The sequence below is a fragment of the Capsicum annuum genome, chromosome 7 (genome assembly GCF_002878395.1).
Source record: "Capsicum annuum cultivar UCD-10X-F1 chromosome 7, UCD10Xv1.1, whole genome shotgun sequence".
Classification (NCBI taxonomy): domain Eukaryota; kingdom Viridiplantae; phylum Streptophyta; class Magnoliopsida; order Solanales; family Solanaceae; genus Capsicum; species Capsicum annuum.
The window spans coordinates 142,068,980-142,130,415 of NC_061117.1; the positions used below are offsets into that span (position 1 = coordinate 142,068,980).

A 61,436-nucleotide genomic window follows, 5' to 3' on the forward strand; every position below is an offset into this window, starting at 1 on the left:
CTAATTACAGCGAGCAAGACAGGGCTAGCTTATATATATAATGAAAGTTCAGTTGAATATTCTTCATTGAAAATTTATATATAGTAAATATGATAAAAACTATATATATGTATATATATATATATATGTATATATATATATATATATACATATATATTACTATAAGTGGCAATAAGCAGGCACGTCTTCGACATTTTTGTTTGTGCTGCTTGCTTCAGCTACTTCAATCGTAATTTTACAATATTATTTTCCTAATTAATTATTAATTCCTCCGTTTAAAAAAAATGGCGTAGTTTGACTTGACACAAAGTTTAAGAAAATAAAGAATACTTTTGAATTGTGGCCTTAAATGAAAGTTGTATCAAATGTACTAAAATGCCCTTTAATCTTGTGGTCCTAAATATGTCACGCGGAAAGTTGAAATTAAAGTATTGTAAAAAAAAAAAAAAGGGTCATTCTTTTTAAAAAGGACTAAAAAGGAAAATATGTCATTCTCTTTGAAACGGAGGGAGTGTAAGTTATTTAAGTATTAAAAAGTTTGCAATATTAAATAAAAATATAAAATAATCGACATGTCTACTTTTGTTGCCTGCTTCAGCTGCTTCAATCGTAATTTTACTATATTACTCCAAATTAATTACTATAGGTTATTCAAATATTAAAATATTTATAATATTTAATAAAAATATAAAATTTAGAAAAAATAATAAATTAACTTTTGATTTTTTAAATTAACTTAACGTCTTATATGAGACCCATTTATGATTTTTTTTCACAAGTATTTTTTGTAGTAATTTTATTATATCACTTCTAATTAGTTATTGTAAGTCATTTAAGACATGAGTTCCTCGCTGCTTCAATCGTGATTTTATTTTATCACCCGTAATTAATTATTATGATCGCATTAAAAAATTAATAATATTTCATGAAATAGACACAAAACAATATGTCAACATAAAATATTTGATAGACTATAGAAATTATATTAGTGCCACATAAGTTGACTTTTGAAATTATATCAGTGTCACTTAAATTAAAATAGAAGAAACAATATTATAAATCACAATAATTAAAAATTAAAATTATTTTAATAATTAATCATCTAAATTATATTTATGTCACATAAATTAAGATTAAAAAATAACATATATTGCACGGGACCTTTAATATCTAGTATATATATATATTGCTAAATTTGAAAACATTACTTCTACTGTAGTGGCAAAGATATCCAAAAGTTGCTTTAGGTCGTAAGGTAGCGCTACTAGTTTGTTTCGAGCCCCGGATTTAGGACTCCTGGCTCGATTGGTCTAATGAAAATTGAAAACAATTTATAACTATTATTTCTTTAATTGAAGGATTGGTCTACCACTAATTTATCTTTTTGTGGCTACACCAAGCTTTATTTATATATAAGAGAAAATTATTATTATTATTATTATTATTATTATATTGTTGTTGTTGTTGTTGTTGTTGTTGTTATAAAACAAGAAAGAATAAAGAAAAAGAGTAGAGAAAATAGAGATAATAATTCTTATTCCTTCTCTTGAGGGATGAGAGATCATGGGATTATAAATACAATGAACAAAACCCCTCTATTTATAGGGGAAATTTACTCCTAGTCTGAGTAAAAGACGGATGTTTCATATCCTAATAGATATCAAGGTAGATCTTGATAGACATTCACTATAATTTAAATACATTTATAACACTCCCCCTTGAATGTCTAATTGGTAGATAATGTGTCTCGTTAAAACCTTACTAGAAAAAATCCAGTAGGAAAAAAATCTAGTGAAGGAAAAAAAGTACACATCTCTAATAATACGCATTTTGGATGCCTCATTAAAAACCTTACAAGGGAAACCCAGTGGGACAAAACCTAGTAAGGGAAAAAGAGTACAACACGTATTAACTCCCCATAATGAGAACATCCTTGACCTTTGCATCTCGATCTTGTGCAGCATCTTCTTGAAAGCTGCAATTGGAGAAGATTTGGTGAATAAATCAGTCACATTATCAGTTGAACGAATCTGTTGCACGTTAATATCATCATTCTTTTATAGCTCATGTATGTAGAAAAGCTTTGGCAAAATGTGCTTCCCTCTATCTCCATTTATAAATCCTCCTTTAAGATGTGCTATGTATGCTAAATTATCTCTGTATAAAATTGTGGGTAGATTGTCATATTTCACACCACATTTTTCTCGAATGAGATGTATCATGGACCTCAACCATAACATTCTCGGCTTGCTTCAAGAATAGCTATTATCTCAGCATGATTCGATGAAGTGGCTACGATAGACTGCTTTGTATATCTCTAAGATATGGCAGTACCACCACATATAAACACATAGCCTATTTGAGACCGAGCTTTATGCGGGTCAGATAAGTACCCAACATCAGAATGACCAATAAGATCGGGACTGCAATCTTTAGAATAAAACAAGCTCATGTGTTTTATCCCATTTTGATGTCTCATAGTAGGAGCAGAAATATACCTTGCTAACAAATTAACTGAAAAAGCTATAGGCCTTGTAGTATTTGCAAGGTACATGAGTGCAACAATTGCACTAAGATATGATACTTCATAACCAATCTAATTCGATATATTTTGAATTTCAGCAAATAATCTATTGCTTTGAAAACTCTCTAAAAGTTCCAATGATGTTCAAGCAATAAGCTTATACAATATAAGGATTATAAATAAGTTTCCCAGAAACTTTTATATGCTTCAAGCATTTTGAATCCTTAAAAGTTTTTCACATAAGTTTTGTCAAGTGACAATATTCAACATTTCATGAGTGACATCTTCAAATATCTGGACTGCAAATCAAATAAGTTTAATACTTACCAAGATGCATCCTTTCATGTCACTTGATAAATGTTTCTACATTAGCATGCTAAATTAACATAGAATTAAGATCCTCGTAATCTTTCACAATAGTGCGCCAATATTGTGTCAAAGATATTGATGATATATCATTTAGTATGGGTTCACAATGCGACATAACATTTTGAGATCTCATCACTTCATTATTTTCAGGTACATGAACCTTTCATAAGGTTTCATGAAGTATTATGTCGTAGGCTCTTCAAGAGCTCATTGCCTTCTTATTATGATTATTTGCTCCTTATTTTTCAAGGACTATTTCATTTGGAACCGATTAGTCTACCACGCTTCACGCATTCATAGACTTTGTCCTTTAGGAATACAAAATAAGAGCACTTGCGCTTAATATGAGATGTTTTCGGCATTTGACTTGAATTATCTTTTGGATGAGGATCTGGTGATAATTCCTAAAATATTTCATAGCGCTTATAATCTCTCCTTTATGTTAGGAAAACTAACATACATCCTCTACTTCTTTGAGGAATCCATCTTTGTGCATTATGGTATATTCATTAATCGTATACCGTACATCAAAATTATTAGATGGAATAATTGGTTCCCGACCTTGAACCAATTGAGAGGAAAGAAATAATCATAATTTATTTCTCTAATGCATACAAATACCAATACATGAAGTTTTGTTCTCATTAATAAAGGTTTAACTATTTATCGAAGGCATTTAATGCCAAACCATCATCATCAAGCTAACTTTCTTGATTGCACAATATGAAAATTATGTTCTTAACTCAATTTTATTGAGCAAGCAACTTTATGAATGTCAAACGTAGGTTGACCGTGAATGTAAATGTGATCATCTTATTGTTGCATCTTTTCAACATATTACATGATAGGTGAACGGGCCCTTATTCACCTTTTATTATTTTCAGTTATTGAGAGATCCAATTCCAAAATTAGTTGGTCCGATCAACTTATCATGAGAACAAGCAACATTAAAGTTCATTAAGAATTTTCTAATTCTTCAATATATGTTCAATACTCAGTATGCACATCTTCGGGATATTGCAATCGTTCATGTCAACTTATGAACTTTTATTCTAGTAAAACTCCAAGTTTACCATGACATGTACTTTTTCTTTAGTAAATTTTAGATTTACTATTGCATGAATAAATTTCAGATTTACTACTTCAGAAGTAGATTTCAAAATTATTAAACTTCTTTCGGAGGTGAGTTGTGATACAATCACAATCAAGTGCACGTTTGCATTAATAAGTTTTTCATTCCCCAGGAATGGAATATAGCCTTAAGTCTATCACATTATGATAACTTATAACCTCTTTCAAGATTTCGCTACTTCAAAAGTAAATCGAGGCATACATATAATCTAGAGAATTTTTCTCTGGCATATCTTATAATCATATATGCGTGTGAAAATATCATCACTTTTGATGATCATTATCATATTGTCCCTCCACGCGTATATTCGTGCATTCAATCACTTGTCTTCTTTCAGATATATTATGCACTGCTACCACATACACCTCAAGAATGGAGTAAGTTGTCATATTTTAGACTTATCATCTATTGCTACCACATTCACTTCATGGAATTGAGCATATTCAATGGGTCGAATTTCATGACTTTTCATCAAATACCCATTATTTTGCCTTAGCTATCATAATATATCAATATGGTGCATTGAGATTCAAACTCAACGTCTTATCCATATAAAGGCGTCTTAGGCATAAATCGATAGGACTTGAACCCAACATATTATCGTCCCTTTTGATAATATTGTTCTTGAGGAAGAAATTTAAAACATAAATGGTTCCAAACCAATTATTTTTCCTCAAATCCAACAATAATTATATCATTAATAGCAAAAGACAACAATAATTATATCATTAGTAGCAAAAGACAAATAACATAAGGAATTACTAACCTTGAAATCCTTTAGATTTATAATCTTACCTTGTTACACTATTGTGACATTTAGTGTTATTTAAAGAGTTTGCTAACTACTTAGACATCAAGTAATATAATATTTAAAAAAATGGATTACCTATCTAAGAAAAGTCACAACATATATACTACAAGTTAAATCCCTCAAGCTGGTTCATTGATCTTGTCCGCTGTTGACTATGAAGGTAAAGAAAATATTGTAGTAATTAATAAAAAAACTATAAGCAACCTCCAGAACATTAGCTTCGTCAATCTCCAAGACATACTATTTAGTAGTCTAGACCTAATATGATAAAGACTCGTGTTGATAACGTGTTATAAAACAAGAAAGAATAAAGAAGAAGAGTAGAGAGAATAGAGAGAGTAATTCTTATTTCTTCTCTTAAGGGATGAGAGATCATGAGATTGTAAATATAATGAACACAGTAATTTACTCCTAGTCTGAGTAAAAGACGGATGCTTCAAATCCTAATAGATATCAAAGTAGATCTTGATAGATCTTGATAGACATTCACTATAATGTAAATACATTTATAACAATTATTATTATTATTTTTTGAAGGATTGGTCTACCACTAATTTATACACCAATCTTCATTTATATATAAGAGAAATTATTATTATTATTATTATTTTTACTATTATTATGATTATATTATTATTACTTTATTTTACTACTATATATAAGTGGAGGTTGGGGTGATTACCAAGGATATTTCGGTAATTTTAGTGACCCATAATATTAGGATTGGTGTACCACTAATTTGTCTTTTTGTGGCTACACCAATCCTTCATTTATATATAAGAAAAATTATTATTATTATTATTGCTGTTGTTGTTGTTGTTGTTATTATTATTATTATTATTATTATTATATTTATTTTTTATTTACTATTACTATTATTATTGTATATTTATTATTATTATATATTTATTATTACTACTATTATTACTATTTTTACTATTACTATTATCATTATTATTATTATTATTATTATTATTATTATTATTATTATTATTATGGATTGGTGTATCATTAATTTGTCTTTATTATTACTAGTTTAGATTACGTGTATTGCACCTGTATCAAACGTTAATTAAGAATAAATATATATAATAATAAATTATTATTTGTATGTTATTTTACTAAGTACAAAAAATTTTAAAATATGCCGTAAAATTTTAAAGATAAGAAGTGTAGTTAATTAAAGAGGAACATGATACATTACCGTCACACAAATAACTAAGGAGAAAAATTACATGAATACAAAAATGTTCGAACTAATGACTATCATTGTTTAGACACTCTAAATGGTATTAAGTTTTTTTTTTAAAGTACTTTGTGTTTAACGAAGAGTTATTTTCATTCTTAGGATTACATTTTTATCAAAATTGAAGGCAATTTAGACAATTATACATGTATAACTTAAACTATGTACAAGTTATACAACGTTTGATAGGTGGATTGGGCATTTAAATGTCTTCTATTTATATGTCTGAACTATCTCAATTTTTCCTCTCACCTTGATCATCGCAGGAGCCACTCTCACCTTCTCTGAAATATCCTCGTTCCTAGCTCTATCTCTCCTAGTATACCCGCATATTCATCTTAAAATCCCCATTTTAGCTATACTTTGATATTTTAAACATGCGAGCTCTTGATCATTACAACATAACTGGTCTAATCATTACTTTATAGATCTTACCTTCAAGTCTTGGTAACACATATCATACAATTACCTCCATTCTCAATAAAAATACATGGTTGCTAATAAATACATAAATTTAGCTTCACATTTAGTTTAATAAAAACATTCAAATTAATTAGTGCATGTACTTTGCACATGTGTCTCATATCAATCAATAAAAATATATATAAAAGAATAAAATTATTTTAAATATTATAATTAACATTAGTTAACTTCAAACACTAAATAAAATCTTTTTCTACATTTGTGAACTTTGAAACTCATCTTAGCTCTTCAGTTTGATGACTACGTCTAATAGTAGCATATTCTATCATTCGTTAAATATGAAAACAAAATATTTGTAAAACTCAAGCTTCATCCTGGGCATGGATAGATCATCCGAGGTTCAGATTCATAAGCAGTGACAATTGCCCTATGAAAACGCGCTTTTGCTATGCTCCGATGGATTCTCTTAACCAACAGGCGCCTATGAATCACTAGCTCACTCTTCAACAGGCACGCAATCAGAGTCCTAGCTCCTTTCACTGCTTGGAAGCTTACACTTTCATGTTCTATTTCACTCCGGGGGGTTCTTTACCCTCACGATACTACTTCGCTATCAGTCATCCAGGAGTATTTAGACTTGCAAGGTGGTCCTTGCTGATTCACACGGAATTCCATGTGCCTTATGTTACTCGAATCAGAGCCTAAGTTAGTGATGCTTTCGACTACTGAACTTTCGCCATCTAGGGTGCAACATTCGGGTTGCTTCGCCCTTAATAGTATAAATAGGACCAATATGAATGAGAACAAAATTAAGAAAAAACATTCCTTCAAATGCATTATAATTGACGCGAAGTCTCAGTCACATGCTCCACATGAATCTGTCTTCACATGCATTCACCTACACAAGAATATTATTGTGAAGAAGGTAAGAAACTTTAATAACTTTACAAAGACAATAAAAAAGAATGCTCTACTTTGAAAAATTAGATATATCAAAAAATTAAAAAATTTGACATAAAATCTTTAGGATGCACGCCAAAATACAATATTATTACGATTAACTATTTAAAAAGAGTTTTTAAATCCTAAATCAACAATACAAATATTTTTTTTTTGGTTTCCCAAGGTATCCCACAGCCTAACAGGCCAAGGACTAATCCTTCACGGATCTGAGCTCCATTTAAGGGTTTGCCGCTGGTCAATTGGTTGTTGCATGCACAAGGCGGGAATCGAACCTCCGACACTTTCTTAAGCAACCTAGTGAGCTAACCACTAGGCCAACCAAGCTCGGTTAACAATACAAATTTTAAGAGTTTAGATTTAGGAGCTAAATTTTTTTCTTTGGGTTATCTTTAAATACTATTATTTTTAATAATTTAAGAGGAAATCATTAATTTAGAGCAAGAAGACCTGATTTTAAAACTAATTCTTCTTCCCATATATTTTAAACACAATGATCTCCGCCCCCCTTTTTGATTTTAGTACACTTTTGTTGATCTTTTAATTTGAGCATGTTATTGAAATTGAGATTTTGTGTGAAAAATAAAGGAACCTTCATGATAACAAAGAGAAATTATTAAATAATTCAAAAACTACTTAGTCGATGCTAGTATATTGTTGTAAAAAGAAAGGATTTTCAATTTATAAAATTTTAAGGCTTTTCCTAAAAAAAAATGAAGTATCTAAACATGGTAGATTTTTATTTTTCTTCATAAATTATTTACAAAAATTAAATAAAATAATACAATTGGAATAAGGGTTTTATCCTTTGTTTCTTCTTCTTCTTTCATGCTTTTATATATACCTTTTCTTAATTCAATTGGATCACCAAATCATGAAATTTTCCTTCTACCAAACAAACTTTTACTAATTAATTAATTTTCACTACATATGGAATGTAAATTCATATTTTAAATTTTTTTTATAATTTTATTTTCTCATTTAAATAAATCTACCATAAATGTGATACTCTAACATGAATAATGATGCATTAAACTTCAAACCTCATATATTATTACTAATATTTTTAAATAAATTTTGTTATTTCTAAAGATAGAATCAGAATATTAAAAAATAATAATAAAAAGGGGTAGGGGTGGGGGGTGGGTCTTCTAAAACAAAACTCAGACAATAATATAATTATGAAAAAAATAGAAGAAAACATGTAACTTTAATTACTAATACTTGGCGTTTTCAAAAGTTTTAGGAGTAATAGTTATGAGAATTTTGTGGGAGGATAGGTTGTCGAATATGTATATATGGTAATTTTTTGGGATAATATCCACGAAAATACCTGAACTTTGACCGAATTTTCAGTTGAGCATACTGAACTTTGCGGGGGTCCTATTACCCTCCCAGTCTTTTTTTTCGTATTTTAATGACATATATTTGCCACTTGGACCATTGCATGCAAGTCACGTGCATTGAGCGCGTGAAAGCGTTAAAAAACGTTAAAAACTTTTTTTTTTGCCAAACAACCCCTCAATTTTCTAATTTTTAAAAGTTTTATATTTTTTATTTATTTTTTCATTCTTTTTCTTCTCTCTTCTCTCTTCTCTGTTCTCTCTTTCTTTTCTTCAACAATGGTTGTTCCATTGTTGAATTGAAATTGAATTCTTGAAGATTCCATTTCAGTTTCCATTCTTGAAGATTAATGGAAGATTCCATTCAATTGAAATTGAAATTTGGCGTAATTGAAACTTGGAACTTGGAACTTGGAATTTGAAACTCAATGGAAGATTCCATTGAGTTGGCGTAATTGAAACTTGGAATTTGAAATTCAAGTATGAAGAAACTTTCTTTATAATTGAATTTGAAAACTTTTGGAGTGATAAGAATGGACTTGGAATTTGAAATTGACTCAATGGAATCATTTGGAATTTGATTTGTTGGAGGAATTTGAGTTGTGGAATCTTTAATATGGTTGTAATGGTGAAAAAATATTGAAAATTGATAAAGCGGAGAAGAAACAATGCGTGTAATGCACTTCCTAGCTTAAAAACTGGGTATAACATTTCGGGGGGATTAATTCCACTTTAAAAAAGTTCCGGGGTGAATTAATTCCACTTAAAAAAGTATAGGGGGTAATAGGACCCTCTAAAAGTTTAATATGCTCCACTGGAAATTTGGTTAAACTTCAGGTATTTTCGTGGATTGTATCCCTAATTTTTTATTTAAAGTTTCAACTATTAAAAATATTTTATTTTAAATCAACTTACTAAATATTATGATAATACTTATTTAAAAAATAATAAGTAAAATTTTTGTCTATTGTACGTTCCTAAATTAAATGAAGTTGGATCATAAATAAAACTTTCCTCCTAAATTAATCAAACTTTGAAATATTTTATAAGATCTAAGAATTACGTTCCTATTTATGTCAACATACAAAAAAAAGTATAGACTAACAATTTTGATCTTTATTGTTAAAATGCTTATTTCAAGAACTTTAATCAACAGGGGAAAAAAATGAATCAACGCCAAACTTACCTTCTATCTCATCACACTATGCCGTATAATATTCGAACTTGGCAACTCGTTCATTTCAACAGTTCATTTCTTAAGGTGGGATGAAAAAATGCTCTTGAAATAATATTTTCAAGTCATATCGAATTCAAAGTGCAAAAAATGGTAAAATTTTGAAACTTATAATTAATTCCTTTTACAGAAGTGTCTTTAAATAGACAAATAAAAAGATTCATAAACGATACACCTAAAGAGGACTCCTATATGTAACCAAAAAATAGACCGACATTCTTTTATGTTTTTTCAAAAATTATTAGGACACATATATGATTTTACAAATCAAAAAGAATTTTTTAAAAACATTTTGCCTAAAAACTACTCATGTACCAAAATAAAACTCCTACTATAATTCTTGAAAATATGCAAACAAATTAAAGTACTCGGATTGAATTCATACACGAACTCGGATTGAATGCATGCTTGAAAATATGTACCAAAATATGCACACACTCCTAATGAAAATTGAAGACCTATAATCTGAAAATATAATTTTTTACACATATTTAGAATTTTTACCATATATATATTTTAGCACACTCCTAATTTAATCAAAAGTCTTAACATATTTAATCTAATCCTATATATTTTATGAGTCAAATATTATGAAATTAATTAAGTAATAAATTTAGAAAAATAATGAAAAGACAATTTTGTATAAAGCGGGTCTTTTAATGAAGGGTAAAAAGTTCAAATCACTTTTCTAAGGTCTGCACACTTTTAATATATTATATAGAATATAGATATATAGATATAGATTATTATTATTATTATTATTATTATTATTATTATTATTACTACTATTATCACTCTATTACTATTATTATTATTATATTATTATTATTATTATTATTATTATTGTTATTACTTTACTTTACTACTATATATAAGTGAAGGTTAGGGTAACTATCAAGGGTATTTAGGTAATTTTAGTGACGCATATTATTATTATTATTATTATTACTACTACTACTACTACTAATTTACTTCTATATATAAGTGAAGGTTCGAGTGACTATCAAGGGTATTTCGATAGTTTAGTGACTCCAACCTTTACTTATATATAGTAGTAAATAAAATGGTTACACATGTATATGATTTTTTTCTTACATTTATTAGTTTTGTCCTCATTTTTATTGTACAATAAAATGGTTACACATGCATATTGCTTTTTACTTATATTTATTAGTTTTGTCCTCATGTATTATTTTAATAATATTTTTATTTAGACCTTTGTAATTGAATTATACATGGTACTATTTTTTTATAAATTTATTTTTGTTTCTTATTAAATAACTATCAAGGGTATTTCGATAATTTTATGGTGCAATAAAATGGTTAAACATGCATATTATTTTTCTTTATATTTATTAATTTTGTCCTCATTTTTATGGTGCAATAAAATGGTTACACATGCATATTATTTTTTTCTTATATTTATTATTTTTGTACTCATGTATTATTTTAATAATACTTTTATTTAGACCTTTGTAATTGAATTATACATGGTACTAATTTTTTATAAATATTTTTTTATTCCTTATTAAATTACTTATTTTTAATACCCCAAAGGTATTTTGATAATTTTATAGTGCAATAAAATGTTTACACATGCATATTATTTTTTTTTATATTTATTAGTTGTCCCTATGTATTATTTTAATAATATTTTTATTTAGACCTTTGTAATTGAATTATACATGATAATATTTTTTTATAAATATCTTTTTGTTCCTTATTAAATGATTGCCAAGGATATTTTGGTAATTTTATGGTGCAGTAAATATTTTGAAATCGACGTATGTCTCCTCAACTTGTATATTTGAAACTTTCAATTGAGATGTGCATCATGTAGTTGCAACAACCTAGCTTGATTTTTGTCCACTTATATAATCACTTTTGTATTGGTTAAACCAATCTAGCAAACTCAATTTGTTCCATACTGAATGTATATATTATGTTAACATCGGTTCATTGCACTACATTTCTTTTGTTTTGCTCTTATACTAAACAATTAAAACAAGTAGGAAGTAATCTACCCCAAAGTTGGATCTCTTTTGCACATTAGTGTTGCCAAAATGCTCGTGCCTTGCACGGGCACGGGTATCTAGTAACTATATATAAGATCAAGCGGCTCTGTCCTTTTCAAAGAGGTTATCCTTCTCTCTCCCCGCTTCTTAGTCTTATAGGATAGCTCACCATTCAAGTAAGTCACTTTACCCGGCGCTTACTGTCTTCTTTCTAGCCTAATTGGTAGCAGTCACTTTTTAGCTCAGACTAGAGATATCAAATGACCTAGGGGACTGGACCTCTAGATGTAGCACTGGATGTAAGAAAAAAGCCTTCTCCCATCGGTAGTTGGAGGAAGTGATTTCTAACTACGAGCCCGTTTTCAAGCTAACTGAATGCCTATTTGCTGCTAGTTTTGTTCCACTTTCTAAATAGAAAGGAAGAGGTCAGTCACCAACAGGAGGAGGATATGAAAGAGAGTACTAATAACCATTCCACTCGAGCGGAACTTCTAACTGAAGTTGCTTGCGTTTTTCAGCGGGGTTTGGGCTACGGGGTCCTTTTTCTATCTTATGCGTTTGGGGACGGCCCCTCATGGATGCTATCTATTCTAATTCAAACTTGTTGGATGCCAACTCGGCCCTTCGACTTAGTGCGTCGGTAAATTGGTCCTCCCAGGCTTGTACTCAAAGACCATGCCGAACCCTGCACAGGGTTCTATGCTCGGTCCGTGACCCCTGGATGCTGAAAGAGTACTTGGGGTGATCTCGTAGTTTCTACGGGGTGGAGATGATGGGCGACTTCGATTCTTGAATAATTCCCAGCACTTCTGCTTCTATTGGAACACAAGATTCCCTTTTCTGTGGAAAAGGCCCGTATCAATAATTCTGATTTTATGTATGGACAATTCCTCAATATCTTGTTCATTCGCAAGGAAAATATTTTCTTTGTGCATCGGTAAAAAAAAAGGGCAACCTTTCGAACTGCTGCTGAATCCATGGGCAGGCAAGAGAGAACCAGGCGAACTGAAAGATCTTAGTAGCCAGAGAAAAGGGAATGTTGAAGTTTGATAGTCCTCACAAGCTTTATGGTGCAATAAAATAGTTATACATACATATTATTTTTTTCATATATTTATTAATTTTGTCCTTATGTACTATTTTATAATTTTTTATTTGAACCTTTGGAATTGAATTATACATGATAGTAAATTTTTTATAAATCTCTTTTTCTTCCTTATTAAATTACTTATTTTTGTATACTTATTTCTTATATTAAAAAATAATTATTTTTTACTTGTTTGTTTTTAGCAAATCATGAAAGATTATTTTTTTTCTATATTATTTTTATTTATTCTGTAATACATAAAGTATAATGTAGTCAAACTCAAAATTTCAAAACATAATTAATAAATATAATTTAATATATTTTATTCCTAATAGATAATTTCTTATGTGAATTGTCAAGTCAAAGAGACAAAGAGAGTATATTTTTCTCTTTCTTTTTATTTTTCTTGACCCTTATACTGAAAATAATTTTTTCTTTTACTTATAAATTAAGAAAATTAGGAGAGGTTTATTATTTTATTTCAATATTATCCTTATCATTAAATAATTATACATCATAATAGTTGTCAATCATATATTCATATTGTTTCAAAATATAAGTAGTAGCTTTTTAAAGGGAGTATCAAATCAACAAATGTAAAACAAAACAAAATCGATGGTGTACATTATGTGTTGGTATACATTTTAGTAAAACTTGTGCAATTTTGAAGTTACAGTTTGATTTTCAATAGGAGCATTTATAATGTCTTGCTAATAGTACCCCACATTCTTTTTTTTTTAATGTGTTTGGTATAAACATGTTTATTTTATGAAAAAAATATTATCTTAAAAATACTTTTCAAACAAATATTTTTCATTTATTTTCTTGTGTTCGGTTGGTAAGTAAAACATATTATTCAAAAATTATTTATACATCATTTAGATTGCTATAAGAGGTGGGAGTATGGCAGGGTAAGATCTATAGAATAGGGTTAAGACAAGGAGTATTGGCGAACGAGGCGGACCCAATAGATGTGAAATTTCACTGGTAGAGTATAATTTTTCTACTTCACGAAGTCATTTTTCTTAATGTTTAAAACACTCATTTTTCTAAAGATTACGTTTTTTTTTCAAAAAATTTAACCTATCAAATGTGAAAAAACCCATAGTGAACACACCATTTCTTTGTTTAAACACGAGTTCTATATCAATTGTGCTTGCTAATTCTCCTTCATAATTCATTCTCATAAACAAAGTCCTTTAAAGTTATCCAATTAAATGACAAAAAAAACTTTAATAATTACGAAGACTTACCAAACAGGACTAATTAATGTATCACTAAATAAAATTGATTATGCAATAGTAAAAATGAAACGTAAGTTATATTTTAAAAAAATTAAATTTACTATTTTTGTATTAGGAGTTTGGCCCCAAGCTTAGCACAGACCTCATGCAACTAGTACTATATATATAGAGCAAAATTCAGAAATAGTATACTTAAGACCCTAATTATTAGTTTTATAACAACAGTTTCATAATTACATGTTGTAGCAACTTGTATTTTGTATTTTTAAAAACTGTTGCTATAAAAATACATATACAACTAATTTTACTGCCCTTAAATAACTGAAATTGGTTGAGATAAATATGGTATAATTACCAATTAATTAAATTTATTGATTCCTTTTGCATTAAAATAATTTCAATCACGTGATTTCCATTATATCTTAACAACACTAAACAAAATTCAAATATCAGTTTTTTCCATTAATCAGTTCATAAAAAAATAGCAAAATCAAAATCTGCTGAATCTTTTTCTGATCAATTTGTTCTAATTCAATCGTGTTTTTGAAATTCAACCATTCCTGTTGTTGAATCAAATTCGACTGCAATTTCTTCTAATTCAACAGCAGTTTCAAAATGAAGAATTAATGTGTTTAAATCAAATTCAATTGTAGATTCTTCCATTCAATTTGTTCGAATTCAACTATCAGTTAAAAATTCAAACATTACTGTTGTTTAAGGAACATAATCATTAATTTTTTTCGATTCAATTTTTTTCAACAATTACTGATGCTCCTATCTAGTTTTTTGTTGTCGCCGTTAATTTTTTTTTTGAAAAAATTATAATTTTTTTTGAGTTAGAAGCAATGCAGGAGTAAATTAAACATATAGAACAAAAAACTTCAGAATTCAACTATGTGTTGTAAATTTTAGATTAAAAGTTATTTTAGGTATTAAAATTTTAGTATTCGGCTATTTATTTGAGGACCGTTTGTTGTTATTTTGATCGTTTTAACAATTGAACAAATTGTTAAGCTTTGCAGAATTTTTCACTTTGTTGTATAATCGATTTGAAGTTTATTCAATTATTTTCTGAACTCCTAGATCAATGAATGGTCGAATTCAGTTGTTCAATGTGATGAGATTCTATTAACACATATTAAAATACAAATTATGTATGTTTCAGATGTATTTTTTGGTATGCTTAATGTTAACACTGCATATGTATTTTTGATATGCGTAATGTTGAACCTGCATATGTATTTTTGTTTTACTTGTCGGAATTTGAGAGTATAACTGTATATGAGAAAAGATCTTTTATACCTATTTTACTTGTGTTCGATTCAGTAGTTTCTGCAATTAGTTTTAAATTTTTGATGTGTTGTTTAAATGTAATTTTTAGATGAAGATGTTTTGCTGTGTAACTTTGTTTGCACTTAAAGCTGAAAAGTGTGTGTTATAAATAGTGTCATCTAACAAATATGTATATTTATTTATTTTTGCTTAAACCAAGTAGAAATGGAAAGCATACCAGTCCTTGTGAAGCACTCTGGTAGGTGGACGTATGAAAAAAACTACGAAGATTATGTCACTGATGCTATACTGTTGAGCACAACATCATCTTTCATTGATCTGCATGAGGTTTTGGCATCACATTTAAATGTGGACTTAACCAACAAACATATTCTAGTGGAATATCAAATCAATAATAATACAGGGCAAATACAAATACATAATGATATGGGGTTAAAGTTTTTTATGTTGTAGAAAAAAGAGATACAAGACATGAATTGTCTTCCTTTATATGTAAGCATTTTGGAGAAAGTTGTAGGGAGCAACTTTACAAGTTCATCCGTGTGTGTCGTTGAAAGAAGAGCCATCATAACAACATGCAAACCGCATTAGGTACATATAACGAAGGAGCTTAGGTGGTTTCTGAAGAAACTACAACATTAGATATATTTGAGATGGATACGGTTGAGGTGATTATCTCTGACCCACATCACAAGCATTCTGAGGCAGACCAAGTTTATTTGTCAAAAAATATTTTAATGTCAATCATGAAGGACTATTCAATTAGGGAGAAGTTTCAAACGCGAAGTGAAGGGTCAAGTAAGAAATGATACGTACGTTCTATATTATTTTGATAATGTTTAAAATGAGTTTGGATATGTATTTTGATAGTATTACTAAATGTTGGGTGCAGTTATACATTGATTTGCAAATTCAGAAACTACAATTTTTTAATGCGTGCATCCGCTATGGGAGATTCTGGAATGTTTAGAATAAAGGAATTCATACCTCAACATACCTGCCCAGTAAAGGACAAGGTCTATCCAAAATTGCATGCTACTAGTATGTTGATAACGGGTATGGTTAAACAAAAATTCAAAAACCACAAAAGAAAATACAGTGCGACTGAAATAAAATATGACATGAAGGAAGAGTTTGGTATGAATTTGACATGCACTTTATGTTAAAGGACTGAAGAAAGAGCATTAGAAGAGTTGAGGGGTAAGCCATCTATATTCTACAGGAAATTACCATCCTACCTATATGTTTTGAACAATACATATCCTGAGTCACATATTAGAATGAAGAAGACAGATGAGAACGATTTCTTGTATGTATTTATAGCCCTCCATGCATTCATTAAAGGATTCGATTATTGTAAATTTGTCATAGTTGTTGATGGTAGTCATCTGAGAGGAATGTATACTGGGACGTTTGTAACTGCATGTACGATGGATAGAGCAGGTTAGTATAATTTTATTTTTACATTGTAGAACTGTTTGTATGTTTATACGTATTTTCTTCATATGTATTTTCTGCATATCAGTTGAAAATACAAATGTCTAGTTGATATTTATATTTCTATTTAAAAATATATATATATTTCCAAAGTTGCATGGATGAAACATGTTTTACTTGATAATATATGAATATGATGTGTATTTACATGTTAGTATATGTAATTGAAGCTATTTGTTTGGTAAAATATACAGGTTTTTGGATCTGTATTTGTAAAAAATACATATGTAGTTATTATATGTATTTAAATCTGAATGTTCAAAATGTATTTATAAATACAGGTCATATATTCCCTTTGACATATGGTGTGCTAGATTCTGACAATGTTGCATCTTGGACTTGATTCTTTGAAAATCTAAAGGAAGCATACGGGGAAAGGCAAAACATGTGTGTTGTATCTGATCGAAATCCAAGCATCATAAAGGCTGTTGGTGATGTGTACAAAGATGTTTCATATTATTCATGTATGTGGCATCTATGGGAAAATGTGAAATTTTTTTATCGAAAGTCACACGATGCATTATCGGACATCTTTTATACAATGGCCAAAGCATATTCAAAGTCAGAATTCCACATATTAATGGAAAAGGTTGAGGCAGTTGATATTAGGGTGAAGAAATATTTGAAATTGGCTGGTTACGAAAAATGGGCTAGGTCCTATGCAACAGTTCAACGAGGATGGACTATGACCTCAAACAATGCGGAGTCAATAAATGGAGTACTTGTATCAGCTTGAGAACTGCCAATTTATGATTTTCTTTAGGAAGTTTGATTGCTGTTTGCTAAATGGAATTGCGAAAATAAGCAGGAGGCTTCATATACCTTCACAACACTCATTGAAAAATTTAATGACATACTCAAAGAGGATGAGGCTTTGTATACTCGTATGACAGTATGACCTTTTACAATTGTGACATTTATAATTATGAAAACATAAATAAGAAAATACCTTCCATTCAGTTCTAAATTAATGAAAACATATATTACATAATCAAAAAAGAACATTAAAAAACATATTATGTTTTCTGCATATGTATTTTTTGTATAGAAACTTATTAACACTGCATATGTATTTAGATGCTTTATTAAAATTTACATAACATATAAATTTTTATTGGAATATCTGAACACTGCTTATGCATTAATGTCTGTAAAAAATTTAAAAACATCTTCATTAACAAATAAAAAAATCTTTGTAATTTATTTTATTTAATATATGTATTTATGTAAGGATGTATACGTGTCTAGCAAAAATACATATGCTGTTATGGTTGCAACATATCAGATAATATGGTTTGCATTTGTTTTGTAGTAGATCATTTACATATTTATATTGATATCAGGTTGTACCAGCCACGAAATATGTGTATACGGTGCACGACAAATAAACGCACCTCATCGTTTGCCTAAAAAAAAAGTGCTCATGTAATGCATTTCAACTCGATGAGATACCATGTGCACATGCTTGTGCGGTGTTGGACAACAAGAATTTTCAGAAGGGACCATATTGTTCTGATTTGTTTAAACCAAAAACTGTGTTGAAGACATATGATGTTTTAATCTATCCGTTATCACACCAAGATGACTGGATAATTTCAGTTAGCGTACTTAGTGAGATAGTACTACCGCCACAGTTCAAACGACCTCCAGGAAGACCTGCAAAGAAGAATCGTGGAAAATCTGATCGGGATATGTTTGGAAAGAAGAACATCAACTCATGCTGTGCTTGTGGGGCTAAGGGTCACAATAGGCATTCTTGTAGAAAATATCGCAAATGATACATTTGTTCTTCCATATTATTTCTTAAAACTTTATTTTTTATTTTTTATAATAATGAACTATTTTATTTGAGTTAATACATTTATTCATCATTTGATAATTGAACACAGTAATATCTGAATACTGCATATGTATATGTTTCAAAGTCTGAACATTGCATATGTATTTTCAAGCTACAGTTCATATGTATTTTTAACATTGTATATACATTCTAGGTTAAAGATGATAACTTTGATTAACCAAACAAGTATTTGGTTCCTAATCCTTCAAAGATTTAAATACATATGACATATTTTGTAAATATATGTTTGAACTGCATATGTATTCATATGCTAAAATACATTTGATGTATAATCCATATGTATTTTTAAGAAAAATATCAACACTGCATATGTATTTTGTAACTAAACTCTCACAATAAAATGTAGAACTGCATTAAAAAATCAAATTTATCTTTAATTTGAATTCACATTTATAATGATAATAAATGAACACATATTAAAATACATATTAGGTATGATAATATGTATTATTGAAATGTTTAATCCTAAAACTACATATGAATTTTTAGGCTAAATATATTTGATGTATAATTCATATGTATTTTTTAGCAAAATATGAACACTGCATATGTATTTTGTGACTAAAATCTCACAATAAAATGAATAACTGCATAAAAAACTCAAATTTATCTTTAATTTAAATCCTCATTTATAATGATGATAAATGAAAACATATTAGGTATGATCAAGGTGTATCTTTTTGAAATGCTTAATCTTAACACTGCATATGTATTTTTATGCTATATACATTTGATGTATAATGCATATGTATTTTTAAACAAAATATCAACACTGCATATATATTTTGTAGCTAAAATCTCACATTAAAGGGTAGAACTGCATTAAAAACACAAGTTTATATTTAATTCAAATTCACATTTATATTGATAATAAATGAAAACTTATTAAAATACATATTAGGTAAGGTCCAGATGTATTTTTGAAATGCTTAATCTTAACACTGAATATGTATTTTTGGGCTAAAAACACTTGATTTATACTGCATATGTATTTTTAAGCATAATATGAACACTACATATGTATTTTTTAACTAAATCTCACATTAAAAGGTAGAACTGCATAAAATACTCAAATTATAACTTTAATTCAAATCAAAATTAACCCACTTATATACTGAATTGATTTCATTCAGTTAAAAAATAAGTACTATTATAACCTACAATTAGAACCACTTCAAAACATAAAAATTAGTTTGTACAATCAGAACCTACATTCATAAACTAATTGATCAACTATACAAAGTAATAAATCCATCAACCATCATACATCAAAAACTTCAGTGACACTAGTTATTCTACTTTGCCTTGCAGGCCTCAAGGGTGCTTCAATATCACTATGAGCATTTGCTTCTTGTTTTCGAATCCCATAGTCCCACAAAAGTGCAGCATATCTTGTACAGAGTGCGCTGGGGTGGAACTCAGTTGCAAAAACTTTGTGACCATAAGAAAGGCACTCTGCATACGTAACCATAAAGACAACACAATTCCTACAAAAACAAGGAAAAAATTTTGATTATACGAGCATACAATTTTGGTATATGTAAATTAAAAACTTACAAGCTTCCACTCGATTGTTGAGGCAACTTCTCTTCAAATAACACATCAAATAGATCTGAGTAATCTTTGTCTTTGAATTTTGGATGATTTTAAAGATCAATTCCTTTTTTATTGTAAAAATCACAACCTTGGAGACACAAAGGGATAATCTCAGCTAGTTTCTTGATCTCATCAAGAACAATCGGATAATTACCAGATGATTCATATGAATCATATACGAATATGCACCTCTTTAAGAAGGATAAAAATGCTAGAACCTAATGATGTTTTTCCTTTATATTGACTGAAAAATGTCCTCCACTGTATGCCATGGCACAACAGCATGCATATGGAACCGATTGATGTACTCATTAAGATGGGCCTCCTGTCCTCCCACAGCAAGGTTTGAATCATCCACGGAATAAACATCATGAACAGACCTAATTATGTTCATAAATTTTCAATCTACTGTACTGAATTTGTAAGATCTATTGGGGTCATACTTTGATTTCTTCCTCAAGTAGTAAAAGCAAACATCAATTTGCTGCAGTAATTAACACCACAAGTTTTAGAACATTCAAACTATTTGTATACTGAATTTAGCATGTGTATGTAATATAAAATACTTATGCAATTTAAAGTTTAATGTCTAAGATTTGCATATGGATAATTTCTTTTGTAAATAACACTTAAATAGAGACAGTGCAAGAAAAATGGATATTCATCAGTATGTGATTTAATGGAAATTTATATGTATATTAATAATTTATATATGAATTTTTAACACATCCTTTCTTAAATAATAAAAAACATTGTAAAAATACATATTTGTTCCTGTATATATATTAACAAGTAACATAATATGTATTTTAAGTAGTGCTATAACTGTAAATGAAACATTGTCAAAATTATATACTAACCGAGTCTGTCTATGACTGATCAGGGAACCCCATTTTGTAGAATCAGTTTTTATCCTCAACAGTCTCAACTCCGAAATGCATCATTGGAATGGTTGATTTTCCCCTTTCATAATGATCCGCATTTCCCTTTCTATTTTTTTAATCAGTACATGTTAAATCATGACTGACATAGTAAAATTAAAAAAAAAAAGTTAAAACAGTTCAATAGAAATACCTTTTTGCATGAACTTTGAGAAGGCCTACAAAAATCCAATTTATGAACTTGTTAACAATCTTCGTATTCACTATCCCATCAATCGGGTGATAAATAAATGAATATTTTTGAGAAAATATACGCATGTTCCCTGCTAAATTCTCTATATAGTTACATAATACAAAAATGTAATTAGTAAAAAGTATTTGCATAACATATTACATTGAAAACTCTCTATATAACTAAGTGTAATTACCGGCAATAGAACCAAATTTCATCGTGTAAGGTGACTCCTTGAATTTGGATGATCGCCTAATCCGTAATTTTTGAATGAGGGTTTGAAATTCACGATTAGCAGAGGGATGAGCAATGATACTTTTACTACTGTAGACATTCAAACTAGGAAACAGCTCATCAGAGATTGTGTTTTGTGAATCATGCCAAACTATTCATCCCTTTGTTCATCAGTGGTTAATTTTTGTATTTTAGGAGTTGTCATAATTTGCTCCTCCGTACCAAGATCAACCTCTCCGTTCATGTCTTATTTAGAGCTCGATTCAATGTTCTCTTTGTTTTTCTTAAGAAAATAAAAAAATGTTTAGTTTTTTATGTCCAAAATAACCCACATAACCTCAAATATGTTCATAATACATACTTGATAATGAACTTGAACAACAAACTCAGACTTTTTATCATTGAAATGTTCATTCCTGGGTTCTTCTTCATGGGTTGTCGATGGATGTGTCGTGATGCTTTATCTTCGATAGGTATTTAGACTTGGTAACAACTCATCTGGGATTGTAAATTGCGAATCAGACAAATTTGTTTCATTCATTTTCTCATCAGTGATCTGCAATAGAAATGAAAGAAAATATATAATTGTCTTGTGAATTGTTAGGATTGATACATCACATAAATTAAAGTCCAATTCATTATACATACTCGACCATCATGATGAACAATCTTCTCAGAAAGATTATAATCCAAATTTATACTTTGGAGAAACTCATCAGGGATTAAATGTTGAGAATCAATTTCAATATTTGTTTTATCTGGATGCAAATCAATGCAACCCTTGCAAACAAGTAAACAAACATTAAAACAACATCAGACAAAAATTCAGTTGTATATATTTATACTGGTCTATATATAAAAAAACATATAAATGCTAAAAAAATAATATTACATATGTGCACTCAAATGAATAATCATATGTTAGTTATTATTTACTTTTGTACCATCCTGATTTTCACCCAAATTCTGATCAACAGTAGGACTAAATCGTTGTGGTGATGTTTCGGCACCAGCATAATCCATCTGTTGGACTTCAGGATCTTTATCTTCATGTTGTTGCTACAACTATAAGTTTAATAAACTATTAATACTTGAGTTTATTGAATATGTATAAACCAACCCATTAAAAATACATATTGCTATAAACATCATTCTAAATATACATACTAATATACAAAACAAAAAATAAACTATTTTACGAATTATAATATTTACAAAATTAACCTAACAATACATATTTATGAACACACTGCATATGTATTTTTTACTATATTTCATATGTATTTTTTAATACACTGCATATGTATTTTTTGAATATCCTGCATATGTATTTTTTGAATACTCTGCATATGTATTTTTTCATAGTCTGCATATATAATAATAAAACTTTTACCTTGCTCCGTTCAAAACCTTTGAGCATATTTTTGACCTTTTTCTTCACTAATTTACGAATTTCTTTAAACTCTTGACAAACTTGTATTCATACAAAATTAGTAAACACAAATTTTTTAATGTAAAATAAATATTTGATAAAAAAAATTACCTCATCGCGGAATGCATCAAAAACTTTCTTAGAAATAAAGGTTTCTTTCTCAACATGACTCTCAGGCTTTGACACGGCTACTTCCTCTACATGACTATCTCGTTTTGACTGTACCTGAGGAAAAATAACCCTAGTTGTTTGCTTTCCTTTCTTTATTTTTGAAGAAGCTGCCTGTCGTGTTGGAATTGGCTTGAAAACTGGTGTCTTTATTTCAGCAGCCTTTGTAGTACGATAAGCTGGTGTCCTCATTTGGGTATGCTCGTCAATAACATTGACTTGCTTTTACCTTAAAAATTTCTTCGCTGCTGGGGTTGATGAATCAACCTTTTGTTTCTTCTTTGAATGTTCGTTAATCTTTTTTTGGTGGTGGATCCTAGAAGTCATCATCAGAATCAACTGAACGTTCATCTTGTATTACATCCTTCTGTGGTATTTGCAACTTTTCCAACTCCATTTGAGTTGGCTCTATGTTTTTAAATACAACCTAGAAATATAGATAAATAATATATGTTAAAGAATCAGTTAAACAATTGTAAATGAAAATGTATATATGTAGACTATAAAATACATAGTAATACATATGTATTTTTCAACAACAAACCTTGCCACCATCTTTGAACATAACATCCATAAAAAACTCAAAACGTGGTTGAGGTGCATTTGTCTTCCAATTTAATAATCAAGAAATTTGATTATCAACCTTCGATGCAGTCTTTGTGAGACATTTGAACAACACTCATAAAACCACACTTGAATAGCCAGTGGCATTCCCTAAATCAAATAAAATTTACCACCAGGTTTCAATCGGTTGTTCAAACTTCTTGCTAAATCCTCAAAAGATAAAGTACCCCATGAAAAATCCTTATATCTTTCACTTTCTACCAAATCAAAATGAACACTGGGTATACCCACAGTTTCAATATTAGATAATACAAAAGAATACAGAAAATACATAATTGCAAACTTTTTAGCATCCCCATCATTGTTCTCCCCCCAGACTTTCTCCGTGAATGCTAGAAATAGTTTCCTTTCCTGAATAATTTCTGCACCATTGAAATACTTCTCAACCATCCTATTTGGTACACTCTCGTAAAAAATAAAGTCATATCTATTAGACACACAATTCAAATCAGTAACTATAGCACATTTTCTGGGAGTAAAATTAAGAGAGGTGACATTAGCACAAATCACAATCCTAAAAGAAGAACTTTCCTTAACCTCAAGTGTCATAACGCATCTGTACAATTGTGCTTGCACTACACATTTCTTATTCTTCATAAAATACCCAAAAATATTATTGTTGCAAAACTTTTTAAACCGTTCCTTGTTTAATACGGCGCGTATGCTTCCATAAATATCATTGTCACTGTATGAGCACATGTGTGGTGCAAATCTTGAAAGTTTTCTGACAATGAATATTTCGTTTTGCATTACCTATACAAAGTAAACTACCACTTCTTAATCTGTAAAAAAAATTCAAGCAGACAAAAAAAAAATATAACAGGCATATGTATTTGCATGATAACAAAAATGCATCTAAATACTGAAAAGTACATATCAAATATACTACAATACATATACCCAATAGACTGTTCTGGTAGTTAAACTAAAGTTAACATGCATATGTATTTTGATCATATCAAAACTGCAACCAACACTGAAAAATACATATCAAATATACTACAAATACATATACCCAATAGACTGTTCTGGTAGTTAAACTAAAGTTAACATGCATATGTATATTGATCATATCAAAACTGCAATCAACACTCAAAAATACATATCAAATATACTAAAAATACATATAGCCAATAGACTATTCTGGTAATTAAACTAAAATTAACATGCATATGTATTTTGACCATATCAAAACTACAACCAACACAAAAAAATACATATCAATTTTGCTAAAAATAGATATAGTCAATACACTTTTCATGAGTACTTAAACTATAAAAAAAAAATATCAAAGCAGTCAAAAAATACATATAACATGCATATGTATTTTGCTCATACCAATACTGCAACCAATACTGAAAAAAATAAAAAATTATACTAAAAATACATATAGCCAAATACTATTCATAAGTAGTTAATACAACAATACATTTTCACAATTATACTATCATCTTCACAAATCAGCTTTCTACAATCCCTAAATATCATCATAACATAAAATACATATTAACTACTTGAACACAATACTTAACAGATAAAAAAATACATTTACAAAACAAAAAATACCTCTTCCTCACTTTCTTCTTCAGATTCATCAGCATAAGATTTCTCAACATCATATTCTCTTTAGCTTTTCTTTTCTTCACGTATCATTTTTTAATTTTTGCTCCTTTGGAGAAGGAGTTTTCTTCAACCCTTTTTTTCAAAATTTTAGTCATCTTCACTAGGTCGTTGCGAAACTTGGACCTAATCTTCTTCGATCTCCCAAATTTCTTCAACTATAGAGGATTTGAAATAATTGTAACTAAATCTTCTTGAGTTAACCCAAGACTAAAAGATGATGCATAATCAGACACTAAATTCATATTCCATATACCACTGTTTGTAGGTATTTTTGCTCTGTGTTGCTCCATTAAAATATAAAACCCTTAAAATCTGAATTTCAAATGAATTACAGCAGAAAAAAAGATAAACTGCTAACATGCAATATGCGATTAATAGTTACCTGAAATAGAGGAAGGAAATCCTTATCATAGATCATGCAAGAATCGTGCGAAAGGCAATAAAATTGAGGCGGGAGTGATGGTTAATGGCAAAAAAAAATAAATAAAAATTTTAAATTAAGGAAAGACAAAAAAGAAGAAGGCATGAAAAGGGAAATTTTAGCACAGTAAAATTTCTTAGGTGGCAAAAAGTAGGGGACCACTTAAAATAATGCTACAGATGCTACACAATGTAATTAAAAAAAAGTGGTGCTATTTTTGTAATTTAATACTTAGTTATGCTACCATATGTATTTTTTCCATATATATAGAGAGAGATATTCTTGTTATATATAAGTGGCTTAAAGCAGGTAGGACATAGTTGTCTTGCCATAGTTGTCTTGCCAGCTTCAGCCAAGGACAATTTTGTCATTTCACATGTTCCAGCCACCACACAACCATCTAAGGCCATTTCTGTCCTTTCACAACAATCTCAACCACCGCCAAAATGAAGGAGATATTGATGAAAAAGAAAGAGAAACTTCCGAATCTGAAACTCACGAGTAACACTAAAGTAAAGAAGACAACCCATCCTCCATGGCTTCAACAAGCAGGAAACGGTTGTCCCATCCACCAATTTTAACCATTAGAACACTCCCTTCTAAAAGACATTTATGTTATTTCACAGCAATTTTAACCCCTTCAAAACCCCATTTCAGCATTCAATTGCCACAAACGAGATGATGATAACAACAGAGAAGATGTGAAAGAATAGATCTTAAACCCCGTATCCTTCTTCCTGTAGAAACTATGGATTCTAAGATAGATAAAAAAATCACTCGCCCATAATCAGAGAAAAAAAGAACAGAGTATTGATGAAAATTAAATCTTTTATTTTGTCGCCATGCAGTTGAGATCATTTAAGTCATGTCAACAAAATTTCAACCACACAAAAACCCCATTTCTGCAGCTGTCATGAATTGTGGTGGAGGCGGAGTTGCGGTATTATAGCTCTACTCCTGAGGTCCCAATTAAAATCGAGGACAAATCATGCAATCAAAGCAGATCGCTGAAATCACAACAAAGGTTAAATTTTTGCTTAAAATCAAAGTACAGTTTGCAAATTTCAATCATATTTAGAGAAAAGTGTATCAATCGAATGGTCAAGATCTTGCGGAGATGATTAAAAGACTGGATTTGGAAAAGTAATTGGTAAAAAGGGTGGGAGATAGCTTGGAATTGAAGAACACTAGACAATACTCTACTTGGGAATTCAGATAATTTGTTCCTATTATGAAATTGCAAAGTTTATTTTAAGTATAATAAAAATTAACTAAAGTGAATTTGTAGGTGATGGTGACGTGTTAAACCAAAACTATAATTAACGAATCACGGTAGGGGCCTTGTATTTTGCATATATTATACAACTACTTTTGTATTAATTCATACAATATTAGAGAGAGAGATATTATACAACTACTTTTGTATTAATTCATACAATATTAGAGAGAGATTGATATAGTTTTGGTAATTATGACTAGTTGAAAACATTACCAAACACACCAAGTAAAATGAGGAGTTGTTTGCATGAAAGTAAAATGAGGAGTTGTTTGCATGAAAGTAAAATGAGGAGTTGTTTGCATGATCTTTATAGGAGAAAATACATAAAGTATCAAACTTAAGCATTAAATTACAAAAAATAATAACAATTTTATTAAATTACATTTTGTAACACCTATAGCATTATTTTATGTGGTTCCTACTTTGTACCCACTTGGAGAAGTAACTGTCAGTTTTTCCTATTTTCACGCCATAAGCTTTCTCTTTCATTAATTTGAAAGATTTTTGCCATTCTTTTTGCCCTAAAGAATATCTTTCCGCTCCAATTTTTTTTCACTTTGCACGATTTTAGAACCATCAGTAAAGATTATCTTCATCTATTTTAGGTAAATCTTAATTTATCTATTGCATGTTAGCATTTTTTTGGGTAAATTTCAGAAATAGCAAACTCTAATATATCTCAAAATCAGAATTTAAGGTTTTTTGATTTTAATGGTTGAACAAACACCAAAATCATGAACAAATAGTGGTATATGAAATTTAAATTTGGTCTATAATTGTGGACCATCTTTTAGTCTTGGGTTAACTCAAGAAGATGTAGTTAAAGTTGTTTCAAATTCTTTACAGTCGAAGAAATCTGAGAAACCGAAGGAGATTAGGTCAAATTTTCACAGCGATACGCTGAAGATGAAATTTTTTTTGAAGAAAAACCGTTGAAGAAATCTCTTTCTCAGAAGGGGAAAAAATTAAAAAAATCGAGAAGAAAAAGAAAACGAAAGAAATTGAAGGTTTGAGTAAGATTGATGAGGCGGGAGAATGAGGTAGTAGTGAGGCTAGAAGCACAGGAGGTAGGGAAGAGGGATAAGTTCAAGTATCTCGGGTCCGTGATCCAGAGTAACGGTGAGATTGACGAGGATGTCTCGCACCGTATTGGGGCGGGATGGATGAAGTGGAAACTCGCATCGGGGGTGCTGTGTGATAAGAAGGTGCCGCCCAAGCTTAAAGGCAAATTCTATAGGGTGGTAGTCCGTCCGGCCTTGCTGTATGGAGCGGAGTGTTGGCCAGTTAAGAACTCCCACATCCAAAGAATGAAGGTGGCAGAAATGCGGATGTTGCGCTGGATGTGTGGACTGACCCGAGGGGATAGAGTTCGGAATGAGACTATTCGGGAGAAGGTTGGTGTGACTTCAGTGGAGTGTAAGATGCGGGAAGCACGATTGAGATGGTTCGGACACGTGAAGAGGAGGGGCATGGATGCCCCGGTCCGTAGGTGTGAGAGGCTAGCGTTGGATGGTTTTAGACGGGGTAGGGGTAGACCGAAGAAGTACTGGGGTGAGGTGATTAGGCGGGACATGGAACAGTTACAGCTCACCGAGGACATGACCCTAGATAGGAAGGTCTGGAAGATGCGGATTACGGCAGAGGATTAGGGCCAGTTCGGGTCGCTAGTGTAGGGAATTAATTGGTGGGGGTGTATTCCTGTTATGATTCCGTATTCAATGTTCCGTGTTCCGTGTTTCATGTTTATTACGAATATGTGTGCTTTCCTCTGCTTTATATTCCTGCATTCCTGCTTTACTCTGTTTTATATTCCTTATGGGTGCCGTATCTATGTTATGTCATCTGCTTCTGTGCTGTACTATGTGTTTGTATGATATCTCGTGACTTGAGCCGGGGGTCTTTCGGAAACAGCCTTTCTACTTCATCAGAGGTAGAGGTATGGACTGCGTACATCTTACCCCCCCCAGACCCCACTAAGTGGGAATACACTGGGTTTGTTGTTGTTGTTGTTGAGTAAGATTGATGAGGATGTTCAGATCTCTTTTAATGATGATTCTGAAGAAGTTAGCGAGGAAGAGGTATTTTTTTGTTGTAAATGTATTTTTTGAGTAAAATGTATTTTGCTCCAAGTAAAGATGTTGTTAAAGTTGTAAGTTATATGTATTTTTTTGAAGTAGTTAATATGTATTTGATGTTATGATGATATTTAGGGATTGTAGAATGCTGATTTGTGAAGATGATAGTATAATTGTGAAAATATATTGTTATATTAACTACTCATGAAGAGTATATTGGCTATATGTATTTTTTAGCACAAATAATTTATATTTTTCAGTGTTGGTTGCAGTTTGATATGGTAAAAAATATATATATGCATGTTAATTTTACTTGAAATACTACAACAGTCTGTTTTATATATGTATTTTTAGTACATATGATATTTATTTTTCAGTGTTGGTTGCAGCTTTGATATGATCAAAATACATATGCATGTTAATTTTAGTTTAACTACCAGAACTGTCTATTGGTTATATATATTTTTAGTATATTTGATATGTATTTTTCAGTGTTGGTTGCAGTTTTGATATGATAAAAATACATATGCTTGTTATATGTTTTTGATTTTTATTGGCTGCTTGATTTTTTGGCTGCATGTTATATGATTCTTTGTATAGGTGATGCGGGACGAAATATTCATTGTCAGAAAACTTCTAAGATTTGCACCACACATGTGTTCGTACAGTGACAAAGATATTTATGGAAGCATACGCGTAATTTTAAACAAGGAATAGTTTAAAAACTTTTGCGACAATAACATTTTTGGCTATTTTATGAAGAAACAACAATGTGTAGTGCAAGCACAGTTGTGCAGATGCGTTATGACGCTTGAGGTGAAGGGTAATTCTTCTTCTGGGATTCTGATTTGTGCTAATGACACCTTTCTTAATCTTAATCCAAGGGAATTTGCTATCATAACTGGATTGAATTGTGTATCAAATAGGTATGACTTTATTTTTGACGAGGGTGTACCAAATAGGATGGTTGAGAAGTATTTCAGCGGGGCAGAAATTATACAGAAAATGCAACTATTTCTAGCATTCACAGAGAGAGTATGGGGGGAGAACAATGATGAGGATGCTGAGAAATTTGAAATCCTGTATTTCCTGCATTCATTTGTCTTATCTAATGTTGAAACTGTGGTAATACCCCATCTTCTTTCGATTTGGTCGATAGTGGAAGATATAAGGATTTTCCATGGGGTTCTTTATCTTTTGAAAATCTGGCCAGGAGTTTGATCAACCGGTTGAAAGCTGGTGGTCAATTTTATTTGATTCAGAGAATGCCACTGGCTATTCAAGTGTGGCTTTATGACTGTTGTTCAAATGTCCCACCAAAGATTGCATCGAAGGTTGATAATCAGATTCCTCGATTATTAAATTGGAAGACGATTGCACCTCGTCCACGCTTTGAGTTTTTGATGAATGCTATGTTCAATGACAATGGCAAGGTTTGTTGTTACTAAATACTTATGTATTAATATGTATTTTACAGTATACATATATACATTTTCATTTACAATTGTTTAACTGTTTCTTTAACATATATTATTTACCTATTATTCCAGGTTGTCTTTAAGAACATAGAGCCAACGAAAAAGGAACTGTCAAAATTGCAAATACCACAGAAGGATGCAATACAACATGAACATTTTGTTGATTCTGATGACGAATTCCAGGATCCACCACCAAGAAAGATCAACGAACATTCAAAGAAGAAACGGAAGGTTGATTCATCAACACCGGTAGCGAAGAAACCTTTAAGGAAAAAGCAAGTAAATATTTTTTACGAGCATACCCAAACGAGGACACCATCTCCTCGTGCTGCAAAGGCTGATGGAATAAAGACACCAGTTTTCAAGCCAATTCCAACACGACAGGCATCTTCTTCAAAAACAAAGAAAATAAATCAAACAAGTCGGGTTATTTTTCGTCAGGTATAGTCAAAGCCAGATATTCATATAGAGAAAGTAGCCGTGTCAAAGCCTGAGAGTCATGTAGAGAAAGACGACTTTATTTCTAAGAAAGATTTTGATGCATTCCGAGATGAGGTAATTTTTTTGGCAAATATTTGTTTTACTTGAAAAAAAAAATTATTTATAGATTTTGTATCAAAATAGGTTCGTCATGAGTTTAAAGGAATTCATGGACTAATGAGAAAAGAATTCAAAAAGATGAAGAAAGCATTTGCTCAAAGCAAGGTAAATTTTTTATTTGAAAATCTTAGTTGATTTGAATATGTATACTTATTGGACTACCTCATACAAATACAACATGTTTGTAAAATAGCTCGTTATGTTATTGGACATAATTTTTTCAGGAGCAGGTTATAGATATTGAAACTGATAAACCAAATGTTGATGAGGGAGGGCTAGAGCAATCTGGAAAACATTTCAGTCCTGATGTTGTTCAATCTTCGAATAATATTTCTGACGGTACAAAGGTAAATATTAAAGTTCCAAATACCTATTTACTTGTACTTTTAAATTTTATATTCAAAATACATTTGAGGTTAATAGAACTGTCAAATTTAGAATAGAATTGAAGATTGACTTTAGTATGATATGCAAGATTTATTTTTTTATGTTCTATTGAATTATTAAATACATATGCATTGTTCATTAAATACAATTATTTTTTACATCACATGTAGTGTATATATATATTTTTGAGGATGCTCACATAACAATATATATTATTTGGTTGATTAAAAATATTATAATATGCAACACACTTAACATGCAACACAGTGTGTTTTTCGTTTTGTTCAAAAATATGTGTTTTTGAGTTTGATGTTACATATCAATATGCATTTTTAATGTGTTCTACACACTGCATGAAGATTTTACTATTATTTTTTTATTTGTGAGCTACTCCGTCGCCAACATATTCCTCCGACCACCGGCAAAACCTAACTAGCGCCGCACCACCACGCCACTGCCTCCTTTCTTCTCTCCTCTATCTGCCACCTACATCACCAATAAAACCCCATTAGCTCGGCCTCCAGCCGCCACCAACAGCCACTGCTTTAACCTCTCGATCCTATTCCTGACGAAGACCAGCCCAGTCGATCCGGTCAACGTCACCAACGGCGGCAACAACAACACCAGTCGTCCCTCCATTCTCCTTTCCAGCCATTGTCGTCTCCACCAGCGCCACAGCCACCACTGTACTATAATAGTACCAGGCATCGCTTCCGCTTCCATTACAGATCTGGTATGAGCAACCTTTTCCGACGTAGCATCGGCCCAAAATCACCGTCAGGCACCACTTTATCACTTCTATTTTAGCGATTCTCTGGCGTATCTATGGTGATTTAGCTCACCGTCTGGTATACTTCTGAAGTTAGCGAACAAGAAGAAGAAGAAGATAGGTACCATCATCATCATCATCTCAAAGAAGAAGAACGCAAAACGCGTTGAAATTCGGTGATAGGAATACTATTCCAGCGATACTATTTTGGCGATCAATTTCTGCCACAAATTGCTAGAATCCAGCGACTCAACCAAGTATAAGGACACAACCCAGCTTCGATCAGGTGTACTCGATCCATGTTTTCTAGTTGTGTATAACTTTCTTAATTTTTAGAGGCTGCTGCTAGTAGTGTTCTGCACTATTCTTGTTTCGTAGCATCTTGGTTGATTATCTGGTTGTGAGTATCAAATTTCTTGTTGATTGGTTACTTTATAATAGTATTTTACGTGTAAATCTTTTTACTGTTCTTAGTAGTTTTGGAGTGTGTTACCTTGTCTGATTACTTAATTTATTAGAATATTTATTAAGTGTGATATTATTAGTTCCCGTTATTGACTATTGTGTATCAAAATTTGTGTATCCCCCTTTGTTATCTTTCTTCTCTTTTTCCTTTCTTCCCTTTGTTGCATAGTGGTTGTGATTGGGAAGGGTAGACTAGGGGCATGTCATAGGTCGGGGTCAAGAATTGTTAGGTCTAGGTCGGGGTTTGAGGAGTTGGGTCTGGGTCAGGTTTAGAATTGAGTTTGGGGTTAGGGTCTAGGGGTAGTAAAGTTAGGCGGGATAAGAGAGCTTCAAGGTTGTGAGTTGGGTCTTGGAATATTGGTACTTTTCAGGGTAAGTCTATAGAGCTGGTAAAGATTCTTAGAAAGAGGAGGGTTAGTGTAGTGTGTGTTCAGGAAACTAAATGGGTAGGCACTAAAGCGAGAGATGTGGATGGATATAAGTTGTGGTACTCGGGTAGTATGAGACATAAAAATAGGGTAGGTATCTTAGTAGATGAAGATCTTAGGGAGCAGGTGGTAGAGGTAAAAAGAGGTAGTGATAGACTGATGTCTATTAAGTTGGTCATCGGAGGGTCTACGGTGAATATTATTAGTGCCTATTCCCCGCAAGTAGGTTTGGACGAATAGAAGAAGAAGGAATTCTGGAAGGTTTTAGATGAGGTGGTGAGGAGCATTTCGAGCACTGAGAAGTTTTTCGTAGGAGGGGATTTCAATGGGCATATTGGGTCTTTGTCGAGAGGGTATGATGATGTGCATGGCGGTTTCAGTTTTGGTGAGCAGAATGAAGGAGGAACTTCTTTGTTGTATTTCCTAGGGCTTTTGGGTTGTGGATAGCAAATTCGAGCTTTCCGAAGAAGGAGGATCACCTTATTACGTTTCGTAGTTCAGTGGCCAAGACTCAGATAGACTTTTTGGTTCTTAGAAAAGGGGATAGAGCGCTATGTAAAGACTGTAAATTCATACCTAGCGAGAATCTCTCGACTCAACATAGGTTGTTGGTGATGGACTTGGTTATCAATAAGGGCAAAAAGAAGAGAAGGAGGGAGGCGTGACCCAGGATTAAGTGGGGAAGCCTGACTTTGGCTAGTGGTTTGGAGATAGAAGAGAAGTTGAAGAGTAGGGGGCTTGGGAGAGTAGAGGGGGAGATGAAAGAGAAGTTGAAGAGTAGAGGGGATTGGGAGAGTATAAGGAGGTGGCTAATATGTGGGAGACGACTGCCAGTTGCATTAGGAAGACTGCTAGAGAAGTGTTGGGTGTTTTGAGAGGTTGATCTGGCAAACATCGAGGAGACTGGTGGTGGAACAAAGAGGTCAAGAGAAAGGTGAAGTATAAGAAGGTGGCTTATGATAAGTTGGTTGGGATCAAGGATGATGAGCAAAGATAGAAGAATAAGAATGAGTATAAGGTTGCTAGAAGAGAGGCTAAGTTAGCGGTTACGGCGGCTAAGACAACAACTTTTGAGAGTTTGTATGTGGATTTAGAGAAAAAAGACGGAGCTAAAAAGTTGTATAGGTTGGCCAAGGCCAGGGAGCGGAGGGATCATGTCCTTGAACAAGTGAAGTGCATCAAAGGAGAGGATGGTATAGTGTTGGTTGAGGATGCCCTCATTAGGGAGAAACGACAGTCCTATTTTCATAAACTTTTGAACGACGAGGGGGACAAAGGTTCTGTGTTGGGAGAATTGGAGATATCTAAGAAGGTTCGTGAGTATAGTTATTGTAGGCGTATCGAGGTTGAGGAGATCAAGGGAGCTATTCGCAGGATGCGGCGGGGTAGGGCGACGAGGCCAGATGAGATTCCAGTAGACTTTTGGAAGATCACTAGGGAGGCAAGTCTAGAGTGGTTGACAAGGTTGTTTAACATTATTTTTAGAGCTACTAAGATGCCTGAAGCATAGAGGTGGAACACAATGATTCCAGTGTATAAGAACAATTAGCACATTCAGAGTTGTAACAACTATAGAAGTATTAAGTTGTTGAGTCATACTATGAAGGTTTAGGAAAGGGTGGTAGAGTTGAGGATGAGGAGGATCGTGATGATCTCTGAGAATTAGTTTGGTTTCATGCCTGGTCGCCCGACCACTAAGGCCATTCACCTTGTGAGGAGATTAGTGAAACAGGTTTGAGAGAGGAAGAAGGACTTGCACATGATGTTTATTGATCTAGAGAAGGCATATGATAGAGTTCCCAGAGAGATTCTGTAAAGGTACTTGGAGGCTAGAGGGGTGCCCGTGGCATATATTAGGTCGATTCAGGATATGTATGATAGTGTGAAGACTCGTGTGAGGACGGTAGGTGGAGATTCGGAGCACTTCACAGTTTTGATAGGGTTGCACCAGGGAACGACTCTTAGCCTATTTCTATTTTCCTTGGTGATGGATGTTTTAATGCGACATATTCAAGGGGAGGTGCCTTGGTGTATGTTATTTGTAGATGATGTGGTTTTGATCGACGAGACTCGGGGTGAAGTTAATGATAAGTTGGAGATTTGGAGACAAACGTTTGAATCTAAAGGTTTTCGGTTAAGTAGAATAAAGAATGAGTACTTGGAGTATAAGTTCAGTAATATGTCGCAAAAAGATAGAGTGGTTATGAATCTAGACTCTCAGGCCATCCAGAAGAGGGAGAGTTTTAAGTATCTGGGGTCTATAATTTAGGGTAATGGTGAGATTAACGAGGATATCATACATCATATTGGGGCAAGGTGGTTGAAGTGGAGGCTTTCTTCGTGAGTCATTTGTGATAAGAAGGTGCCCCCGAAGCTTAAAGGTAAGTTCTACAGAGTGGTAGTCCGGACGGCTATGCTGTATGGAGTGGAGTGTTGGCCAGTTAAGAACTCCTACATCCAAAAGGTGAAGGTGGTGGAGATGCGAATATTGCAATGGATGTGTAGACATACCAGGAAAGATAGAGTGAGAAATAAGATTATTCAAGAGAAGGTGGGAGTTGCCTTGGTGGAGGATAAGTTGCGATAAGTGAGGCTACGTTGGTCCGGGCATGTGATGAGGAGGATCCCTGATGCTCCAGTGCGGAGGTGTGAGACTCTGGCTATGGATAGTTTTAGGCGGGCTAGAAGTAGACCAAAAAAATATTGGAGGGAGGTGATTAGGCATAATATGGAGCAATTACAGCTTACAGAGGACATGACCCTTAATAGGAAGGTGAGGAGGACGCGGATTAGGTTAGAGGGTGGGAGTGCGGTGGTAGTAATAGGGGAGTGCTCCTTTAGGTCTGGAGTTTCTGGTTCGTAGTGTTGGGGCTGTAGTTTTTGGGGTTAGTGGTGTTGGCTTTTTTGCATCCCGCAATAGTTTATTATGCACTTATCTTTTGGGTTTGTTATACTGTTAGTTTGTTTTGTGTACCATACTAGTTTGTATCTGCTTACTTTTTGTATTTGTTATACTGTTATTGGTCCTAAGCTGGGGGTCTATCAGAAATAGCCTCTCTACTTCTCTTAAGGTAGTAGTATGGCCTGCGTACACTCTACCCTCCCCAGACCCCACTAGGTGGGAATACACTGGGTATGTTGTTGTTGTTGTTGTCTATACACTGCATATATATTTTTAGTTTTATTCATATTTATTTTTTAACACTACATATGTATTTTAACACTGAGTGATTTTTTTGTTATGTTCTTTAATATGTATTTTTGAGTTTGATGTTATATATAAATATGTATTTTTAGTGTGTTTATATATATATATATATTCAATTTCATAAAAATAAACATATTAAATTTGACTCAAGTATTAATAGGTTATTTGAATTTGTATATGTATTTGTAGCAACAACATACAGATAAAGATCCTGACATCTAGAATATGGATTATGTTGGTACCGAAAGATCACCACAACGATTAAGTTCGCAAGTTGATCAGGAATTGAAAGCAAATTTGCTTGGTACAAAGGTAAATAATTAAGTTTCATATATATATATATATATATATATATATATATATATATATTCATTTGAATTCACATATATAAACTATATATATATATATATATATATATACATATATATTCATTTGAATTCACATATATAAACAGATACAAGTACATGTTTGTTTGATATTTTGATTTTTTACTTGTTTTCAAGGGGTGCACTGATTTGCATTCTGAAAAAATGAATGTTGAAATTGATTCTCAACAATTAATCCCTGATGAGCTTCTCTGAAGTATAAATTTGGATTACTTACATTCTGAGAAGGTTGTTCAACATGATTGTCGAGTATGTATAGTGATTTAACTTTGTCTTCATGTGATGTAATAATCTAAAGGACAATTAAATTTTTTCTTTCATTTTTTTGCATACCAGCGATGAGAAAATTGATGAAACAATTTTGTCTGATTCGCAATTTAAAATCCCTGATGAGATGTTACCAAGCCTAAATGCTTATCGAAGACAAAGCATCATCATACATCCATCGGCAAACCATCAAGAAGAATCTCATCATGAAATTTTGGATGCAAAAACTTCTGAGACTGTTATTGAAGATCATGCTCAAGTACGTATCTTACTATAATATATTTTGAGTTTATTTAGGTTCAATTTGATAGAAAAAAAGTAATATTCTTTTTTTATTTTTTTTGTTAGATGAACTGAAGGATCACTGATTTGAGTTCAAAGTCACTGGTGAATTCAGAGGTCGAACTTGCTACAGAGGAGCAAGTTAGGACCCCTCCTAATACACAAGAAGTAACCAATGATGAACAGAGGGATGAACAATTGTGGCCTGATTCACAAAATACAATTCCGGATGAGTTTCTACCTAGCTTGAATGTCTACGATAAAAAAAAATCATGATTCATCCACCCGCTAATCGTGAAGTTAAAACTCCTAGACCAAAGTTAAGGAATAGGCGACCATCAAAATTCAAGGAATCGCCATACACCAAAAAATTTGGTTCAGCAGCTGGTAAGTACAATAAGATATATATAATTTTTAATGTAATATGTCTTACAAATACGTTTTTATTAATTAAGTTTTTGTACTCCGTAATTATATAGGAAGCTCAGTAGGGCTAATACGCATATTCCCCCCAGAAACATCCATTTTTATATCACCCGATTGATGGGATAATAGATACAAAGATTGTCAAGAACTTCAAGGACTGAATTTCTGCCGACCTATTAAAAGCTACTGCCAAGAGGTAGTTCTTTTGAATTACTTCAGATTATTTATTTTTATCAATTATGTTTTCATGGTTTACCATCTCCTTAAAATACCTAGGAAAGGAAAAGTGGATCATTATAAGAGGGGAAATTCAGAAATTTCAAAGATGCATTTTGGTGTTGAGACTGTTGAAGACAAAAATTGGTTCTATACGATGGGGTTTGCAGATCAGACATGGACAGACTCGGTTAGTATATTATTTTGAAATTTTTTCCATTTCGTCTGTAATACTACATAAAAATACATATTAGGTTACATTGATATATATATGGTTTAACATATATGTATTTTTAAGTATTCAAAATATGATATAGTATACTACATCACATACTGTTGCATATACTATTAGATAACATTGTCTGTATGTAACTGAACTTTAAGAATGCAATTTTAGATACACTAATCTTCTACATTAATATAAAAAAATGCATATGTATTCTTTACTTGCATACACTTTAATATTTAGTATATAATTTTTTTGAATGCTCTAAATTTTGTGGTATTCACTAATGCAACATATTGATGTCTGCTTATACTACTTGAGGAAGAAGTCAAAGTATGGGCCGCACAGTTCCTATAAAAATGAGCCCAACAAATCGTACAAATACAGTATAGTTGACTACAACTTTATGAACGTAATTAGATCTTTGAAAGAAGTATATTCTATGGATCATCAAAACCTTAATGCTGGAGGACAGGAGCACCATCTTATTGAATACATCAATGGGTTTAGTATGCATGTTGCAGTGCCATGGCATACAGTGGAAAATATTTTTATTTCGGTCAATATAAAGGGAAAATATCACTGGGTTGTCGCGGTTTTATCATTTTCAGAGAGGTGTATATTCTTGTATGATTCATATGAATCCAGTGGGCATTATGCGACTGTTCTTGCTGAGATTGAGAAAATAGCAAAGATTATTCCATTGTGTCTCCAAGCTTGTGATTTCTATGTTAAGAAAGGAATTGATCCTCAAAACCATCGAAGATACAAAGACAAAGAATCCTCAGATATGTTTGATGCTTTATTTGAAGATGATTTGCCTCAACAACCGAGTGGAAGCTTGTAAGTTTTGAATTTACATATACCAAAATTGTATATTTGTACAAAATATATTTCACTATTTAATCAAATTTATTTTTTTTGTAGGGATTGTGGTGTCTTTATGGTTATGTATACAGAGTGTCTTTCTTATGTTCACAAAGTTATTGCAACTAAGTTCGACCCCAACGCACTCCGTACAAGATATGCTGCACTTTTGTGGGACTATGGGATCCGAAAACAAGAAGCAAATGCCATTAGTGATGCCGAAGCACCCTTGAGGCCTTCAAGGCAAAGTAGAATAATTAGTGTTACTGAAGTTGTTGATGTATGATGGTTGATGGATTTTTGACTTTTGGTATTTTAGAAACTAGTTTATGGATGTAGGTTTTGATTGTACAGACTAATTTTTATGTTTTGAATTGGTTCTATTTCATGGAGTTCTACCTTTTACTGTGAGATTTTATTAAAAAATACATACGTAGTTTTTATATTATGTTTAAAAATACATATATCGTATAAATCAACTGTATTTAGCCTAAAAATACATATGCAATGTTAAAATCAAATATTGCAAAAATACATATGGACCATTCCTAATATGTATTTTAGTATGTTGTTGCTGTTCTTTAAAGTTTGTCACCACCTTCCTATATTGTTAAATATAACATGTAGTGTGAGATTTATGAAGTTCTACCTTTTATTGTGAGATTTTGTCAAAAAATACATATGTAGTTTTCATATTATGCTTAAAAATACATATGTAGTATAAATCAATTGTTTTTCAACAAAAAAATACATATGAAATGTTAGAATCAAACATTACAAAAATACAAGTGCAACATACCTAATATGCATTTTTAGTATGTTTTCATTACCTATAATTATAAATTAGGATTTAAATTAAAGTAAAATTGAGATTTTAATGCAGTTATTTATAAAATATATATGCAGTGTTGATATTTTGCTACAAAATACATATGGATTATACACTAAAAATATTTTCCAAAAAAATACATATACCGTGTTAATATAAAGCTGTTGGAAAATACATATTGATCAAACCTAATATGTAATTTTGATATGTGTTCATTCTAAATCATTATAGAAGAGAATTTGAATTAAAGATAAATTTGACTTTTTAATGCAGTTATAGATTTAATTTTAGTTACAAAATACATATGCAGTGATGATATTTTTGTTAAAAATACATATGCATTATACATCAAATATATTTTTACAATATAAATACATATGCAGTAATAACATTATGCAATTCAAACATATATTTACAGAATATGTCACATATATTTAAACCTTTGAACAATTAGGAATCATATACTTGTTTGGTTAATCAAAGTTACCACCTTTAACCTAAAATATATTTACTATGTCAAAAATACATATGAACTACTGCTTGAAAATACATGTGTAATGTTCATATTTTGAAATATATATAGCTCCAGTATTACTACCTTCAATTGTCAAATGATTCATAAATGTATTAACTAAACTGAATTAGTTCATCATTATAAAAAAAAATAAAAAATTTAAGAAATAATACAGAAGAAGAAATGTATCATTTGCGATATTTCCTACAAGAACGCCTATTGTGACCCTTAGCCCCACAACCACCGCATGGGTTGATATTCTTCTTTTCAAATATATCCCGGCCTGATTTTCTACGATCCTTCTTTGCAGATCTTCCTGGAGGTCTTTTGAATTTTGGAGGCAGTACTATTTCACCAAGTATGCTCTCTGGAATTATCCAGTCATCGTTGTGTGGCAACGGGTAGATTGGAACATCATATGTCTTCAAAACAGTTTTTGGTTTAAACAAATCAGAACAGTATGACCCCTACTCAAAATTCTTTTTCTCTAACACCGCACAAGCATGTGCACATGGTATCTCATCTATTTGAAAAGCATTACATGAGCACTTTTTTTTCTTGATGTAACTAATGAAGTGCTTTTGTTTGTCGTGTACCATATACACATATTCTGTGGCTGGTACAACCTAACATAAAAATTAAAAATTAAATGCACTGATACAAAAAGATGAATTTCATATTCCATGATATGTTGTAATCACACCAGCATTTTTGCAAAAAAAAATACATATGCAATAAAAATACATATGCAGAGTACATTTTTACAGAGCAGCCAAATACATATGCAGTTGTTAATAATTTTCAATACAACAAAATACATCTGCAAAATACATATTATGTTTTTAAATGTTCATATTTTTTATGTTTTATATCTTTTCATTAATTTACATCTGCATGGAAAGTATTTTCATATTTATGTTTTCATAATTATAATTTCCACAAATCTAAAAGGTCATACCGTCATTCAGGTACACAAAGCCTCGTTCTCACTGAGTATGTCATTAAACTTTCCAATGAGTGTTATAAAGGTATATGAAGCCTCCTGCCTATTTTCACAATTCCATTTTGCAAACAGTAATCGAACATCCTCAAGAAAGTCAGAAATTGGCAGTTCTCTAGATGATACAAGCACTCTATTTATTGACTACGCAATGTTTGAAGTCAAAGTCCATCCTCGGTGAACTGTTGCATACGACCTAGGCCACTTTTCATAACCCGCCAATTTCAAATATTTCTTCACCCTAATATCAGCTGCCTCAACTTTTTTCATTAACATGTGGAATTCTGACTTTGAATATGATTTGACCATTGTATAAAAGATCTCCGACAATGCATCGTGTGACTTTCGGTAAAGTTCTTTTAAATTTTCCCATAGATGTCACATACATGCATAATGTGCAACATCTTTGTACACATCACCAACATCCTTTATGATTCTTGAATTCCTATCAGGCACAACAAACATGTTTTGTCTTTTCCCATACGCTTCCTTTAGATTCTTGAAGAACCACGTCCAGGATGCATCATTTTCGGAATCAAGCACACCATATGCCAAAGGAAATGTATGACCTGTATACATAATTCATCATTTTCAGAATCAAGCACACCATATGCCAAAAAAAATATATGACCTGCAAATATAAAAAAAATCTGCGCAGGCCGATTTAAATACATATAGGAACTGCATATGTATTTATTACAAATACAGGTAAATTAAAATGTATATTTTATCTACCTGAAATGGTATCAATTACATATAATAACATCTACATGCACCTCACTATCAAACATAATCAATTTTACATATTTTATTCAGGAAACTTTGAAAATATATGTAATTATATACAGATATGTATATATGAAGTGGATATATGTATTTTTCAAGTCAACAACAGAAATATAAAAAAAATACAACCAGTTATACAATGTAACCTGCTAGTCCGTTGTACACGCTGTTACAAATGTCCTAGTATACATTTCTCTCAGATGACTAGCATCAACAACTATGACTGGTCTACAATGATTGAATCCTTTAATGAATGCATGTAGAGCGATAAATACATACAAGAAAACATTATCATCTGTCTTCTTCATTCTTATATGTGACTCCAGATAGGTAGTATTCAACACATATAAGTATGATGGTAGTTTCCCATAAGATGTTGATGGCTTACCCCTTAACTCTTCTAACGCTCTTTCGTTGGCCCTCCAACATAAAGTATATGTCAAATCCATACCAAAACCTTCCTTCATGTCATTTTTTATTTCCGTCACACTGTATTTTCGTTTGTGGTTTTTGAATTTCTGTTTAACCATTCTAGCTATCAACATACTAGTTACATGAACCTTTGGATAGATCTTGTCCTTCACTGGGAAAGTATTTTCAGGTATGAATCTTCTAATTCTAAACATTCCAGTGTCTCTCATGGCTGATGCACACATTAAGAATTCGCAGTTTATTGATTTGCAAAATAATGTATAACTGCATCAAACATGACTAAATACATTCAAAATACATATCCAAATTAATATTAAATAAAATCAGAGTGATATAGAATATACGTACATTTTCTTACTAGACCTTTTACTGCGCGTTTGAAACTTCTCCCTAATTGCATAGTCATTCATGAATGACTTTAAAAAAATTTTTGTTAAGTAAACCTGGTCGTCCTCAACATGCTTGTGATGTGGGTCTAAGATAATCGCCTCAACAGTATCCATCTCAAAAAAATATAATGCTTGTGTATCTTCACAAACCACCAAAGCTCCTTCATTTGTTGTATTTATCACTGTTTGCAAGTTGTTACAGTTGATTCCTCTTTCAGCAACACATATAGATGAACTTGTCAAGTTGCTTCCTACAACTTTATCCAAAATGCTTACATATAAAGGAAGACAAATCATATCTTGTATCAACTTTTTCTGCAATATAAACACCTTTAAACCCATATCGCTATGTATTTCTATCTGCCCTGCATTAGCAGTGATTTGATATTCCACTAGAATACGTTTGTTGGTTAAATCCACACTTAAGTGAGATGCCAAAACATCGTGCAGCTCAACGAATGTTGCTGATGTGCTCAACAGTATAGCAACAGTGACATATTTTTCGAAGTTCTTTTCGTACATCCATCGACCAGAGTGCTTCACAAGGACTGGTATGCTTCCCATTTCTACTTGATTTAACCAATAAATAAACAAATATACATATTTGTCAGATATCACTTATTTTAACATACACTTTACATCTTTAAGCGCAGACAAAGTTACACAGCCAACATCTCCATTTAAAAAATACATTTAAACAATATTTATTTAAATTAAAATACAAATACAGCAAAAGTTTTCAACCAAATACAGAAACTACTGAATCAAACAGAAGTAAAATAGGTACGAAATACATATGCAGTGTTAACATAAATACATATGCAGTGTTAACATAAATCATATCAAAAATACATATGCAGTGTTAACATTAAGCATATAAAAAAATACTTCTGGAGCATACCTAATTTGTAATTTGATATGTTTTATACATTTTTGTCAAATGTCACTTATTATAACATGCACTTTTCAGATTTAAATGCAAACAAAGTGACACAGCCAACATCTCAATTTAAAAAATATATTTACACAACATTTGCTTAAAGTAAAATATCTTTTCAAATATACATTTATACTATAGAATTCTGGCAACAAAACAAAAATACATATGCAGTGTTAACATTAACTATATCAAAAATACATATGCATTGTTACCATTAAGCACATCAAAAATACATATGGAGCAGATAATTTATACTTTGATATGGGTTCATATAATATCATCAAATTCAACAGCTAAATTCGATCATTCATTTATCTAGAATTTTAGAAAATAATTGCATAAACGAGGATTCGAAAGTTGTTTACAATTTGTTCAATTGTTAAAACAATCAAAAGATATACAAACGATCCTCAAAACAATAGTCGAATACTGAATTTTTTACACTTGAAACAACTTTAAGCTGAAATTTGCAACAAATAGTTGAGTTCCAATTTTACTGCTGCCTTGATTCTAACTCGAATTTCTTTTACAATTTTTTCACATATAAATTAACGACAACATCAAAAACTCGATAGGCACATCAGTAATGGTTTTAAAAAAAATGAACTGAATAACAATAATGATTATGTACCTTAAACAGTAGTAATAGTTGAATTTTCAACTGACAGTTGACTTCTAACAAATGGAATAGAAGAATCAACAATTGAATTTGATTCAAACAAATTACTGCATCGTTGATTCAACAATTAAACAATAGCTGTTGATTTCGAAGAAGAATCAGTCCAATTAGATTCAGCAACAACAATGTTTGAATTTCCAAAATAGGGTTTTTTTAGATCAAATTGCTAAGAAAATATACAGCTGTTAATGAGGAAAAACTGAAATTTGAATTTTTGTAAACGTTTTGTGAAGAAATAACAGAAGTCACGTTTTTTAAGAGTTTTAAATGGAAAAGGAATCTATAAATTTACTTGATTGGTAATTATACCATATATAGCTCAACTAATTTCAGTTACTTAAGGACAGTAAATTTATTGTAGATGTATTTTTACAGCAACATTTTTAAAAAATACAAAATATAAGTTGCTATAAAATGTAATTATGAAATTGTTGCTATAAAACTAGTAACTAGGCTCTTGAGTATGCTATTTCTAAATTTTGCCCATCTTTATAAGACTATACAACTCATTTGGAGAGTTGTTACGTATGGTTTCATAATATATCGTATTATATGTTTTAATAAATATAATATTTAAATAGGTTATATTATTTTTTATAATTATATAATATCACATATCAGAGAATTGAACTTTTTATCATTATTTAACAATGAATTTAATGATATGATACAATAAAATTTAAGTAACAATCGAAACACATTGAATTTAAACTATCCGAATTGTCAACACCAACAACAAATAGAACAAAAGTGAATATATTTTGAATACCTAAATTCTAATTATCAACAAATTAGAAGTGTAATAAGCAAGGAGAGGCAATAGAAGAACACCAGAACAAATTGGGAGACAGAAGAGGAACTTTGCCATGACTTGTCTGACTGATAATTGAAGGTAAAAATGGAAAGGTAAACCTAAAAGGGTAAAGTTTGTAGCCAAATTTATTTCAACCTCATGCAAAAGTAGGACACATGTATTTTATTTTTTATTTTAATCTGTTATATATTTAAAAATTATGTAAATAATACTATAATTATAATAATTAACATTTAAAATATGTAGACAACATGAAAAAATTTAGCTGACTCCTCAAATAGCAAATTTTATTAATATCACATAAATTGAAGAAAAAAATATTACATTATTTAAATTTTATTTAAAAAGTAATATAGATCACAATAATTAACAAATTAATAAATCTGGAAGATACACAAAAATTTGAATGACTTAAAATTTGAAACATACTCTTAAAATTATGTAAAGACCACAAACCATAACAATTAACAACTTAAAATATTTAAAATTATATTAAAACAAAAAAACAACTGACTTCTCAAATTGCATCCGCTTTACACTATAACATAGAAGAAAATATAACATATATTGAGCCCGTACTTGCACAGGTTCAGATATCTGGTATATATATAACAAGCTTGTTAAAAGAGATATTCTGAAGTTCAGTAACATGACTTTACCAGATTTAGCTTTTAATCAGGGGAGGTGAAAGATAGAATATATAAAAAGCCTGATGCTTCTAACATCCAAAATATGCACGGGCAATATACCACTACATTAAACATATACTTTCACACATCTGTGATCTGGTTGAGCTGTTGTTGTTGCTGTTCCTGCAAAATCGTCATTTCTTCCACAGAGAACTTCTTATAGAGCTCTCGTTGATGACTCGTGAACTCTTGAAATAAATCTTTCAACTGCTTTGCTGTTTCGTAAGCTTCTGTTCCTGAATGGACCACCATCAGATCTTTGTCCAAACTTGTTCCTACACACATATCCTACGTAAAGACAAGAACCTCAGATGGGGTTAGGGAGATCAACTTTGAGGAACTGCAATAGAGCAACTTTTCTAGGAGACACCACCAAATTTCAAGTGCATGTGACTTTGGGCAAAGATCAACAAAATGATATTCCATGTAAATAACCCAGGAGGATACTGCAAGTATGGATAGAAATTGACCAATAAATTAAGCTTGTTCATGCATGATTTTGATTCAGGGGTTGGCAATTTATTCCACAGGTGCCACTGTGACTTTGCTCTTCTTCATTTGATCCAACTAATACTGAGACAAAGCATTTCGTTATGGTATTGAACCTCTTTTTCTAACGCATCTAAGTAGCACAACTTCCTCACAATGATGACCTATATTTCCTACTGATGTTTTTCATTTGCCAAATGCTGCCACATCCAGGAAAGGTGGATCCTTTGAGGCCTTACAACCTGTTCAAATGTAACCTATACAGTTGTAAAATCTTACCTGAGGTTCGTAGCTTCCTGACCACATCTTAATCATGCCATGCCTTAAATTTCTTTCAGTTATAACCAATGGCCTGTGAAAGAAAAATAAGAAACATATGATTCTCAAGCTTATTTACAATCTAGAAGATGTGTGCACAAGAATGAAAGTCTTGATTGTTTGCATTAATAGCAGCAGGTTCTGTAGTTCTGGCACAAATTTGGAGAGGATTACTAGAAGATCTTGATTACCTAAATCACTAGTGACTTAAAACAGCTTAGAAACCAAAGTGTCACCTAAACACGGTGTAGTGCTTCAGTACCACATAGATATCAGGGGATTGGAGCAAATCAATTCAAAATCTCGTGCACGTTCTGTAGAGTGGCAGTAAGGGTGACTTTATTGTCAAATAGAGACTCTGAATAACAAAAATAATAGAGTGCCAAAAATTGCTTAACTGCTTCATGGAATCACTATTGTGAAATGGGAAAGTATTACCAGCACCAAAAGTTCATCTATTTGGAGACATTGATCATTGTCAGGTTGTCTATTGTGCGTATTAGAAGCCCTCTTGATTGGCAGCACATTGAGTCTATTACATTCTAGAACTACTTGGAGAGGTTTGAGGATCTTGAAATACATAAAAAAACCAGGAATTCCAGACCCATGGCAAAAGGAAGCAGCATTAAACAGGACTTGAGGCAAAAGGAAGTTGAATTCATACCTATGAACTCTGCTTCTACACTAACGTATTTTATCTCAAAAACTGATATTGCAGTATCTAAGATAACAAAATTTTCAACTGTAGTTACAGAGAAGTATGGAAATGGTAGTCAAGAATGCATAATATTCAAGCAATCCTTTATAAAGTACTGTTGTTAAACGGTACCAGAGATGGGAAATTAGCAAATGAAACCATGCATCGACTCCAAAAGCATGTTCCAAGACAGTTCCAACTAGTTTCAGAATATGGTGTACATGTCTTCCAGAGTTCAAAATTTCAAATACATAAAGATTGCCTTAGACTCGACCACCTAGAACATCTTTTATTTTTAGGCATTGGGTGACTGGAGCCCTCCTCCCTCCAGGGACAAGGGAGAGGTATGTATAAAATATCAAATATTATTGAGGTGACTCTGTTTCAGAACACCTTACATCAGCCAATATCATCACTTCGACCAAACTCAATCTAGAAAAAGAGAGAGATTTATGTTTTACAGACAAGTACACAAACGGCCTACAACAGGGGGTGAAGATAATTGAAATAACAGCAGTGTGAAGTTCAAATCACAAGGCAGTGGAAGATAGAATGCCATAATCTAAATTGCGCAGACTCTTCACTTTCGATATGCCGCATCTTGTTGGATTCTCCAAAATATACTACTTTTGGAGAATCCGACACACACCCGTTGACATTTTTGAAGAGTCCGAGCAACATAGGACATAATACATTTGTTTTTGCAAAACAAAAAGAATCTTTAAGAAAAAAGAAGAAATGAATAAAGAAGTCAGAAGATGGCATGCTTGAGAAAATTCTACATCGTTGCCTGCTTAGAGAAGGTACGACACCCAGAATATCCAGATGTCAAGACCATTTTATCATGGAAGCTTTCCTGAGCAGATCTGACACAAAAATTGTATGTACTTGTCAAGTTTGATCTACGGTAAACATGATCATTTGTTGAAAACATTAGCTTTCGAGCTCATAATCTGTCTAGAGGCAAGAAATGAAATTAAAAACTAGTCTCTAAGCCCAACTACAGGTAGTGTATGATACAAACACGACCACGGTGATGGAGGTGTACGAGTGTGTCAAGAGTCCACCCGAGCTAAGACATTGTTGAAGTGTGAAAGAAGGGCTTAAAAGGGCACCAAAATAGTCCACACCATACCCTTGATGGGCGCCCCACTCTTTGAGGGGCTTTTTGGTCATTTTACACTTTATTTTGTAATATACTATATATAGAACCTTGTAGGGTTTCATTAGTTAGTTTTTTGATGATGTTGCAAGTCATAAGACACAAAGAAACACAAGTCCTCTCCCTTTGGAGGCACAAAATTGAAACTAGGTTTCAACTTGAGTGTGGAATCACTCGTGTTGGATTGTTTGATGGGCGCCCCACTCTTTGAGGGGCCTTTTGGTCATTTTACACTTTATTTTGTAATACACTATATATAGAACCTTGTAGGGTTTCATTAGTTAGTTTTTTGATGATGTTGTAAGTCATAAGACACAAAGAAACACAAGTCGTCACCCTTTGGAGGCACAAAATCAAAACTAGGTTTCAACTTGAGTGTGGAATCACTCGTGTTGGATTGTTGGCTTGATACGTTGGTGTTTAGAGGAGGTAAAGTCCCTCTTGTGTCAACGTAAGAACTTGGTGTTAGATTACATGTTTGTAGGGGTTTTTGAGTTTAATATACTCTTTAGTTTCTATCTTACATGTTCTCTTTATGTCAAGTTATTTATCCATTATCTCTTAAGTTAGTTTTGCTTTCTTGTTGTCGTTTTGTGCCTATTCTAGTGGACTATTTTGTGATGTTTTGTGGGCTTTTTTGTGCTATCTTTGGACCGTTTGGTATCATTTGGTATCAGAGCTAAGGTTGATTTTGTTTCCACAAGACCAATCTTGGGCTCGTTTGATAGAAAATTCAGAAAAAAAGTGTTCTACGTGTTGGTGTTCTTGGCCGAGAAGTGAGTCCTTGTTGTTCTGTTGTCTTGGCAGAATGTTGTGTCTAGATCTAGGTGTCTTTTGCTTGTTTTGAGTGTTTCTTGTGTTAGTTTTCTTCTTCTCTAACACCTTGAGTCTAGATCCAAGTGAGCTTGAACCTTTGTGTGGTATTGTTGTTGGCGGATTCAAGAATTTGAACATTATTGGTGTTGTTGTGTGGACCGAAACTTGAAGGTATGGCTTGAACTCGTGTTATTGGTATTTTGTTGTGGGTTTTTAAGCTTGAAAAGGTGTTGTTTATTGGTGGAGGTTCAATGTGAGGCTAGATTTTCAAACTTTAGACCATCTTCATGTCTAGTTGCAAAAAGGCTCTTCAATAGTGTTGTTTGATCCAAAAGCCAAGTAGAAAGAAGTGAAGCGTTTGTTAGTCTTGAAAACAAATCCCAAAGACCTACCAAAAGGTAAGGTAAAGGGGATAAAAATATCTACAAAAGACTTGGTACCAAAAGAGGAAAAGAATACTTTTCTAGTTGTCCAAAAGAGGAAAGGGCCACCAACCTTTCAAAAAGGTGTCTTGCCCAAAAGGTGTAAGACAAGTCAAACCTTTTTGAATGTGAAAAAGGGCTCCAACCTTGATGTTTTCTTCCCCAAGGCTGAAATACACTTCTTCAAGAATTGAAAATTGAACCAAAATTTCAAAGTTGGAAAAATAAGAACCTTTCAAAAACCGCAACCAATCTTAGACCGCCATATCACCAATTTCCGTACAATACCGAAACTTAGGGCTCAAAATCTTGGATTATTAGTTTCTTGTTGTTGATTCTTAGTTTCTTTTTTTTGTTGATTCTTATACTAATTGGCAACTAGTAACTACCTACTAAGTTGTAAATTAGTTTATGAATACGTTTCTTCGTGTTAGCGTTACTTTTTGTGCTTTTATTGTTTTTGAATTGTAGTATTTTTTGGTTCAAGTTCGGACATTACTTTCTTGAGTCTTCAAGCAAGGAATCCATTCCGACCAAGGAGTATACTCACCGCTCGACTCATCACGAACTACAAGCTGACTTGCAACACTTGTGAAACCAAGTGTGAGATGATCAAGACGTGAGAGAGAGTATGGTGAGGAGTTTGTGAACTAATTATTTTTTTTTGTTTCTTGAGTTTGTTTTGTTTGTAGGTACAATTGCAATGGAACCCGCGGCTTCAACCTCTCCAACCTTGGGCAATGATGTTACAGGTGCCATTTTGGCCCACCTTGACATTATTTCTCGATACTTGGCTATGACAAATGAAAGGTTGGATCATATGGTAGGCTAAAGGGAGCACGTGGGCTGCATGGACACATGTCAAGATGACAGTTATACCTCATATCTACAAGGTAAAAACGCTATCCCCTACACTCCTATGAACTTAGAATGTTATGGTGTGGCTAGTAGTAGCCAAATGGATGTAGTTGCGGTTTTGCCTAGTATAGAAGGGCATGATTCTTTGAGCATGATGCATGATGAACGCCTTATCGATAGTTTTGATCATGGAAATCATGTAATTGAAAATGGGAGTGAATCCGAGAGCATGTATTATGGTAAGGAATCTAATATTTGTCTCGCTAATTGGGATGATCATGTGTTTGAAACTTCTTTGGAACTTGATGGTTGTTCTTCAGAGAGTAAATGTGTGTATTCTAAATCTGCCCCTAGGGTAGATTCTACTTTCTTTAGGCATAATATCTTGTTTGAAGACAGTACATTCACTCCTAATGAACCTAGTGGTGCGAATGATGGTGTGACTTGTCTTGAAGGCTATAGCCTATATGTTAACCTACTATGGCGTGACAACATTCCTCCTCAAGATGGAAATCTCTTCTTGGAAGATGAGAGTACTCTTAAGAGTAGGGAATGTGTAGTCTTGGAAAGGAATAGTCAATCAAGTGAAGATGACCTTGAATCGCTTGAATGTTTAGGAAACCCGAAATGTGATTGTTCTTGTGATAATGTTTTAGTGTGCGATCCCTTTGCTGCCCAAGGTGATTTATATCTATATGGGGATTACTCTCTTGAAAGAGAATGTGGTGCATGCTTAGAAATTCCATCTACTTCTTCTTTATGTGTTTCCTATGTTAAGTATACTAGTGTTGATGGACTTGAAACTAGTGAGTACATGCATAAGGAGACCATAGCTGAAGTTGGCTTGAGTGACACCTTTCTCTACCCCCTTTGTGCTCATGATATTTCCACTAGTGATCTAGAGGGTGTGCCTAATTTTGAGGAAGACACCTTAGGGGAAAGTGAGAGTGGCCGAGACCTAGTCCTTGGTTACTTCTACCCTTTGATCCCGGTGCCATCTTAGAGTATGGTAGGAGTAGTATCGGCCTATGTTCTTTATTTCTTGGTGTTTATCCTAGTCACTTCCTTTGCGCCATTTGTACTAAGCTTTTCATGTTCACCATAAAGGACCCTTGGATATACTTCAAATTTGTCCCACCTCGGCATGACATGTTGATGTGTTTATTTTGCTAACCCTAACCCTCACGCCATGAGGAAGTATGGTTGTTTGTCTCTTCTTTGATTTTGCAAGGTTTGGATTCGAGGTCGAATCCTTTTCAAGAAGGGGAGGATGATACAAGCACGACCACGATGATGGAGGTGTACGAGTGTGTCAAGAGTCCACCCGAGCTAAGACATTGTTGAAGTGTGAAAGAAGGGCTTAAAAGGGCACCAAAACAGTCCACACCATACACTTGATGGGCGCCCCACTCTTTGAGGGGCCTTTTGGCCATTTTTCACTTTATTTTTTAATACACTATATATAGAACCTTGTAGGGTTTCATTAGTTAGTTTTTTGATGATGTTGTAAGTCATAAGACACAAAAAAACACAAGTCCTCTCCCTTTGGAGGCACAAAACCGAAACTAGGTTTCAACTTGAGTGTGGAATCACTCTTGTTGGATTGTTGGCTTGATACGTTGGTGTTTAGAGTAGGAAAAGTCCCTCTTGTGTCAACGTAAGAACTTGGTGTTAGTTTTACATGTTTGTAGGGGTTTTTGAGCTTAATATACTCTTTAGTTTTTATCTTACATGTTTTCTTTATGTCAAGTTATTTATCCATTATCTCTTAAGTTAGTTTTGCTTTCTTGTTGCCGTTTTGTGCCTATTCTAGTGGACTATTTTGTGACGTTTTGTGGGCTCTTTTGAGCCATCTTTGGACCGTTTGGTATCAGTGTAGCTAGAGAAATATTATGGTCTATCACAATTCACAAGCCTTGTTCAAATAGAAATAGTATAGAACAAAAGTATAGCAAAGACTTTTAGAGTTTTCCGGTTTTAGCATCAGATGAAAAACTATACAATGACAATGAAGACACTATAATGAGAAAAGAGAACAAAAGTCACACCCCAAATTAAGAATAAACATCTTATTTAAGAGATTGAATGCATAAGGCATACCTTCCAGTTGAGGACACAATGAGGTGGGTTAGACTATCCAAAAACTGGAGTATCTTCTGACGCGTATCTTCAGAATCTACCACAAGAATACCTCTCGCATATGGCATAGACAGACTTGGTAAAATGTATGCTTGCACTGAAACAGAAGTATGCTCATATATAAAATTCCTAAATGATGATGGTAATAAATTCCTCTCCAAGTTTTCAATAAGCATAAGATGGTAACTTTGACATTGACCTCCAAGATCTTTGTCATCTTCCCAAAGCCTGCTATATATACTGTTTGTTGCTGCAGTTCACAAGGAAAAAGTTCAGGAAAGCTGAAAGTGTTGCATCATAACAAGTTACGGAGTTTCAAAGCAAACCTCCTGTTGTCACATCAACAATACTCTTTGCACTATTTATTCCCTGTGGAAACAAGGAAGCAGATATGTTTTAAGTTCATGCATCCCAATCCCAATTTATGAACATTATACAGTGAAAACTTGCCTCAAATGATGAAATAATAGACAAATTACTGCCTCCATTTTCACAAGATGATCCTTCAGATGCAGAAATCTCATACTTCGAAGCAGAAGTCAACATACAAGACGATTTTCCAAGATTCTGGTTCACCAATTTCAAGAAGGGAGCTATTTTAGGACCAACTTGAGCAACACTTTCTATGATACACATGCCTTCAATTCTGGTAGAGGTTAATTGTCCTTTCTTTGGACCGTGAAGCCAAGATACCACAAAGGTGCATAAACACTCCTCTCTATTGCTAAATGAATGGTCCACATTGTGTATCTACCAAAACAAAGGAAGGGTTAAATTTGAAGCAATTCAGTAGTTTCTGCAGTCACTTCTCAAGTAACATATAGTTCAACTTTCTGCTTTCCCAATCACAACAACAGACACTCAATTTTTCAAGTTTCAAGTAAAATGCATGTCTAAGCACAGCTTCAAGTCGCAAAAGTCACAACTTCAAAAACTCAAATTTTCAAGTTTCAAGTAAAATGCATGTCAAATACAACTTCATGTTCCAAAATCACACCTTCAAAAACTCAAATTTTCAAGTTTCAAGTAAAATGCATGTCCAATACAACTTCATGGTCCAAAATCACAACTTCAAAAACTCAAATTTTCAAGTTTCAAGTAAAATGTATGTCTAAACACAACTTCAAAAACTCGAATTTTCAAGTTTCAAGTAAAAAGCATGTCCAGACAGCACTTCAAGTTCCAAAATCACAATTTTAAAAAATCAGTTTTCAAGTCTATAGTAAAATGCATGTCTAAACACAACTTCAAGTTTCAAAAATCACAACTTCAAAGACTAGATTTATCAAGTTTCAGGTAAAGTGCATGTCCATACACAACTTCAAGTTCCAAATCACAATTCAAAAACCCAAATTTTCAATTTTCAACTATCAACTTCAAAATCTATGGACAAAAAGAGCATAATATAGGCACAATTCTCTATTAATAGATATTCTGACGCAGAATGCGAAGGGGTAGGGCGACGGGGCCGGATGAGATACCGGTGGAGTTTTGGAAGTTCGTTGGAGAGGCTGGTGTAAGGTGGTTGACTGGATTGTTTAATGAAATCTTCAAGACGGCAAAGATGCTCGAGGCTTGGAGGTGGAGTACCATGATCCCTCTCTATAAGAATAAGGAGGACATCCAGAGTTGCAATAACTATAGGGGGATTAAGTTATTGAGTCACTCTATGAAGATCTGGGAGAGAGTGGTCGAGGTGAGGCTGAGACGGATAGTGTCTATTTCAGAAAACCAGTTTGGATTTATGCCTGGCCGCTCGACGATGGAGGCAATTCACCTGGTACGGAGGTTGGTGGAACGGTATAGGGAAAGGAAGAAGGACCTGCACATGGTGTTTATCGACCTGGAGAAGGCCTACGATAAAGTCCCCAGGGAGGTGCTTTGGAGATGCTTGGAGGTGAGTGGAGTACCGCTGGCATATATCAGAGCAATCAAGGATATGTATGATGGAGCGAAAACTAAGGTGAGGACGGCGGGAGGAGACTCAGAGCATTTCACTGTCCTGACAGGGTTGCATCAGGGATCTACTCTTAGTCCCTTTTTGTTTGCGTTGGTGATGGATGTGTTGACGCGGCGTATTCAAGGGAGGTGCCGTGGTGTATGCTTTTTGCAGACGATGTAGTTCTGATAGATGAGACTCGAGGGGGTGTGAGTGACAAATTAGAGGTGTGGAGGTAAATCCTTGAGTTTAAAGGGTTCAGGGTGAGCAGAAGCAAGACAGAGTATGTGGAATGCAAGTTTAATGACGTGAGGCGGGAGAATGAGGTAGTAGTGAAGCTGGAATCACAGGAGGTATGTAAGAGGGAGAGTTTCAAGTATCTCGGGTCCGTGATCCAGAGTAACGGTGAGATTGACGAGGATGTCTCACACCGTATTGGGGCGGGATGGATGAAGTGGAAGCTCGCGTCGGGGGTGCTGTGTGATAAGAAGGTGCCGCCCAAGCTTAAAGGCAAATTTTACAGGGCGGTAGTCCGTCCGGCCATGTTGTATGGAGCGAAGTGTTGGCCAGTTAAGAACTCCCACATCCAAAAAATGAAGGTGGCAGAAATGCGGATGTTGCGCTGGATGTGTGGGCTGACTAGAGGGGATAGAGTTCGGAATGAGACTATCCGGGAGAAGGTTGGGGTGACTCCAGTAGAGTGCAAGATGCGGGAAGCCCGATTGAGATGGTTCGGACACGTGAAGAGGAGGGGCGTGGATGCCCCGGTCCGTAGGTGTGAGAGGCTAGCGTTGGATGGTTTTAGGCGGGGTAGGGGTAGGCCGAAGAAGTACTGGGGTGAGGTGATTAGGCGGGACATGGAGCAGTTACAGCTCACCGAGGACATGACCCTAGATAGGAAGGTCTGGAGGACGCGGATTAGGGCAGAGGACGAGGGCCAGTTTGAGTCGCTAGTGTAGGGAATTACTTGGTGGGGGTTTTATTCCTGTTATGAGTCCGTGTTCCATGTTTTATTACGAATCTGTGTGCTTTCCTCTGTTTTATATTACTTATGGGTGCCGTATTTATGTTATGTAATCTTGTGTTGTGCTTTACTATGTGTTTGTGTGGTATCTCGTGCCTCGTGCCGGGGGTCTATCGGAAACAGCCTTTCTACTTCTTCAGAGGTAGAGGTATGGACTGCGTACATCTTACCCCCCAGACCCCACTACGTGGGAATACACTGGATTTGTTGTTGTTGTTGTTATAATGAAGAAATATTTGCATAACCTCTGGAAGAAGTATTATGATAAATCTGAACAGCAACTCTTTTACTGCCAGATTTTGAATTTCATTTTAAACAAAAGAATACTTAATTGGACTAAATCATAAAGTGTTACTCCCTCTGAGCTCTGTCCCAATTTATGTCACACTTTTTCGATTTTGAGATTCAAATAAATTTATTTTTGACCGTAATTTCTTTATATATATTTTAAAACTTTTGAATTGTCAATGACTTATCGTACTTTTTAGATAGTTTTCAAATATATACTCCCTCTGTTTCAAAATGAATAATTTACTTTCCTTTTTAGTCTCTTTCAAAATGAATAATCTCTTTCTTTTTTTGTGTAATACTTTAATTTCAACTTTCCACGTGAAATGTTTAGGACCACAAGATTAAATGACATTTTGATAGATTTGATACAATTTTAATTTAAGGCCACAACATTCAAAATTTTTTTTATTTTCTTAAATTTTGTGCAAGTCAAAGTAGTCATTCTTCTTTAAACGAGGTAGTAATTTTTTTTTCAAAAAACTTGAAATTTCATGTCCAAATTATAAGTCAAACTTAAATTAAAAATGGATTTTCACCATAGCATTCTTTTACAGCTGCGATAAACATTAACTTAGGACCCGTTTGTCCGGGAAATTTTTTTCACTTTATTTGATAGTTAGTGTTTGGCCGTGAAAATTCTGGAAAACAGCTAAAACACTGTTTTCACTTTTTAAAAGTTCTTTTTTTTTTTTGTGACAAACACAACTGCAATGCCAATTTTGAAAATTCTAAATAAAGTGATTTTTTTTTAATGGCAAAACTCCTACAAATACTCGCATAAAACAGAGGAAATAGCATAGAAACAAGGACTTACGGCGATTTAAAACTCACCGCTTCAATAACAGCGTCGTAGAACAGCATATCTTCCCCACCAAAAGCATTACATCCCACACAAACAACCATGCCTTCCTTAAGCCTACCACATTCACTATCCTGCAGTTGCGGCGACACAGACCTAAACCTCCGAACCATTTCATCAACTTCCTCCTTACTCTTAAACTCTCCAGAGTCAAAAACCACGTCAAATTTCTTGGGATATCCTTTGTACTTGACAGTCATTTTTTTGCCTTTTATTACGATTCTTACGCTGTACCATGAGTCATCATCGTTCCCTTTGTACTCTAGATTGTAGCGTCTGGGTTTGCGGGGACTCGCCGTTGATGCCGGAAACGGAAGTTGTTCAGATCTCCGACGTCGTACCATTGGAGGTGGAAGGGAATTTTGAGAAGGAGGGAAATGGAGAAGTAATTCATGGTTCTGATTACGCTGCTACCTATTCCTTTTTATTAATGGCAAGTGTTTGCAGGTTGCAGCATGCAGCTTTGGCGTGTATCAGTAACGTAATATAGACTCCCTCCTTTCATTTTAATTGGCCTTGACTTAACATCCCTTGACTTAACATTCCTTCACAAATTATTTAATAGAAATTTATTCCACTAAAATAATCCTATTAATTATGCATTAAAAATATAAATTTAAATAAATACATTTTATTTAATTATTTAATATTAAGAATAATATTAAAAAAATATAATAAAATTATCTTGATTTTATAAAAAAATAATTAAATTAAAATAAATATTTTTTAAAAAAGAGCCGACTAAAATAAAACGAAGAGAATAGTACATACAGCTTCCATAAATGTGTAAAATTCTCACACTAACTAATTCTGGGTGCCTTATTTGTTGATAAAATTTGTAGGACAATGATTTTTTTTACTAACACTCCTTTTATTTTAACTTTCTACGTATTGTATTTAAGACTATAGGCCAAACACATATATAGATCTTAAACTTATCTAAAAATTTCATTTAGATATTTGGATTTTATTATGTTCCCATTGAACATAATACCAGACACAGCTTTATTTCTATTAGACTCACAAGTTGACATGATATAAATGATATAATTAATTATATGACATGAAAAATAAATACTTCACATATTAAAAATAGATATTAAACATATTAAAAGTAAATATTCTGCATATTAAAAATACTATTCCACATACATTAATTGTATGATGTAGAAAATATGTTAGTGTTAGCATAAGACAAAAGATATCATTTCACCTTAAATTTGTTCGCACAACTTATTTTAGACGTTTAATTTAATAAATATTTATTTACCCCCATAAATAACTTTAAACTGAATTAATAGTACCCCCTTCGCAGCTCATACCAGTTGCACAACAGAAAGGAACCACACACGCGTCATATAATTGACATATTAGTGCCACATCAAAATCAAGTCTAAAAATTTATTTTTTTAAAAAATAACCCCACAAATTTGTATATACATAGTAAAATAAAAAGCAAATTGCCCCCACCCCATCCTCTTCTTCTTCGACACCCATCACCCCCTTTCTTGTTCTGCAAACCCTTCTCCCTACCCCCTTTATGTTGATTTTTTTCTCATCTTCTTCAAACTCATTCATCCTCTTTTTCCTTCTACTAGCACCCCTTATTTACAATTCAAAAATGTGAAAAATCTAGCTAACACAACTTACAATAATTTAAAAATTTAGAAAAAATTAACAAATGGAATCATCTCAAAATTAATAAATAGAACCATAGGTTGGATGCAAGTACAAGCAGACCAATAAAAAATGATATCGTATTTGAAGAAACACAAAAATTTTGACAAGAAATTTTTGAGCCATTTTAGAATATTTCTTTAAAAGATATACAAAAAATTAAGCCTTGAATATTGTAAAATTAGAAATTTTTTTCACACTACGCGCGATTATAGAACCTCCTTAAATTTATATATATATATATATATATATATATATATATATATATATATATATATATATATATATATATATATATATATATATATATTTTAATTACTTGAATACTACAATAATCACAAAGTATGTTTGTATAGTTGGTTTGTATTTCAAAAGATAATTTATATATATTTAAATTCGAGGAACTGTGACAACTAAATTATATGTTCATTCACATTTCAAACTGAAAGTAAAATATGAAGACAAAAAATTTATACTCACATGATTTTGTAATATCAAAACTATTAATTATGATTTACCTTAAACATACTAATTAATCTCATTGATTTGCATCTTGTTATTTTGTATTTTCTGTTGCATTCAAATAATTTTCAGTAATAATTAATTTTCATGAATCTCAAATTCTAAATTGATATCGAACAAAATATATAATCAACAAAAGATCAGAATAAATTTTAGTTAAACCATAATAGAAGTTCATATGCTAGAAATAAAATAGAATTATCAGAAAATACATAAAGTACCCCCTGAACTTGTCTGACTTTTTCAAAAAGACACCTAAACTATATAAGCGACCTATTATCCCACGAAACTTACCTAAATCGTTGTAAATACACTATTTTAATCAAAATTTTGACTATGCGTATAGACACGCAAAGAAGGTGTGTGAATACTTAAAAATGAAGTAAAATAACCAATTAAAATATGCCACTATCAGAAAGAGATGAATGAGTTCCTTTTATATCCCACTTTTAGCACATTAATACACATAGTTAATACTCCTAAAAGAAAGAAAGATGATCACACTAACATATCTTTATTGCCTTCATAAATTCTTAATTTTGTTTGTAACTGACATCCATACTATGAGTCTTCATTTCTTCATTTATTTTTGCAATTTATTAATTACAAACTTTATGAGCTTTTAAGTATACAAAAAAATAAATGTGATGAAAAAAATAACAAATAAAAAAAGAGATATGCCACATCACCTATTTTATATCCGGTCTTAACATATATTTCCTTCATTTTTTATACTTGTCATGATTTGTTTTGCATACCCCTTACAGTATTAATTAGATAATAATTTTACTAAATTATCTTATTTCTTACTTATATTTATTTAAGAATTTTTTTGCACTACATTGATATTGCTTCATATAAATAGAAAAAATTATGTAGTTGTACATAGAGGTTTTAGGACTTAGGTGCATTATTTAGATATTCAGTTTTCATTCTTCTTTGTAAATAATGATCATAAAACGATATTAGTTATTTTAAATCATAATTGTTTAGTGATTATATTTGAAATCTTGCATACTTTGTTCAAAAATGTGATTCTATTGTACTTATAATTGAGCTTCAATGAGAAAGAAAAAGAATTAAAAATAAGTAATTTTTACATATATACACAAGGTAACTTTACCTTATTATATAAAATTTCATATTGGAAAAGAAATTACAAAAATTCCAAAGTAATTACTTAAATCCCTTAAATTCACTCCTTATCTCTCACCCCCCTCATACATACAATCAAGCTAATGTAATATTAATTTTAGTCAACAATTCGATTAGCAGGAAAAAAGAATCTCACACAGAGAAATCAATAAACTATTTCACTTGTTTTTTTTTTTTTTTTTTAAATATAGGAAAAAGGTAAGGTTTGGACGAATCAATGGAGTTGATGCTTCCAATGTTAGGTTTCTAGACTCCCTCAACTTCTACTTGTCCAATACTCCTGTAAAAATAATAAATAAAACAATCATTTATTATATTAAAAAAAGTTATCCAATTTTAATTTTCTAATTCAAAAAATTAAGAGACAGTTTATTGGTTTATTACTCT

The 61,436-nt window shown here is 32.2% G+C and overlaps 2 protein-coding genes across 3 annotated transcripts; one reads left to right on the plus strand and one right to left on the minus strand.

Moving 5' to 3' along the window:
* Positions 1-46,538: 46,538 nt before the first annotated feature.
* On the minus strand, positions 46,539-58,189 carry LOC107878091. 2 transcript variants are annotated; one of them, XM_016724972.2, is made up of 7 exons: positions 57,668-58,189; positions 54,033-54,332; positions 53,909-53,951; positions 53,782-53,832; positions 53,544-53,679; positions 47,450-47,522; positions 46,539-46,969 (listed from the first exon to the last, which is right to left on the minus strand). In XM_016724972.2, the coding sequence occupies exons 1-7, from the start codon at positions 58,037-58,039 to the stop codon at positions 46,763-46,765; spliced, it is 1,182 nt and encodes a 393-aa protein (XP_016580458.2). In that variant the 5' UTR covers positions 58,040-58,189; the 3' UTR covers positions 46,539-46,762. The 2 variants fall into 2 exon arrangements, with proteins under 2 accessions (XP_016580458.2, XP_016580456.2); XM_016724970.2 differs by having other exon boundaries at positions 53,544-53,832; positions 57,668-58,188.
* LOC107878092 lies at positions 46,964-53,165 on the plus strand. Its single transcript, XM_047393748.1, has 2 exons — positions 46,964-47,277; positions 47,384-53,165. The coding sequence occupies exon 2, from the start codon at positions 51,436-51,438 to the stop codon at positions 52,444-52,446; it is 1,011 nt and encodes a 336-aa protein (XP_047249704.1). The 5' UTR covers positions 46,964-47,277; positions 47,384-51,435; the 3' UTR covers positions 52,447-53,165.
* Positions 58,190-61,436: the final 3,247 nt, after the last annotated feature.

Coding starts and splice junctions, on each gene's coding strand:
- LOC107878091 (XM_016724970.2), bottom strand. CDS start 58,039: ATGGTACGACGTCGGAGATCTGAACAACTTCCGTTTCCGGCATCAACG. Junction 53,952..54,032: donor CTATTATTTCATCATTTGAG/GCAAGTTTTCAC, acceptor TTGTTTCCACAG/GGAATAAATAGTGCAAAGAG. Junction 46,970..47,449: donor CAGGAAGCTACGAACCTCAG/GTAAGATTTTAC, acceptor GTCTTTACGTAG/GATATGTGTGTAGGAACAAG.
- LOC107878092 (XM_047393748.1), top strand. CDS start 51,436: ATGGACACATGTCAAGATGACAGTTATACCTCATATCTACAAGGTAAA.